This window comes from Camellia sinensis, chromosome 11 (assembly GCF_055761805.1).
Source record: "Camellia sinensis isolate YWXY chromosome 11, ASM5576180v1, whole genome shotgun sequence".
Classification (NCBI taxonomy): domain Eukaryota; kingdom Viridiplantae; phylum Streptophyta; class Magnoliopsida; order Ericales; family Theaceae; genus Camellia; species Camellia sinensis.
The window spans coordinates 115,168,167-115,240,255 of record NC_138971.1 but is presented as its reverse complement, the minus strand read 5'-3'; the positions used below and the strand labels follow the sequence as shown (position 1 = coordinate 115,240,255).

At 35.2% G+C, this 72,089-nt stretch overlaps 2 protein-coding genes across 4 annotated transcripts; one reads left to right on the top strand and one right to left on the bottom strand.

The window, feature by feature from the left end:
* Positions 1-21,697: 21,697 nt before the first annotated feature.
* Positions 21,698-26,334, top strand: LOC114292083 (putative receptor-like protein kinase At1g80640). 3 transcript variants are annotated; one of them, XM_028235993.2, is made up of 10 exons: positions 21,698-22,309; positions 22,705-22,878; positions 23,019-23,236; positions 23,353-23,485; positions 23,582-23,645; positions 24,012-24,108; positions 24,209-24,311; positions 25,141-25,259; positions 25,537-25,626; positions 25,998-26,334. In XM_028235993.2, exons 1-10 carry the CDS (start codon positions 22,123-22,125, stop codon positions 26,166-26,168), a joined length of 1,356 nt encoding a protein of 451 aa, XP_028091794.2. In that variant the 5' UTR covers positions 21,698-22,122; the 3' UTR covers positions 26,169-26,334. The 3 variants fall into 3 exon arrangements, with proteins under 3 accessions (XP_028091794.2, XP_028091793.2, XP_028091792.2); XM_028235992.2 differs by having other exon boundaries at positions 21,762-22,309; positions 23,007-23,236; XM_028235991.2 differs by having other exon boundaries at positions 21,762-22,309; positions 22,983-23,236.
* A 514-nt stretch (positions 26,335-26,848) lies between these two features.
* On the bottom strand, positions 26,849-47,082 carry ASP5 (aspartate aminotransferase 5). The gene is made up of 11 exons (XM_028235990.2): positions 46,676-47,082; positions 45,975-46,049; positions 41,342-41,536; positions 41,190-41,228; positions 41,007-41,096; positions 40,816-40,924; positions 40,633-40,742; positions 40,030-40,173; positions 33,884-34,050; positions 27,634-27,898; positions 26,849-27,219 (listed from the first exon to the last, which is right to left on the bottom strand). Exons 1-11 carry the CDS (start codon positions 46,751-46,753, stop codon positions 27,088-27,090), a joined length of 1,404 nt encoding a protein of 467 aa, XP_028091791.2. The 5' UTR covers positions 46,754-47,082; the 3' UTR covers positions 26,849-27,087.
* Positions 47,083-72,089: the final 25,007 nt, after the last annotated feature.

The window sequence follows — 72,089 nt, the reverse complement described above, 5'->3', positions numbered from 1 at the left end:
GATACAGAAGTCCTGAACAACTGGAGATTGTTTGAGATAAGACTTCTGAAACATTTAAATTACTTGAGAGGTAAGTCATTAGATATTGCAAATAGGCAACACCCTTATGGGTTGAGGTATGCAATTTCTCTCTATGAATTACTCCATTAAATATTTTGATAATATTGGAGGACTGACTTGGGCGTCTGAGGACCCTCGGTTACAGCTGGGGTGTTTTGTCTTGCAGATTGTGTAGTGGTGTTATTCATCTTCTTTGTTAGATTTCTTTATCAACAAGTACGTGATTTTTTTTTACCCTTACAATAACATAATGATTTTTGGACTTTAATAATAGCTTTTTAGCTAAGCATGTTTAGTAACTTTATTAGTTTTTTAACGTTTTAATGTGAAAAATAACCAATTTGGCCTTTATACTGATACATCTCAGTAAATTACACTTTGCCCTTTTTATATTTCTCCATTTTTTTCCCTTTTTATATTTCTTCATTTTTTTCACTTTGGCCTTCAATTTTTTTTTTCTCTATTTTAGCCTTCATGTTTTAAGTTTTTCTTAATTTACTTATAAAATTATTTTTTGTTTAAAATTAGATAGAAAATATCACGTTAAATATCACATAATATAAAAAATATAGGGTTTGAGTTTGCATCAGATGCGTAGGTTATATATAATCAAATATTTTTATGTCACGTGATTGTCAATGTGTCATTTTTTTTTTCTAAGTTTGACATAAATTAGCTTTCAGAGTAAATTAGAAAAAAAATTGAAATATGAAGGGCCAAAGTAGGAAAAAAAAATTGAGGGCCAAAATGAAAAAAATTGCCAAACATAAAAAGGGACAAAGTGTAATATACCCAATCCATTATAATGGAGAAAGTGATAATTTTTAATAAAAAAATTAAAGTTTCTTTTTTTTAATTTTTATAAAAATTTTAATAATTTTTTTAAAGATTCGTTAAATGACAATGGGGTGTTTGTTTGGGTTTTTTTGAGCCAACTTATAATTTCTAACTTTAAAAAAGTTATTTTGGACTGTTTGGTTAAACTTATTTTAAATAGTTTCTGATTTTAACAACTTATTTTAACTCAAAAAAGCTGATTCTGAGAAGCTACTTGCCCCTTACTTCTAATTATACAGCTTCTGCTGTAGATATGTTAATTTACGGTTATACTCTTAGATTATTTATTTTTATTTTTTTAAAAAAATAAAAAAAAGACTCAAATGGACTATAGATTATTATTGTTATTTTTTTTATGAGAAATGTAGACAACTAGTGAATAATAAAAAATAAAAATTAATTGAAAAAGTTACTTCACAACTTATTTAACAAACATTACTTAATACAGTAGCTTAAATCTATAATTCAACAATTACACTAAACAGATTAATAATTTCTAATTAAAGTCATAATTTATAATTTATTAAATTATAATTTATAATTTGTTTTAACCGTTACACCAAACTGACCAACATAATTGTCAAATTTATAGGGCTAAAAAAACTGAATAAAACTAGCAAAAGGAAAAGTGAGTCATAATCACAACAACATTCTTTTGTAACCACCCATATAGAGCTAAATTCAAGCCTGAAGTGTTTCCCGTGGCCCAAGATCCGATCAATGTAGGCCCACTATATAGAACTGATCTCTGGCCTGCTGCAAAGTTGATTTACCAAACTACAGTTTTTTGGGCTGTTTAAAAAATAAAAAATACTCACTTTGTTTGGTTCCCATTTTTTAAAAATAGTTTTTCAAAAAATTCTACACTCTTATTTTTCGTGTTTTTTTATTTTTACTGAATTTTTTTAATATTTTATGCAAATTTTTTACTTTTTAGACACACCTAACATAAATACACTTAAAAAGTAAAAAAATTGTAAAAAAAATCTTTTAAAAATTCACTAAATACCAAAAATACAAAAAAAATACAAGAATTTAGTACATTTTTTGTATTCTTATGTATTTCTTAATTTTTTAAAATATTTTTTCACAATTTTTTTTACTTTTTAGACACATCTAAGTAAGGTGCATCTAAAAAAGTAAAAAAAAATGTTTAAAATTTTAAAAATATTCACTAAAAACAAAAAAACACGAAAATAAAAAAACTCAATTTTCAAAAAACTTAATCCAGAAAACTCAACCCAAACACAGTAACTATTTTTTTTGGGGTTAATTACCGACAATGGCATTAAGTGGATTCAAAAACCATTAAATTTTACAGCAGTGCTGCATACCCCCAGTGGGGGTCACACCCCCAGTGAGGTGTCGCACCCCCACTGGTTGAAACTTAAAAAAAAAAAAAAACAATTTTTTTTTTGGCCAATAATGGAGTGCCACCTCACTGGGGGTCGACCCCCAGTGGGTGTATGAGGCATTTTTCTAAATTTTATTAACTTTTTAAATGTACTAATAAATCTTCCATTACTTATATTGCTCTCATTAAATTCTAATCTATCAAATCTTTGCATATGCCCCCCTCTCTCTCTCTCTTCCCACCATTTTTTCAAAAATTTCACACAACCACTAACCATTATCATCTCCACCACCACCATCGCCGTCTACTGCCACCGTTGTGATCTACCGCCACCACTATTGTCTTTGTCCATCACCACCATCGTCATTTGGTTGCCGCTACTGTTTATCAACTATTACTGCCGCCGATCTATATACCACCGCCATCATCATAGATCCACCACAACTGTTGTATATCCACCTCTACCATAGCAAAACTACACTGGTGATTCTCCTGATCTACACTGATTTAGTTGTTTGAAGTGATGAAATCGACTCTAAACAATGGTGATTCTCCAGATCTCGTCCATTTTTCTCTCTCTCTCTCTTTCTTCTTAACTAGATATGTTGCAACTCCGATTCGGATTCAATTTTTTTTATTGATAAATTTATCAATCTCTCTCTCTCTCTCTCTCTATGTATGTGGGGAATGAGGATGGGTTCTTGCAAGTGAACATAAGCAAGAGTGAGTGAATAAGATTTTTCGTTTGTAACTTTTTTACAAATCGATCAGTGATAAATTTATCATTGGTAATTTATGAATGATTTTATTAGTGATTTTTTCAATGATAAATTTATCACTAGATGCGTTTTTGATTACTTTATTAGATTAGTCAGTTAATTTATGATCCTCAATTGACATAAAAAAGGATATGGATCTATTGTGGACCATACATTTTTAATATGTGCCCTACATGTAGAAGATTATCCAATTCAACATAAATTGAGCTTTACATCAATAAATGATACACCATAGGCCCCGTTTGTTTAGGGAGTTAGAGTTGGGATTGGGATTAAAATGGAGGTGAGACCCAGAGATGGGGTCACTGTTGTGCTAAAGGCACAACAGTAATTTGAGGCGTATTATGAGCTTATTTTTATGATCTGAACCGATCAGTTTGTAGGTCTTGTTGAGTACATCATGCCTACCAAAAATTATATTAATCGGATATCAATAACTATATGATCGAATTATATAGTTTTTTATGCTATTTCTCAAAAGAAAAACTTATTGTTTATTTTTTTGGTTATCGATCATGTAGTTATTGATATCTGATTAATATGATTTTTCGTAAACATGAAGTACTCAACAAACCCTACAAATGAACGGTTTAGATTATAAAAATAAACCCGTAATACACCTCAAATTGAGGTACAACAGTGACCCCATTTCCGATGAGAGCCATTATATGTTATGTTTGTTTTGAGAGATGGAGAGGGGATTTTTAGGGATTAGAATGGGCCTTACGGAGGATATTAGGATAGAGGCTTAGTATTTGGTATTAGAAAAATAGTCCGCGAGATTTTTATTTTTTATTTTTTACATATTGGGCATTTTTTTTGAACATTAATGTTTAATTTTTTTATATTTTTTGTTAAGTAAAAATCATAGTTTGATTTGTTTTAGTTTTTTTCTATTTTTTTACATGTTGGGCATTTTTTTTTTGAACATTAATATTTAATGTTTTTTGTATTTTTTTTATTTGTTGTATTATTTTACATTTATTTTATATAAAAATAATTTAACAATCCCTACACCAATAACTATCATCAAAATAAACACAATTTTACTTAATTCCTTTACTATCAATTTTCTCAGTATGAATTTTTTCTATTCTACTTTTGAAAATAAACGGGACACAGTGTGATGGGGATTGTTGAAAAGAATAAGTAAGGGCATGTTTTCTTTTCTTTAAAACCTAAATTTACTTGCAAAAAGTGCTACATATATAATTTTTAAATAAAAAAATTATAATGATGATTTTGTAATTATGATTTATAATAATAATTTTTTTTTTGACTTTTAAATGACTATGTAGGATATGCAAAAATATCCTTGGGCCTAACCCAATAGTCAGAGAGTCATCCAATGGTGAAATTACGGGCTCTTTTGGGAAGTGGGTTATAATCTGCTTCTCATATTATAACTCATTTCTTCTCTCACAAAAAAACTGCTTATAAGCAGCTTTTTACTAAAAAGCTGATTATAACCATCTTCTCAAAATAGTCCTACATGCGATTCTCCATGAGAGAAGAAGAATTAATAGTTGGTGTATCAATTAGTTTTAGTGAGCATTTTAAATATAAAAAATTGTACAAAAAAAATAAAATCGTATAACATTTTTTTCTAAATGGATAGACATATAGATAAGTCGATGAAACATGCGACTCAGAGAGAATCAAAATGGATTTGTTTTTACCAGTTGCATTATTAGACCATCTCTAACGGTTCACTAAACTTGATATCAAATTTAAATTTTGATGAAAAAGTTACTGTTTGGTGCTCCAACGGTTGCACCAAATCGATATCAAAATGAGATTTCACCAAACGATTCATCAAACTGAGGATAGACTTCGCATTTCACCAAAACACTGTACATGACCGTTGGAAAAGAGTGATCGACCGGCCGGTTGACCAACCGGTTGTCCATGAAAAAGTTCAAACAGTTCAACATTTCTGGTTCAAACAATTCAAAAAAAAAAAAAAATTTGGCTTACCGGTCGACCAACCGGTTGTCCTAGAAAGAGTTCAAACAGTTCAACATTTTTGGTTCAAACAATTTAAAAAAAAAAAAAAAAATTTCCCCCCACCGGCCGACCAACCAACCAGTTGTCCCGGGACAGATTTGGTGAAAGGTGAACCGTTGGAGCATCTGGTACCAAATTGGGAAAATGGTGATTTTTTTACTCAGATTTGATGAAAAGTTTGATGAACCGTTGGAGATGCTCTTAATGTGTAACGTAACATCATTGAGTAATGTAACGTACATAACTATAACGCTATATTTATTATCATTTTATTTCATGTATTTAGTATCTCCTTTTAGGTTATATGACATCATCACAATTCTTAAATGTTAATATAAGTTATGCAAGAATATTGTATTAATGATTGTGATTGTGTCACATGAGATGACATATCAAATATAACATATAATAAAGATGGAATATATAATATTATTACAGTATTAAAATTAAAATTCCAGAGTTTTAATAATGGTCAGTATACCTTTTATCATCTTGTTTACAGTTCTCCTACACACACTACAACGAATGATACTTTTGACGGCTAAATTTTTTGTTGCCAAAAATTAATATTTAGTCGCTGAAAGTTTTTGTTGACTAAATTATTTGATCGCTAGCTTAGTCGTTGAACAATTGTCGGGAAAAGTAAATGGCTACTAAATTTTTTTAATGCCAAAAATCAGCAATTGGGTACTAAACATTTAGTCGTCAAAAGTTTGCAAATAATATATGATTTTAGCTTTAAGTGACTAAAAGTTTCAGTCGCGGATAAAATTTGTTGCATTAGTATTACATTTTGGGACCAAAGCTTTTAGTCACCAAAAAATTTATTTTTCATCATATTTTTTTTAATTACTAACTATTTAGCCGCCTAAAGTCTCATTTATTTTTGGCTATTAAATTTTTAGTCGCCAAAAATAATTATTTTTCATTTGATTTTTTTTTAGCTACTAACTATTTAATCACCTAAACTCTCATTTATTTTCTCTACTAAGTGTTTAGTCACCAAAAAAAATTATTTGTCATCTTATTTCTTTTAGCTACTAACTATTTAGTCGCCTAAAGTCTTATTTATTTTTGGCTACTAAATGTTTAGTCGCCAAAAATCTTTGATTTCTTTCTAACTACCAAATATTTAGTCACTAAAATTCTCGATTTCCTTTTTGGCTACCAATTAGTTAATCGCCAATAACATTATTTCTTTTTGGCTACTAAACGTTTAATCGCCAAAAACTTTATTTTGTATTCTTTTATTATTAATTTCTCCACAATCTATATTTCTTCCGTGCAACATGTACACTATATATAAACAAAATAATACACATACCCATTACATTATCAACCATTCCAGAACATGTATCTATTTCACTTTCAACCATAAAAAAAATGTTAACTTTTAATGTCAAATTCCATACAAACTAAGTATAATCCAATCTAAAATAATAATTCTATACAAAACAGAGAATCACACAAAAACTATGTCCTACGTATACAAAAAAGAAATATCCACTAATAACTTGTACCACGCCAAAAGGTAATTTATACCACCAGTAGTAATCTGGACAACTAATTGTAACTCACACCAAAACAGTGGACGACAAAATAACAGATTACACAAAAAGAATCTCCTCTGTAGACAAAAAAGGAATATTCACAATTCCATGCCAAAAATAATTTGTAAAAATAATTGCACCCATTAGTATTGATTGAATAACATTGGCGTTTCAAATTACAAAAGAAAATTATATAAAACTCGAATGTGTATAATCTTTTCAAAATTGTATAATTATAGTCCTAATCATATATCACATGACCGCAGATGTTCGCCCCTCCAGAAAATGATATAGCACCTGTTGGTAGGATACTTCAATAGACTTCAAAGATCTGTGGTAAAGGCATGCTCTACTTATAGTTGATCATATGATCTAAACATTGTGCTACTGCGACACATTGATCCTTTTTTATTGCAGTAATTATTTATTTAATTTTTTTTTTTGTTGTATTAGTATTGTATAGGAAAAAGAGCTTCAAAAGGAGCACAACCAAATTGTCTTGTTGATTTGAAACAAACTATAGTTCACTATGTCAATTAGAGTTTAAACCCACAAATCAAAAATTTTACTGCTCTAATATTGAACTGATTTGGTTGCTATAAGGTTCTTAAATATATTTTTTTTGAAAGAGAAAAACAAAAAAGAAAAAAAAAGAGCAAAGTAATCATATTATTTAAGAAGGAAAAGATTGGAGCACAACTAATACACAGGAAAGTAAGAGAGAGAAATGAAGAAGGAAGAGAGAAAAACTTGATGTTAATAAGTTCAAGCTTACCCACCACCCAAAAAAAGAAAAACAAAAAAAAAAAAACCTCTACATTTTATCAATGAGAGAGAAGATTTTGCTTGTTACCTCTTTAGGGGGCCCAGTGAGGATAAAACAGCAAAGTTCTTCCAAAATTTATTTTGAAGTTTCTTCACTTCAACGCAATCTCCATTTTGCATCAAGTTGGGCTTCAAAGATTTTGGGCCGTGGAAAATATTGCTTTATTATCACATGACATAGGGCTCGTTTTAGTTTAAAAGTTAAAAAATTATTAAAGAAATGAAAAAATATATAACTTGTACTAAAAAATCAAAAATTTTATTTTTTCTCTATTTTTTGTATATATTTTCATAAAAAATTAAAAATTTATTCCAAATATATTAATTTTTTTTTACCTCATATTTTAATAAAAAAATAAAAAATTATTAAAATAACCTATTTCGCCTAAGCCGCCAATATAGTAAGATCCAAAGCCATGTAAGTAGGAAATTCATATATCAGTGAACTGTGGGAAGGTTACTCCAAAATTCTGAAAATTGTATCTGTTCCTTCCACCTATTAAAGTGACAAGAACCACTAACTTAAAGGCACTTATGTCCAAGCAAAAGTTTATAGGTAAGAAATTCACAATTTTGCAAAAATATAAATAGAGAACATTACAGATATTGGATTAAGTGTAAAATACGTGGGGAAAACAACAAAAATGAATGGAATGCACACTCATAGCTATCCCTAACTTGTAGGATATTCATGTACACTCACCACCACCAAAAGGGAAGGAATAAAGGACAACAAAGGCGAAAGATTTGAGAAGCATGTTTGGTATAATCCACCTAATGATTGAAAATCCCAACTTCCTCCCTCCAAGACGAAGCGATTCTACGAACTAAAACATCAATATGGCCATTTCATATTATTTAATAGATTTTCATATTGTCTCTTTAATCTTCCTCATTCAAAAACAATTTAGTACTATAATTTTCTTGTTTTGGTAATAAAGATGCATCACATTAAAATAGGTTTTTCAATACAATGGATTAGGGTTTTGAATACATACACAATCAATGAGCAACCATACATGCAAATACATACACAATCAATGGATTAAGGCTTTCAAGCTAATGAGAGAGAAAGTAAAAAGAAGGGAAAATGTATCAAACCACTAAAATCAAACCCATTTAGGACATCAAATCCATAAAACTTTAGAAATCAAACCACTTCAACCAAACCCATTTTTCAAAATCAACACGAAATTAAACTAAAAAAATAATAAAAATCCTAGAGCAAGATTTAGAAAGGGGGAAATAGAGAAAGGGATAGAAGGAGAGAGAGAGAGACAGAGACTGAGGGAGAGAGAGAGAGAGAGAGAACCTGTGAGGATGCGGCGGTGCTGGTGGTGATTTGTAGCGGTGATAGTAACGGTGGCGAGTGAAGTGGTTTGCGCTGAGGAATTATCAATTGAATTTGTTCTTATTCTATGGATTTGAACACAAATAGAAATAGGAACAAATCTAATTGCATTTTTTTCACCTAAAACGAAATAGAAATATAGAATAGGAACAAATCTAATTGAATTTTTCTCTGTCTCACTTAATTTGTTCCTATTCTATGGATTTGAACACAAATTATTAATAATACAATATTTCCAGGGACAAGTGACAATGAACCCCCATAGGCCATACCATGTACCTTCAAAATTTTAATCTCTTAATGGGTTAAATTCTTTTCTATATATATATATACTATTTTGTTTTTTTCTTATTTGGAGATTGGAATTCAAAATGCATGGATGATGAAAGGCCATGCAGACAATAGATTTGAGTGAGACAGTGCACTCATCCCTTTGGATTTTTGATAAAAAAAAATAGTTAATTGGATGGGCCCCAAACCCTAAATGCATGGTGGATTCAATAACTTGTGGTACCCAATAAGTTGTTTAATCTAATAATAATAGCTATGAGCTGTATGGTATTTTTGGGTTTTTAATTCTTTTCATTCACCTAACATGTGATATACCTTATCTTTCAACTAGAAAAACAAAAAATTAATAAATATAAAGGACTGTCTATTCATTTTAATAGTAGAGAAGGACATAGTAGAATTTAACATCACAAATTTGAGCAAAATTTCCAACTTGTCCATTTTATTGTTTCTTAATTTCTTTTGGGCTTTTGATTTGGGTCCAACTTCTCTTAAGTTGGGAGAGACGATTCGACCATGTTGTTGTGCGTTTTGGTCCCATCCTATTTTGAGAATCTCTTCCATTATTTTTTTAAGTTTTATTATAGAACATTCATTAGAAAGAAAATTAGAGTGATTTGATTATTGTAGTCATATAATTTTATTTTTTATTTTTCTAAAAAAATTGGTGAAATTTCAAAATAGACTGTTGAAATTTGTTTATATATATATATATATATTTAAAGTTTGATAAGATCATATAATATAATTATCAAATTCATTTGATTATTAACTTTTTTATGCATAATTTATGCATAAAAGATATAAAAAAATAAACGAGACGAATTATCAAAATGGACCCCTGACACACAAGAGCCAAACAACAGAAGCTGGATCACATGAGGAGTTAGCATAGCTTTCTTTGTTGATAGAACTTTCCAATTCGAATGATTTGCAGCATATTAAAAACTTTAGGCTTCATTTGGGAAGCAAAAGTTGAGATTTTTTTTTAGCTATTTTAACCATAAAAAATAAAATAAACTTTTTAATCCAATAAGACAAAATATCACATTAAACCCACAATTATTACATTCTTTCTCTCACAAAAAAAAATCAAAAAAGCCTAAAGCCCTTTCTAAATCAGGCTTTTTAGCCTCAGACTAAAATAGCCAAAAAATTAAAAAGCTAACCTACTTCCCAAACGAACCATGACTTATTTGATTTTCATTTTTCTTTTTTTTTTCCTTGAGCATTGAATCTTTAATTATTATTATTATTTTTTTAAATTTGGGGAAATTACCCATAGGTCCCATGGGAAACATGTGATCTCCATTTAATTCCATAACTTTTTCACTACACCCAAAAGTCCTTTCCTCTCTCTCTCTGCTTTTTGCTTCCCTTCCTCTCTCGTTTTTTTTTCTACATTTTTCTGTCACCGTGTTTGTCATGGAAGAGGACCACCGGTGATCATATCTTTCTCCATTGATTGGGGTTCATTGATAACCACCAAGCATTGAAATCAACTCCGACAAAGAAGATGATATATTTTTCGACGAAGAAGATGAATGGATCTACTTAGATCTGATATAGATCTACTCAGATCTACATCAGATCTGAGTAGATCTACACAGATTTGGTTAGACATCCGTCTTTCCCCTTCGATCTCTTTTTTTTTTTTTTTTCTCTCTCTGCTATACACTTCTGTTTTTCTGTTCTCACTACAAGAAATTGCACTTTTGGCGACTACTTTTGGCGACGACGTCAATTTTTCATCGCCAAAAGTATATTTTTGGCGACACAGTGATCAATTTCGTTGGTAAAAGTATACTTTTACCGACGCAATTTGTTGCCGTCGCTAAAAAGGCATAACATTATTTTAGCGCCAAATTTTTTGGTTGGCGCCAAAATTTCAAAACTTTTACCTACGAGGCTTATGTTTTAGCAACACAATGAGCGTTGCTACTAGTGTGCTTACTTTTGGCGACGACAAGTTGGCGTAGGCAAAGAGTTAACCATTTAGCGACGATGACACTATTCGTCGGTAAAAGTTTTACTAGTGGAATGATGTAATTTAGTGATTTGTGTTTTTTATTATAATTTTTGAAAGAGTTTTAAATATTTTAGTTACTGAATTGTAAAATTAAAATGATCATTGAATTATATCACAAAATGAACCCATTGAGCCCAAAGATACTCTTAAGTTGAGATGACTAAATTGAGATAATTTAAACTTTTTCTAAGAATATGGTTAGATTATGAATTTCAATATGTTTGTTTTTATTTTCAGAAACTAGTTTCAAATTTTTTTCCTAAAAAACTAAAAAAAAAAAATTGGGTGAAAAAAAAAACTTATTATTTTTGTATATTTTTATCTTTTCGGTCATAAATACTTTTTAAAATTTTAAAAATATAATTTTGATTTTTATTGCTTTCAAATTATTTTTAATTTTTTCAAAAAAAAACAAATCTAATTTTTTTTTAACCTTTTAGGTCATAAATACTTTTTTAAAATTTTAAAAATATAATTTTGATTTTTATTGCTCTAAAATTATTTTTAAATTATTTTTTAAAAAAACAAATCTAAAAATTGTTTTGAATATTTTATTTTATTTATTTTTTTGGGGTGATCTGCTGATCGGCGGTGGACATTTCCCTCTTAAAATTCCCTCTTTTTTTTTTCACTATAACAAAACTGGATTTTTACGGTTTCACATCAACAACATATAATAAATGTAAGCCGTGGTTTCTCACTTTTACAACTTGCTTTTTTTGTATATTGTAAATAATTTCCCAATCACGACATGTTTATTGCGTAGGTCATGAATACTCATAACGATGATTTTTTTACTGCTTGAAATGTTAGCCGTAAATAATAAAACATTTCTATGACATACATATGGCATGCCGTTAATACATTAACTATAAACCACATGCATACAGCAGCCGTTAAAAATATTGAACATTCCATGACACACAAAAAGTCAATTGTTAAAAATTACACTTTTTACTACGTACAAAATGCCAACCGTTTAAAATATTATACTTTTTACGACACATAATTTATGCCGTGAATGGTTCGACTGAAAATTAAAAAAGCACCAAAATGAGATACATCTGGCGCCAATAACCAAAAATATATTAGAAATTTTTTTTTTATCAAATTGTTTGGCTTCTAATTGGGTTAAGGAATCTAATTGGGTTAAGGAAGATAGAAAGCTGTCATCGGATAAAACTAGAAGAGAGGGAGAAGAGAGAGGGTTCGAACCCTCATGTCTCTGCAAAAAATCTTCAAACCCCTACCCTCTCTCTCCATCAGACCCCAAATCCCAAACCCTCCTCTCTCTTTTTTTCATCTCTCTGCAAAAACTCTTCAAAACCCTCACTCTCTCTCTCTATTAGACCCCAAATCCCAAATCCAAACCCCAACTGGCATAACAACAAGTGAGAAGGAGAAGATAGACAAAGAAAATACACACAGATAGAGCTCTGAGCTAGAAGAAAAGAACGAAGAAAGAGAAGTAACGGTGGAGAGAGAAGACGGCCGAGAGGAGACGGAAGAGACGAACGCACGCGAAGAAGAACACTTCCACCATTCAATCAGGTTTGTAGATTCAAACTAGGGTTTTGATTTGGGGATTTTCACTGAAAAATCAAGGTTTTGATTGAGCAACTCCAAAATTATGTAAAATTAGAGAACCTTAAGGAACTCTAGGCTCTTGAATTAATTTGAAAGCACACGACTGTATTGTTTTAGATTGTGAATTTATTCTTTTTTTTATAAACTTCTTGAATCTGAGTTGGGAAAAATATGTTCAATGTCAATTGGGTATTGTGAAATTGGGTTCTTTAATGGGTTGAACACAATATATATATATATATATATATATATATATATATATTTTAAATTTGTTAATCTAAAACAATTGTTGTTCTGTTACAAAAATTAGGATCCTTTAACTTAGTTGTGATTGTATAAAATAAAAAATTAAAAAAAAAATTCTTGAATCTAAAATTAGAGAACCCTAAGGGAATTTCAGGTTCTTGAACTAGATCTGGGAAGGAATTGAACTGGGAATAGGTTTATCGATTTTGTTTGATAACGCTAACTGATATTTGGCATTCTTATTCTCTTTCTAATGGTAAGCTTTAGATTTTCAGCTAAGTTATCATAAATTCAATGAGTCTCAAAGAGAACAAGCCGTTCTGAAGAGATTGCAACAGGGTGAAATTGTGGCCCAAATCTGTGATGCAGGAACACCAGGCATAAGTGATCCTGGTATGGAATTGGTGAGCATGTTATAATTTTCTGTTTGTTTGTGATGAGAAGAACTGAATGTTCTCCTTTGGAAAAATGATGGCTTTCATGTCAATCTCTACTCGACTGCATTACATTTGAATCCTTATTGTTAGCTTGTAAGGTTTACATCACAGTATTAGAGCATATATATACACCTCCATATGCTATCATGGACTTTACCACACTTCATTCCCGCATTTTAGGATTCTTATGTTTAGTATTGTTGGATATTTGAATAAAATTTGGGATATTGAAATGCATTTGATATTAATTTGGTTACATTACTAATTGTTATGATGTGTTCAGTTTAGTTTTTATTATTTGTTATATAAAGGTTTTTTTTAGATCTAGCTGAAAATATTTGTGACACAGAATTTCTAGGTTATGACACACTTTCCACCAGAGTAGTAGTTGAGGCTCTCTTGGTGAATGGGAAACCGGTACTACAGGTTTCCGAAGGCATTAAAGACATTTACTTCATCGTCTAACGTGTTACAAATGGCTGAAGCAAAGTCTGCTATAAGGAAACCAGTGTTCAATAAGGTTGATTAGCTGCGACCTGGCACTGGTGGACATAATCTCATTCTGAAAGTTGTTAGTTCGAAGACGGTGTTACAAAAAGGCCGACCAGGGAGGCACCCACACCACCTTCCATACTAGTATATCCCAACAATATTGTGACTGGGGGATTCTCTCTCTCCCACGTAGGCGTTTGCATGCTTGCTCAGCATTTTCTTTATATTTTTAAATGAAATTGAAAAGATAATAGATGGGTTGATTTGATATGAAAAAATGGTTTCAGGGGCTCTTAACCCAACATGATGTGAACTTGTCCTTTATCTCTTAGATTTATTTTATCTCAACATTTGGTTTTGCTTGGAATATTGTTTTATACACTCTTGAAGAGTTTGGTCTTTTCTCAAAGTATGTAAGAAGGGAGGGATTGCTTGAACTTTACTAAATTTGTGGGATAAGTAGTAGTGATAGCATTTAAGAAAGAGATTAGGAAATTGTATATCTTGGTACTTTTCATGTTGTGGAGCACTCCACTGTTACTTAACTTTGCATATAAATATTTGATGACTGGTCTTATCTGGGGCAATTTGTTGTGAAATTACTCGATTTCAAAGTAGAACAGAAACAGGAATATGCTATCTTAGCTGGATTACGACTGTGTGTGTGTGTGTGTGTGTGTTCTGTTGCAAATATAATTTAAAATTCTGCGTGTGATTTATACTTCTTGAAATAGTCTACCTCTATCACTTAACCATTGGGACATGCTTAATAAATAGTTATAATGATGTGTATATGTTATTTTTACTTGGAAAATAATTTCCCTGTTTTGCTACCTTTATTTTTAATGTAACTTTCGTTACAGATGAAGTAATTTCTGCTATTGATCCGAAGAAGGTGGAAATTCTGCAAAGGTATGCTCCTCCTAAGGTATTGTATCTGCGACATTATCTCTGGAAAGTAATTCATAATAGCAAAGCCCATGCAGTTTTCTGTCATAATTATGTTCTTATGACCTTCAGTCTTTTTTTTCTGCCATTTTTTGAGCTACTTGGATGGTTAAAATTCCAAACATAGGGGCTACCATCTGTTATTGTCTGCGTTTGTTTAATGGGATAGTACCTTTTATCTTCTGTGTTTGTTTGATTTGTTACCGCAACTGCTAATGTAAACATGATATGAAAAGAATGGATGTTTTTGAACTTTTTATTATTTTTGTTTCTGAAAACTTGAAAAATGATAACATAAAAAATGAGAATTCACAAATGACAATTATATTATATTTACATGACTTTTCTTTTGGTATTTGATTGATGCATATTTTGTGCGATCCCAATAAGTCTTTGTATTTTTGGTTGTTGTTAGGAATCAACTGTCTATTGTTATGACTGATTCAGAAGTTTTCTGTCCTGATCTTGATGGTTTTTGCCCAGTAACTGCAGTTTGCTTGATTATCCCTCTCCCTCCAGTCGTGCACATTACTAGTATTTTGGTTTCATGATGCCATGCTTATTATTCCTAATCAGTTGTGACAATATCAAGTATTGACTGTAGTGTGCATCTAATTTTCAGATTTCTCAATAGACTAGTGAGTACACTAGAGGAAAAGAAACACCACCAAGTGCATCTAATTCTGATTTGGTTATATGATTTTGTTTGGGTTGCTGAGTTGAAATGGTTTTCTGAACTGGTGATGATTTGTGTTGAATCAGTTTGCTGATCTGCTATACTAATCTGTTATTCTTCTGGTGCTGTTGTGATGTTGCTGCTGTTGCTGAGATGCTGTGGTGATGCTGCTGTGATGGTGATTATTACGATGAGGTGCTGCGGTGTTGTTGTTGGATGTTTGCTGGTGTTGTTGATGTTTGGAAGGGTGCAGGACTTTTTATCCAGTCTGTAATAGATCATGTTTTCATTAATGGGGGTTGTCATTAGGTGTAAGTTCGGGCAACTGCTGGTGTTTTGGATGGAAGGGTATGGAGGGGGTATTTTGTGTGGTTTCATATCAATGTTATTAGTTTGTTATAGTGGTGCCTGAGGGATGCCTCTTCTAAAACTGTAAATCTTTTAAATAATTATAAATGAGTTTCAATTATTTTTGCTGCTGCAAATTTGTCGTTGTTAAAAAGTAAAGCTTTCTCAACAAATAACTTGTCGGTAAATGTGTAGCCAAAAGTTTATTTTTGCCCACTCATATTGTGTTGTTAAAAGTGTATTTTTTGCCAATGTCGATTTGTCGTTGCCAAAACTAAAGCTTTATCGACAACCAAATCGTTGGCAAATGGCAACATTTACCGACGTAAATGTGTCGCTAAAAGTTACTTTTCCCCACTCATATTGTGTTGGTAGAAGTGTATTTTTTGCCAATGCCAATTTGTCGTTGCCAAAAGTAAAGCTTTAGCGACAAACAAATCGTCGGTAAATGGCAACATTTACCGACGTAAATGTGTCGCCAAAAGTTTACTTTTGCCGACGCATATGTTGTTGCTAAAAGTATATTTTTTGCCCATGCAAATATGTGTCGCGAAAAGTGCCACACAATCATCATATTTGAATGACTTTTACCAACGCAAGGTAAATTGCCGACGATGGATGGAGGCTTTTAGCGACGACTATGTTCATCGCTAAAGGTATTACTTTTACCAACGCAATGATAATTTCGTCGGCAAAAACTTTTGCCAACTCACTTTTGCCTACGGGTTGCCAACGTAGCTTTGTGTGTCGGCAAAACTCTTTGCCAACGAATTTTCCCTTTTACCAACATATTTTGTTGCGTTGCGAAAAATGCAATTTCTTGTAGTGTCTAATGGAGAAAATTTTCGAATTTTGAACAAGCAGTTTTCGAGTTTTAGTTACAGGCGGTGAAAACTGTAAAATTTTGCAGTTTCAAATTTTTTTTTTGATGCTGGAATGAATCATGGTTTAAAACTGTAAAATTTTACAGTTTCATAACATGTTTTTAAAAAAATTTTTTTCCGGCAATACTCTAGACATTCCGGTGAGTCTCCGGCGACCGTTAAACGGAAGTCCGACGGTAGTAAGATGTGAACAGTGTCTATAAATTAAAAAAAAAAAAAGGATTTTTTAATAACAATTAAAAATGTGTTAGACTAATTGGTGTAAATATTTTGTTTTGAGATTAATTGAATTTTGAACTTGTTACATGGGACTTATCAGTAAGTTCCCCTTTAAATTTTCTCATAGTTTCATCATTTTGTCTTGGTTTCATATACGGTCAAGCACAAGTTCAAAGCCCAATGGACTATCTTACCACCTCAATAAAGTGAAAAGTAAAAAAAAAAATACAATTAATCTCACAATTTTAATATAATAATATTATATTAATTTCTCTTTTAATATGATTAAAGTGACTAAAATTAATATAAATGATGGGTAGATACTGAAATAAGTAAAGATAGAATACAAGTTGAAAATAATGACAATATCATTTTGTTTATTCATGCGACTAATGAATTCCTAATAAAAAATGACTTAATTGTCATGAGAGTTAAAACTTTAATGAAAACTAATCACTTTGCTTGGTTCCTGTTTTCAAAAAATACTTTTTAGAAAATTTTACTTTCTTATTTTTCGTATTTTTTTGTTTTTACTAAATTTTTTTTAAAATTTTAAGTAATTTTTTTTACTTTTTAGACATACCTAATATAAATATATCTAAAAAGTAAAAAATTTGTGAAAAAAATATTTCAAAAATTCACTAAATACCAAAAATACAAAAAAAATACGAGAATTCAGTATAATTTTTATATTTTTATGTATTTATTAATTTTTTAAAATATTTTTTCACAAATTTTTTACTTTTTAAATACATCTAAGTAAGGTGAATTTAAAAAAGTAAAAAAAAATTTAAAATTTTAAAAATATTCACTAAAAACAAAAAACACGAAAATCAAAAAACTCAATTTTTAAAAAATTTAATCTAAAAAATTCAAACCAAACACACTGAATATAATTATGTCAAAAGTATAAGACTAATTATCTATATATATATATATATATTTAATTCTGGGGAGGTGAATGTTATTTACTCTTATTTATTTATTTGGAAAAGATGTGACAGCTCATAGCCTTCAATTTTCTATTATTTCGTGGCATAAATTTTCATTTGTGCTCAGCATATTGGATAAATATATCAACTATCATTATCACAAATTGATTTATTAGGGGTAATTTTGAAAGCAATGTGGGAAGAAAAGATAAATTCTTTTCGTTACGCATAGGACAAAAGGATTGTTGAGAATTAAAGTTTAAAACCCAGCAAACTCTTTCCAATATATCAAAACAAGCATACTTTACACGAAAGCATTAGTGGTTGGTTTTAGTACTATTTGTGGCGATTTTAATGAGAAAAAATAACAAAATGGTTTTCTCTCGCATTATGGAGACTTTTTTAATTATTGTTAGGTTAATAGTCTGCTTATTTCTCATATTTGTACGAATCACGTATTTAAGGATAAATTGGTAAACCTATCAATTTAACCTAGTTTTTTTTAACAAATTAAATACATCAAACTTATAAACATCACTATTAACTAATTAAATATATGGATTCAAATATTCTTCCCATTCTTGCCCTTACTTACAAATAGACTTAAAATAAAATAACGTTTAATTTACTCTTACGGGCTTAAAATGTGATTCTAAACTTTACAAATCATGAACCGGAATGGCGGGCATTTAGGTTCATGTCCATCCTAATATATATACACGCACACTTATACTGGTGTAAATAAAACATAGGTGTATAATTCCAAACAAATAGAGAAAAAGCTAATTACTGTCTAATAAGTGTTACTTAATGTTAATAAGGAAAATGTATAAAAATACTTTAAAATGTGTAAATTGTGTATTGAAGGTGTCTTTTTGGCATTATTTTATCTTTATGTATTTTTCCAAACCCATCCCTAATTATTAGCAGAGTTACAATTGCTGAGACTAACCTGTAAGTTTAAAATATAATTTCAAACCCTCTAAATCATAAACTAGTTTGGCAGGCATTCGGTTGTGTTTTCTTGCTAATATATATATTTTGTGAACATATAAAATATACATGTTGTGCATATATAGCTAAACAGTAAACATGGAAGATGGGGCCTATGAAAATCTTACACACTCAAAAAAATAAAATAAAATAAAAAATAGTTGAGACTGTTGGGAATTTGTGCTGGAAAAGGTGGTTAGGTTTTTGGTTTTGAAGGTTTGAAAGGTTGAATGTCTGTTATGACAAAAAAGATGCTTCAAGAGATCCTTATGTCACACCAAACTAAACTGTGAATACACACACACATATATATAATGTTGATTGGCCAGGTGAATTAGGGTTTTTATTAAAGAAAATACTGAAAACAATCCTAAAGATTGTTGTTAGTGTTGAAAATGCATAAAAAGGGTATTAAAATATATAAAAATATTTTGAAATATGTGAAATGTATAATTACTTCATATCCATTTTTTAGATCTAATGATGTATAAACAAGATGATTAGTTGATGATTAGAGAATAAATGATAGAGAGAGTTAATTTAGATATTTTAATAGAGTGTCATATCATTGAGTCTAATTTTTAGGTTTGAATTGCAATACGCATTAAATATTGAGTGAATTGTGGAAATTGAGTATATGCTTAGAAAAAAGGGGGAACAAATTGTTTTCTTAGGAGATTCTAAAACAAAATAAAACTTTATGATTTTTTTAAAACTGAGACTTTACATCACTGGCACTTGAATGTCCCGTTCAAAAGTGGATAGGTAATACTAGAGGCCTCAAATTTTTTTACCAAATGTGTGGAACTCATATCATGTGGATTCCATATGGATCCTACACCAATGTGAGACATTTAGTAAAAATTTTAGTAAAACTTTTGAAATTTTTAGCATTTTTGACAAAGAAAAGATGAGAGATTCGTTGGAGAATTTATATCATTTGGGGACCATCGTTCTCTTTTCATTCAAAATAAAGGCCTTTTCCTTTTTGTTTTCTCCTCTCCCCCTCTTTTTATTTAACACTTTTATTCTTTATGATTTATCCTCCTTTTCCACCATGCTCAACCAAACATGGGAAGGGAAGGGTGAATTCCTTTCCACACATGCCTCTTCAACTTTCTTACTTTTCTTTCTTTCTACTTTTTCATCTCTTTTACCGAACATATAGAGATAGTACTCAAAATTTAACAATATTAGGACATTAGGTTTAAAATTTTTACTAACATTTATGGCTAAAGAAATTTTAAGATCAAGAGTACTATGTTCCTTATAATTTTGGAAATTCCAAGTTTAGAAGAATAATCAAAGTTTGGACTTAATAGAAGATATCAAATTTTGGGTTTAAATGATATTTTAAGGACATTTTAGGTAAAATACATTAATTTTCATATTACCCATGGGAAATAAAATGATTCTCTTGAAAAATTGATAGGAAAAAAATAAAAAATAAAAAAAAAATTATTTGACAATCTCTTTAGGACCCGAGATCTTTTGTACTAAAATTATGTCATTTTAAATTTCTTAATGACTATAAGTGTTTAAGGTAAGAAAATAAAATAAATTAAGAATAGAGAATTCTCATCACCGTTATTCTTATTAATGGCAAAACCCAATTAAAAAAGGAGACGAATTGATTGAGATTAGGATTGTTTAAATGACTTAAATTGGAAATGGGATTCAATTAGCAAAGTCACCTCCTTCTTCTTCTAAATATATTTTAATCTTTTTGTTTCTTAAAAAAAAAAATTATGGGCTTGTTTGGTTTATATTTGATAAACATGTTTTGAGATAAAAAGTACGAAAATTTGTTTGGTTTGGTTTTTTTTCAAAAGATGTTTTAAAAAATTATTTTGAGAGAGAGTTTTGGAAAAAGTGATTGATTTGATGTGTATGAGAGAGAGATTTGTTTAGAAAAATTGTAAACCAAACAAGTTTTGGAAAAAAATTTTAGAAAAATTTGTTTAGTTTGATTACTTTTGAAAACTTATTTGTAAAAAAAATTTTCCGAAACACAAACCAAACAAGGCCTATATATATATTTTGCTTACCTCTACTGTACCTCTGGGTGGGTACAGTAGGTAGAGGTGAGCACTAAAATCGCTTTAATTCATACTCAAGTCCCATCATCTAAGGCTCCGTTTGGCAAAGGTTTTTGTGGCTATTTTAGTTACAAAAGACAAAATAAACTATTTTAGTTACAACAAACAAAATATCATATCCAACCCATAATTATTACACTATTTTCTTACAAAAAAAGTTAAAAAAATCAAAAAAAATTTCCCAAACTAAGCTTTTTAGTCTAGGTTAAAATAGCTAAAAAAGTCAAAAAGTCAAAAAGCCAATCCACTTCCCAAACGGAGGCTAAGTGTGGTGACTCTGCGTTCCCTGTTCCAACTTGGTGGTTCGACTGTTGAGGACCTTGCCTGAGTTAAGGTCTAACAAAGCCTGGGATATCCTTTATTTTTTTGAGCAAAGATCTTCTCTTTACCTTCTCTATTTGGCCCTCTCCTTGTAACGGTTAAGATTCACCTTAAGAAAATTTAATGACTCAGAACACCCCTCAAAAAAATTACATTTTAAGGTTGGTTTGGGATGTCCTAAAAAAGTACACTTTTTGACTTATTGGTGAGTTTGGGTTGGGTTTGATGTGATGTGTTAGAGAGGTGATGTGATTTAAATAAGATGATGTGACTTAAATAAGATAGTGACTTTTTGACTTTTTGACTTATTTAGTACATGCCAAACTAGCCCTTAATTTTTAATTTTTTTTTAATGATGTAATCTGAGCCGTCAGATTCTCTTGTAACTGTTGCAAGAGAGGGCTAAGTAGAGAAGGCAGGGAAGAATCCTAGCTCTTAATTTTTTTACCCAAAAAAAAAAAGAATAATAGGCTTTCATCAGCACTTTGGATGTTGGGTCTGCTCATATGATTATTATTGTGTGCATTCAAATCCCCCTCTCTCCTCTCATCTTCAAATTTCAATCATTAAAAATAGCTAACTTCTGTCTTCTTCTGTCTGCTTTTTGGCTTTGGCACAACAAACACACCCATCAGATACATAGAGAAAGAGAGCAAAACCCAAGAATATTCAAAAATTCAAATATAGCTTAGAAGATTTAAATCATGTAAGCCTATCTCCTTAGGCTTCAAAGATTGCTTGCTCTCTCTGTCCTTTTTATTTACTCCATCCACTCTTCAGATTTCTCTATTTCATGTCTGTCTGCTTGAACTTGAAGAACATAGGAGAGAGACAGGGAGAGGAAAATAAAAAAGAAAATGAAGCTTCTTTCTTTTGTGCTTCTTTTGCATGGACCCATTTGGAGTTTTGTTCACTTAGTTGAGGAGGTTGATGCCAGACCAGACCCTCTTGTTTCTTCTCTATCTGTTCCTCTTTCTTCACCTTCACCAGCACCACTCACACCTATTCCTCCAAACTTATCATCAATGGTGGCCTTCTCTCCAGGTACCCTCTCTCTCTCTCTCTCTCTCTCTCTCTACCCTTCGGAGCTTTCAACCCCTTCTCTGTCCACTTAATTGTGGTTCTTTTGCAAGTCCTCCTCATCATTCAATTGATTTTTTGTTTTCTAATGATGGGTCAAGGGTTGCATCAATTTTAAATTTTAAAATTTCAAAATTCAAACACTACTCAGAACAATCATATTCACAACATTTAATGCAGTGAACACATTTTTTATTATTATTTATAATTTGATGATTATGTCCACTTATTATTGGGTTATGATTTAAGTCATCATTTTTTCTTCTCTTCTTTAATCTTCAATTTTTTTAAATTTTATTTATTTATATATATTTGACATTGCCCTGAATTTTTCTTCTATAAATTGGTTATGTAATCAGGGAGTCAAGAGGGAAGTGAAAATCATCACCAAATGGATCCAAATAAAAAACTGCTTATAGCACTCATTGTTGCCTCTGCTGCATTGGGTGCAATCATATTGTCTTTAACATGTTTGTGGATTTACCAAAGAAGGAACTCACTCAAATCCCACAACGAAAATCCATATAACTCAGGTAATTAATTCATTTCCAGCAATACCCATTTCATTTTTCATCCATCTAATTTGTGGGTCTCAGTCAAATTTACATCAAACACTTTGTATTGTGATGTTTTGAAGATTCCCTAAAAGGTTTTTCATTAGCTCCCCTTATAGGTAGTAAATACAATTCCTCGAGGATGAGAAGTAACAAAAGAGCTGTATCTTTGATGGATTACAAATCACTCGAAACCGCTACAGAAAATTTTCAAGAAAGTAATATTTTGGGGGAGGGTGGTTTTGGTTGTGTTTACAAGGCCCGGTTGGACGACAATGTTGATGTGGCCGTGAAGAGACTAGACGGTGGAAGTCAGGATTCCATAAAAGAATTTGAGGTACCATTTGTCATGAAAATTGTGTTTTTGTTTTCATTTTCAAGGCTTAGATGTTTGTAATTGTAACCAAAAAAAAAAAAAAAAATTTGTTCTTGAATTTTCATTTGGAATTGCAGACTGAAGTGGATTTATTGAGTAAAATTCAGCATCCAAATGTAACTTCTCTCTTAGGTTATAGCATTCATAGCAAAACAAGGCTTCTTGTGTATGAATTGATGCAGAATGGATCCCTGGAAACTCAATTACATGGTAATTTTTGTTTTTTTTTTTTTCGTTCTTTAGATAGAGTTTAATTCTAAAAGTGATTTTTTTTTTTTTTGCTCTTTTTAATTTAATTGCTTTCAGGACCTTCTCATGGATCAGCTTTAAATTGGCATCTTCGGATGAAAATCGCTCTTGACACAGCAAGGTGAGTTTGTGAAATCCACTAGGGTTAAATTTTTGGGCAAATTACAAACAACTCCCTTGAGATTTGGTGAAGATATAGATTTTCCCCTAAGGTTTGAGAAATTACATCCCACCCCTTTGAGGTTTATATTTTCATAACAAATTGCCCCCTGAAATTTTTATTTTCATACAGATTCCCCCCTAATTTCTCCTAATTTATTATGAAAATTTGACATTCAGGGGGCAATTTGTAATTTCTCAAATTTCAGGAAAAAATTTATATTTTCACCAAATCTCGAGGGGGGTGTTTGTAATTTGCCCATAATTTTTAGTTTGTATTATACTACTATTAGTGCCTCTATTAATACATTTGCGAGTGTTTGACCAGAGGATTAGAATATTTGCATGAGCACTGCAACCCACCAGTGATCCATAGAGATCTGAAATCATCTAATATTCTTCTAGATTCCAACTTCAATGCCAAGGTAACAAAAATAAAAAAATAAAAAATGGAGTTTTTTTCTCTCTCCTCCAACATTTATACTAAAGCATTGCTCTATCACTCTATGTTGTGTTTGGATTCAGCTTTCGGATTTTGGTCTAGCAGTAACTAATGGGAGCCAATACAAGAAAAACATCAAGCTTTCAGGCACCCTAGGCTATGTAGCCCCTGAGTATCTATTGGATGGTATGCAAACAATTTTTTTTTTTTTTTTGGGTCCCTTAAATACTAGAGATTGGCAATCATGTTCTGGAATATTCTTGATTTTGATAGTCGTATAAAAACAATATGCATAGGATTTAAGTAGTCTTGAGGACATAGCTGCACATGTATTGTCACTGCATAGCAGTGGGAGACTAATAATTGTGTGGATTTAAGAAAACAAAAAAACAAAAAACTCTAACACTGTTATGCACATGGTTGGCCTCATATAAATGGAAACATATCATCAATGATCTGGATGTTGATTTCATCGTTTCCTGATTATGTATGTGCTTGCTTACTAACATCAAAGAAATCTAAGGCATTACAAATTTATATATTTGAGGTGTGCTGAATATTTTTATGAGGGATGATTAGTATTTATTTACATGAAATGGTGAACATGACAAATGCTGCCTACTAGGAAATTAGTGAACATGTAAATCAATTTTGATAAGACTCTAACCATTTTGTTGGACTGATTGGGAGATGGCTTGACCTAAGAGTAAGACTTGTCATTAGTGTCCTAGTTGCACATATTTAAGTCACAGAAACAACCTCTCTAGAAATAGAAATAAGGTTGTGTACTTCTTATCCTATCCGGACCCTACTTTGCTAGGAACTTCGTGCACTAGGCCGCCTTTGGAAGAAGATGCATGTAGAGGCTAATTCACCATGTCAAACATATTGGGTCCAATCCAACCACATTTAAAGCATCTCAAGCTCAAATACATTTCACATTTCTGTCATCTGCTAAGAAATGAACAGTTCTCTTCTTTTTTCTTTTTTTTTTTATTTTTCTTTTTTGGTATAGGTAAATTGACTGATAAAAGTGATGTATATGCATTTGGGGTTGTGCTCTTGGAGCTTCTACTGGGAAGAAAGCATGTTGAAAAACTGGCACCAGCTCAATGCCAGTCCATTGTCACATGGGTATGCATGCCTTTGCTCTTTGAATAATCCCTAAATTGTGTTTGGATCATGGATTTAGGTAGGAATTTAGCAAGAGAAAATGTGGGTGAAATATGAATGAAATACAACTACATTTCATCCACCTAACCTTTTCTCTTTTCTTTTCCAAATCTCTATCCAAATTCATAATCCAAAAATAGTCTAATTGGTCAAATTTATTTGGATATGAAAACCTTATTATTAGAAGGTTTTTAAAATTTGAAACTCAAATGCTACCTCTCTATTTATGACTATGCAGGCCATGCCTCAGCTCACTGACAGATTGAAACTCCCCGACATCGTCGATCATGTGATCAGAAATACAATGGATTTAAAGCACCTATACCAAGTTTGTGAACTAAACCACAATTCATATCCAAATATAATTTTTTATTTTTTATTTTGACAAGGCTTTTCTGGAGTATGGGTTGGGAGTTCCTAGTGTCCCATGTAGTGTCAGCATACCAACCGACCTGTGTTAAAACCATTGAAACCTACATTGCTTTATATTAATTTTTACAAAACTTGTGATTGTAAAAATTTTAGTACCATGGTACTACAGAACCCCGTTGCAACTCATATTGCAAGAAATTCCTTTTCTTTCTTAAATTCAAAACTGAGTGCAATGTGATGGATCTGAATAAATTAAAATCAGACCCAACCCGACCCGACCCACCAGAGCCCTAACTTTTGTGGTTACTGAGGTTTTAATTTGTGTAGGTTGCGGCTGTAGCAGTGCTATGTGTGCAACCAGAGCCAAGTTATCGGCCACTGATTGCAGATGTTTTGCATTCTCTCGTCCCTCTTGTTCCCGTCGAGCTTGGAGGCACACTACGAGTTCCACAACCTGAGTTTCCGGTGGATGACACAACAGTCCCTTCCAGTTGCTGATACTGTGTTTGGAAGTTTTGAATGTGTTTTCACTTCTCAGTTTCAATAATTTCTTAGTAGGATCATGTTAATGAGGAAGATCAAAATACACCTTGTAGTACACTTACACAAATATGATTGACTATATATCAAAAGGAAAAATCAAATAAATTATATGAGTTTTATCTGTTGAGTTTTCTAAAAATATTTTGAGCCGTTCAAATTTGAATTATGGCTAGAATCACTTCTATTTTTGGTAAACTAATTTGGAGACAATTTCATCCAAGTACACCCCGTAAAATAAAATTACCATCAAACACAATTACCATTAAGGACAAATTTCCAAATAATAATAATTCTCTCTACACCCACCAACCACGCGAAGAAAGTGAAGAAAAGAACAGGTGTCAAGTAGAGGAGGGGAGGCAAAATTGTGACAGTTGAAGGTGGTGGTTGGAATGAGTGTGGGTCTAGAGTTTAGAAGGTTACGGATGACGAGATATTTAGAATTAGATAAGTCTTGAAGAAACAAAAAAAAAAAAAAGGGGTTAAGATTTCATTTCCTTTTTTGGTTGTGTACTTAAAAGGTGGGTGTACCTGGATCAAATTGAAATGCATTCAAAAGCTCCCAAACTTAAAGAGGCTCCTGAAAACTTATAATGTGTTCGAGGAGGTAGAGCCCAAGAAATGCTACATAAAGATTAGCTGCAAGAAGTCAACATTTTCTTAAAGAACACCTGTTTTCAGGGAATGAAATACACAGTTACAATATTGCCTCATAAAACTTCAAAACTTTAGCTTCGGTTTAAAAGGCAGACATATATATTATTACAAGATTTTGACAAAATTGTTTTCAATTAACTAATGGCAAACAAATGGGCTCACCGAAAATTCCAACGGTTCGCTCTAATGTGTATTATCCCATGATATTCATCTCTTTTCATTTGACATTATGAAAAGAATCAATGATGGCATCTGCAAGATATTCGCATTTGGCTGATGATAATCCCGCCAAGGATATTCTCCCGTCTTTGGTCATGTACACATGCCACTTATTTGTCATGTTGTCGCTCTGATCATATAAAAAAGAGAAACAAAATGATTAAAAAATTGTATATTGAAATCTAGAATCGCACAATCAAGTGTTGCTTTGGAATGACTTTAAATTACATATATGTGAAGACTTGGTTATGATTTCAGTATCAAGGAATTGTTTGGTGCAAGTCATTTATTAGGAACTTGTAAGTTTTTTTTTTTTTTTTTTTTTTTTGTGAAAATGGGTAAAGGCGATGTAATAGCAAAACTAAAAAATATTTAAAACAATAGTCTGGAAGTATGTCGAAGATTATTCTACCATTTTAAAAAACTTTCTGAACAATTTCGGATTTATTGATTTAGAAGACATAATTAAGAAGACAAAGTTTTATAAATAATGCTTAAACAATATGGAGAAAAGCTGATGTAAGAATTGTAAAGATACTTTTACCTGAGTTTGGTTCAGGCCTGTGAAAGAGAACATGCCAATCTGCTTGAGGATAAATGACCAATCCTTCCCACTCTTGTCCTTTGCAGAGAGACTGTCAAATAGTATTTGTCTCACAATTTTTATCCGACCAGCCATCATTTCCATCTCCTCTTTCCATTCATTGAAAAGAGTTGGAGTCCCAACAACATTGGCAACAATCTTAGCCCCATGAATGGGAGGATTTGAGTACATGGATCGAGCAAGCCTTTTCAGTTGGCTCTTTACCCTGCATGTAAGAAAATATATCAAATCTCCTAGCCATTCACAATGAGATTGAAGAGAAGTAGATACAATTGCAGTCAAGGCAGATAATATTAGAGATAACTTTGCTCCATTACATTAGAGATGTGTTTGGATCTTGGATTTGTGCAGGGTTTTGTGTACGGAAAGGAAAAAGGATGGGAAAAAGTGAATGAATGCAAGTTATTTTTTCAGTTTTTCCTTACTTTTTCCTTTCTTTTAACAAACCCTCCACAAATTGCAGATCCAAACACAGCCTAAAGAGAGCAGCTATGTCTTCTCTACTTATTGCTTACCACTCTTTGGAACAAGATTATTTTATACAGAGGAAAATGATACTTCAAGTCTAGATGCAGAACTAAACAATAATTCCCAAACTTTCTTAAATTCTTGTTTATCTGCTATTGACAAATATAATAATCTATCCAGATGCTGTTCCATCTAGGAATACGTAGTGTTTTTCCAGTAACATTTTCTGGTGAGTTGTTTATAACATTCATTCATTCTTCTCTCTGACGACATTGTGGCAGATTCTTTAACAAAGTTGGAATTTAGATTGTTTGCTTAGGAAAGAATGCAAGTACAATGAATTCAAATCGGTACGATACAAGTTTCTGGACATTATCTCTTTTAAATCTTCACTTAAATATGCTTCTCTAATTGCAAAGAAACCTTCTCTTGGAGAGAGATTCATGGCAATCGTTTGCAGCCAATCAAATCTTGACTTCAAATGAGGTTAGAGACAGGAAGGGAGAGAGTCAACCACTGAAATTTACATTTTATGACGGACAGGTTGTTCCCATTTAAAATTGAAACCATAAAAAATGGCGATGATGGAACCATAGTGAAAAAGACTTGAGTGCGGAATTGGTTGTATGGAGAAAATTAATTGGTGAGTTCAGGAGTTCATGTGATATGATGCAGGCAATTCGTTATGTTGCAGAAAGTATCAGTGTGAGACATGGTATTGAAACTGGGTTCTTACGGCTGTGATAGATGTGCATGACATGAGGTATTTAGGAGTGACAACAATAAGAGACCAGCAAGATTGTGGGTAGCTTTGTAATCTTAAACAAAATGGATAAGAAATATTTTATAGTGGAAGACTGATGAGAGTGTAAATAAGGAGAGGGCTAATGAGATGATGGCAATTTCATCTCAATGAACTTCCTCATTTTTTTTTATCGGCAACAAAAGGAGTTTGATTGATGAATAAACAGGGAAAAACAAAAAGAGGACAAGATGTCCTCTACAAAGAAATAAGCCATTACATCAAAGAAACCAAAAAGTCCCCTAAACATTGCAAACCACTTTCCAATATCTAAAATAAGAAGCAACGAAACCCCTTTATACGAAGGGGAAGTTGATGAACAATATAATGAGCTGAAATTGTGTAAAAAATGAAGTATTATTGATTGATGTATTGTTGTTATATTGATACATATTCTGTCTATTACAAATGGTTCCTTATATAGATGTAGGTGTAGTGGATGGTGTGTAGTGGAGTAGGTGAGGTGGTAGTGGTGTAGTGGGTTAGGTTTAGTGGAGTAGGTGAGGTGGTAGTGGTGGTAGGTGATGGTAAATTCTAACAGCCCCCCGCAAACTCAAGGAGGATAGAAACTAACCAACTTGAGTTTGAAGAGAGGAACAAAACAAGAAAATACATAAAAATAAAAGAGGATAAGAGACACTGTATGGTCGTGTCAGACCATTGGTGAAGACACTGGATGGTGGTGTCATAACGTTGTAGAGGACACTTTATGGGGGTGTCATAACCATGTAGAGGACAGTTTATGGGGTCATGTCGGACCGTTGTAGAAGACAGTTTATGGGGTCACGTCGGACCGTTGTAGCAGACAATGTTGTGACAGTTGTTGTGACAGTTTACGGAGTCTTGCTGGACCCTTGTAGAAACTAACCGGAATCAATGTCGGGACAGTTTACAGAGTCTTGTCGGACCCATGAAGGAGCTAACCGGAATCAATGTCGGGACAGTTTACAGAGTCTTGTCGGACCCTTGAAGGAGCTAACCGGAATCAATGTCGGGACAGTTTATAGAGTCTTGTCGGACCCTTGTAGAAACTAACCGGAATCTATGTCGGGACAGTTTACAGAGTCTTGTCGGACCCATAAAAAGTCGCACCCTCAAAAGGTGTGCCCAATCTTTCAAAAGGCGTGCCATCAAAAGGCGTGCCCAATTCATCAAAAGGTGTGCCGGACATGATGGCGAGGCACGTGGGCGCCTTGGCTTGCGTGCCCGTTTGTCGGCTGGTGGCAAGAGGCGCGCGAGGCGCGTGGCGGCCTCGGCTATTTAACCAAGACGGAGGCTGAGGCAGAGAAAAGCTGCGAAAAACCTCTGAAAAAAAACTTCGTTGTGCTGAGAGAGAGAGTCTGAAAAACACTTCGTTGTGCTGAGAGAGAGAGTCTGGAACACTTTGTTGCGAGAGATATTCTGAGAGAGATATTCTGTAACACTCTGTGACACGCTATTGCCCAGAAAATGGCCTCGTCCTCGTCTTCCCGTGGACTGCTCACTCTCTTTCCCGACCTCAACGAGTCAACAAGAGAGAGAACTGGTGCGGTGGCACTGGAATCTCAACCAAGCGCCCCGGAGTTTACTCCGTTGAACTTTCCGATGCGGTCTGTGGAGCAAAGAATGGCAGTGCAGTCAGATGTGGAGGCCAATCAGTATACCTTGAAGTCATGTGTGGAAACCATGACGGCGGTCACAAATTTGTCGAACCGGCTGCAGAGTAGGACAAATGAGGTGCAGCATGTAAACTCTCAGCTGGCTCTGCTCCAACGCATGTATAAGGATGCGCGAGCAGAGATAAGTGTGCTGAAGGCGGAAAATAAGGAGCTGAAGCGGAAGGCCACCGTGATATTCCGATTTGGAGGTCCGCCATATGCTGCAGTGGAGGAGTATGGGGGAGTGAACGTGCTCGGCGGCGTGGAAAACACGGAGGCAACACCGTCAAGGGCCGCTCAGGACGGAGGCAAGAAAAAGAGACCGGCGGCAGAGTAGAGAAGAAAAATCCCACTGTTCCGATTTGTGTTGGTTTTGTTTTGTTTGTGTTTTTGGGTGTTTTTTTTTTTTTTTTTTTTTTTTGTTGTGTTTTTTTTTTTTATTTATTTATTTATTTTTTTGTTTGTGTTGTGTAAAATGGTGATCGGGGTGAACCCCGATATGAATAAAATGAGTTTGGTGTGCAGATCTTCCTGCGTCTTCTTTTTTTGTTTTTTTTTTTTGTTTTTTTGTTTTTTTTTGTTGGTTAAGAAGAATAATAAGAATAATAATAATAAGAAGAAGAAGAATAATAAAAAATAGAAAGAAAACCTGCAATGGTTTTTTTGTTTTTTTTTTTGTTTGTTTGTTTGTTTGTTTGTTTGTTTTTTTTTTTTTTTTTTTGGTATTTTAAAGAAAATAAATAAAGAAAGAAAATAAAATAAAAGAAAGAAAGTTGAGCAGTGCTGCCGAGAGGGAGAAATAAAGAGCCCCTTTTGTTTTTGTTTTTTTTGTTTTTTTTTTTTTTTTTTAATGAATAAAAAAAAAGAAAGATAAAATAAAATAAATAAAGGTAAAGTGGGGTGAGTGCATGTGAGTAGGCTCGTGGGTGATATAAAAAAAAAAGAAAGAAAAGAAAGTGGAAGAGTGTGGGAATATATTGATGAGGAAAAGGGAAACCAACCCATGTGGGTGGAGGTGGTGTGTAAAACAGTTAATTAAAAGGAAGAGAGAGAGGGAGACAAGGCCCGAGAGAGAGAGAGATTGTGGGTTGGGAACAGTGATTAGATGGGGTACCATAGCAATGTATGACTATGGGAATAAGTTCGAGAACAACCAGCACTATGGGCAGCCGACTCCACCAGTTTACAACATGGCAAGCATCCCAAAGGAACTTCCTCTGTTCCTTAGCCATGGATGCCAGGACGTGCTTTCTGAAGTCAAGGATGTCAAGACACTTCTAGCTACTCTCAAAGGTCATCGTGCCACTAAACTTGTGGTGCAGTACAGGAAGGACTATGCACACTCTGATTTTGTTTTTGGGGTGTTAATGCTAATAAACTTGTGTACGAGCCTCTCATGGCATGCTTCAAGCTCCACTGCAGTTCCATTTGCGGAGGCTCGCGAAGAAGACCAGAGGAGGCTAGGGTTTGAACTTGTCGTCGTGCGGCGAGCTCGGAGAGGGTGACGATGTGGAGGAGGGGAGTGAGCTCCCTCGGCTGTACGAGGTCGTCGGTCTCCGACACCGTCTTCAGCAGCGGCGGCGTGGGATTCAAGCGGCGGCGAAGGAGTCGCCAGGGTTCCAGGGCAGCCCAGGAAAACCCACTGGACGGCGGGAAGGTGAAGGAGTCTCCGGGGCTCCGGATCTGAATTTGCCGGAAATGGAGTTCATCAAATGGAGGTCTGTGGGTAGTGGTTGTCGCCGGATTTGGAGAGCTTCCATCAACATGGAGAGAGAGAGCAGGTTGAGAGAGCTAAACCTCCCACCACAAATGATCAAGGTATGTGTTTGTGATATGTGTTGAAAAACTCCCGCGGGCAGCGAAGGCAAGGTTGCCGGCCGGCTGCCCGCCGGAAAGAAAGGAGGATAGGCCTAAATCTTATAGCTCTGATACCATGTAAAAAATGAAGTATTATTGATTGATGTATTGTTGTTATATTGATACATATTCTGTCTATTACAAATGGTTCCTTATATAGATGTAGGTGTAGTGGATGGTGTGTAGTGGAGTAGGTGAGGTGGTAGTGGTGTAGTGGGTTAGGTTTAGTGGAGTAGGTGAGGTGGTAGTGGTGGTAGGTGATGGTAAATTCTAACAAATTGTTACTTCCTCTACTAAATCTTTGTCAAGAAAATGAAAAAAGAAAACAATTCATATGTGGTAATAATAATTATAACAACAAAATAATAAGAAAATGATCCTCTTCTTCCATATGCACAGAAAATCTAGAAGTAAAAGATAATAGCCTATCTTAAAAAAAATATATGAATAACCAGGAATTCATATTTTTATTTGGGTAAATTACAAAGATACCCCCCTAAGGTTTGTCAAAAACACAAATTCCCCTCTCACATTTTAGAAATTACAAATATCCCTTTATCAAAAAATTTCTTGCAACCGACCTAATAGAAAAAAATAAAATTACCCAACTAGCCTTTAATACTACAAAGAAATTATCATACTACCCTCATTTTCATCCACCACCAAATTCCTCTCTATACCACCACAATATTCTCTAACCCTCCTTGGTGACACACCAAATTCTTGTGTACAATAATGATGGTGGTGCTGATTTTGAGTGGGAGAGGGTGGTGTGATGGTTGGGCAAAGTGATGTTACTAGTTCAGAGAAAATGGGGAATAACGAAGGTGGGATAGGAAAAATAAAAAATAAAATAAAATATTTAACTTCATAAAGGTTAATATCGGTATTTTTGAAAAAAAAATTGTTACTTATGTCATACACAGTGTTAGTCTGACTTAACGATTGATTAACAGAGGGGGCCATTTGTCATGTGATTGGAAACCTCATGGGGTGGAATGTAATTTCTCAAATGTGAGGGGGAAATATGTATTTTAATAAACCTTAGGGGGTCTATTTGTCCAACATTTCATGTTTGTCCAAATGTGAAACTTTTGTCAACAAAATATATAGAGTGAGGCCATCAAACTAAGAACTCTGATAACAAGAGCATTTACACAGGCAGCCGAGCCTTCTGGGATCCTAAATGGGTATGCGGTTTACCAAAAGACTACTGCTAAACAAAGCAAACTAACACTGTGAGAGCAAGAAATATGATGAGCACACAAACATGGTGGTAAGTTCTACATGGAAGGAGAAAATATTTCCAACCTGATTGTCTCTGTTAACTGGCTACGCTTGTAGCTTCATGAATCTTAGACAGAACATGTCTAAAAGGCTTGCTACTAAATCACAGATCACAAGATGTTCGAGAATGTGACAGTACCTTGTTGCAGCATCTGCTGATGAGCAGAGAACGTTGATTGCTCCAATCCTTTCTGCATAAAGACCCAAATTTTTACTGTACGACTGAGCAACTAGGAGCTCCATACCACGTGCAGCAAACAACCTCACTGAAGATGCATCTGCATCAAGGCTTCCGCTTGCAAATCCCTACAGTACAATTATCAGTTTAGATACCAAACATCTAGCAATATGCAGTCTGCTGCCTTTAAGAAGCTCAAGGAATGGTAAAGTACCAGAACAGAAACTTTGAAAATTGGCATTATTTCAAGGTGACTTTTGGTATCATGCACGCTCCATGTTCCTGTTTTGGCCTTGCTAGAATCCTTTCATGCAAGGGTCATCCGGTTTGGTAGGTTTATATATAGTAGTCAAAGTCTTAGTTTCTAATATGGATAAATCTACAGACCATGAAAAGGTGGTCACGAATCTCATTACAAAGACACGCTGGACAACAATGGCCCAACTTCATGCTTCATTTAAATTATTTAAAAAAAAAAATGCAAAACAAATGCAAAAATGGCAAGTTTGTTGAATATTTTGTTGACTTCAAAATAACTATTTGAACGGGTTGGAAGGGATAGAAAATATAAAATGAGAAACAACATCAGTAAAAGTAATATGTTGTATATAATTGTGAAGGCACCCCACCTCAATAGCTAGCTTTTGAGTTTAGAGTTATAATCAAGACAGTGTAAGATGGTATCAAATTGAGAGTACCCAGGGATGGGTACGATGTGTGTCTTTGGCCTGCACGCAGCATGTGTCGTCAAGTCAAATAAGGAGCATGGTAGGAGTGAGGGAGAGTGTGAAGCGATGTCCTGCATACCCTAGGTATGAAAGTGATATGCAATATATAAGTGAGAGGACATCCTCATCGCAATAACTAGCTTTCGAGGTTAAGTTCTACACAAGATCATGTAATAAATACATACTCTCCCCTCTCTAGGATGTTAAAACCTATCATCTACTTCACCCACTAAACCTAACCCACTACACCACTACCACCTCACCTACTCCACTAAACCTAACCCACTACACCACTACCACCTCCACTTTACCTACTCCATCTACCACCTACTACCACCTACTCTTCTATATATAGGAATCATTGTAACATTCAATACATCTATCAATAATACAATCAATATCTATACAATTCTCTATTTCTCTTTATACATTAAATTTTCTACATGGTATCAGAGCAGGTTTAGAACCTAGTATTTTCGCTTCCCCGGCGGGCGGCAACCTCACCTTAGCCGCCCGCCGGACCTCAACCTATTCCGCTGTCATCTCTATCAATACATATAGCTTCCAGTTCGCCGCCACCAGAGGCGACTTCTCTACATACAAAGATCAACCATTCTCATCTCTCTCTGAGATGAAGAGGCCAACCTCCCTCTCTCGGCAACTCTCTCTTCGGTTTCTCTCTACACCACCTTCTCAACCTTTTAGTTCTACTACTGTGACCCTCTCTATGATGGTTTTGGTGTCTCTGCAATGTGGGCTGTTCTTACTATTGTTGTTGTCTTTGACTTCTCTGTGGGTGCAACACTTGGAAGGGGTGTAAATATGGGTTTTGCAACACTGCTTGCTGGTACTCTTGGCGTTGGAGCTCATCGAATTGCTAGTTTTTCTGGAGAAATATGTGAGCCCATACTACTTGGGCTTTTCGTCTTCATACTAGCTGCAGTAGTGACATTCATAAGATTTTTTCCAAGAATGAAAGCAAGATACGATTATGGGCTGCTGATATTTATATTAACATTCTGTTTAATATCAGTATCTGGTTATAGAGATGATGAGGTGTTAGAGATGGCCCACAGGAGGCTATCCACCATACTCATCGGTGGTGCCAGCGCTGTGATTGTGTGTGTATGCATTTGTCCATATGTGGTGCTGGTGTTGTCAAGGGCTTCCAGCCATCTATCTATCAGGCAAATAATGGTGGGGCCAATTTTGTGGCACATGGTTAGAACCTTTTCAGAGGACTACAATGATTTGAATGTTGAGCCTTCGTTTGGAGAGACCAATCTCGACTTTGAAGGCAGAGAGAGGAGCACTAAGGAAAGCACACCCATTCTTCTTTTATTTATTTAATCACACTCACCAAGTTTGTTTCACTCTCATTATCACATCCATACACACCGGTATCATGTTGTCTTCAACTTTCTTTTATTTATCATTTTAAAATACACCCTTATCATGTTGTTCCCCACCTTCTTTACTTTATATATATATATATATATATATATCTCTTTTTATTATATTCTATTACTCAAACTCTCCTCCATTTGATTTTAAAATCACTTATTTTTTATTTATTTTTTCCAAATCACTTTTCCTCCTTTTTACATACCCCCACTTTATTTTTGAAACAATCACCCTAATATTTTTCATATAATCCATCTATACATATTTTTTTATCTATTTTCTTTCTCCCTTGTTTTCTTTCATTTTATTTTTATTTTTTCAACACAACACTCCCCAAAAAAAAAAAAAAAAAAAAAAAAAAAAACATTTTACAAACTTGTCATTTCTTCATGCCGGGGATCAACCCCGATCAGCATTTTACACCAAAAAAAAAAAAACAAAAAAAATATAAAAAAAACACACACAAAACAACCACATCCACAGGCGGGATTTTGCTTCTCTACTCTGCTGCGGGTCGCTTTTTCTTGCCTCCGTCCTGGGCGGCCCTTGCCGGTGCTGCCTCTGTGTTTCCCGCACCCACTCCACTGGGCACGATCACTACTCCCTGCTCCTCCACTACAGCATATGGCGGACCTCCAAATCAGAACATAACGGTGGCCTTCCGCTTCAGTTCCTTATTTTCCGCCTTTAGCACACTTATCTCTGCTCGCGCATCCTTATACATGCGTTGAAGCAGAGCCAGTTGGGCGTTTAACTGCTGCACCTCATTTGTCCTACTCTGCAGCCGGTGCGACAAGTTTGTGACCGCAGTCATGGTTTCCACACATGACTTCAAAGTATACTGATTCGCCTCAATATCTGATTGCGCTGCCATTCTTTGCTCCACAGACCGCATAGGAAAGGTCAACGGAGCAAACTCAGGGGCGTTTGGTTGAGGTTCAAGGGCAACAGCACCGATTATCTCTCTTGTGGACTCGTTGAGGTCGGGAAAGAGAGTAAGCAGACCACGGGAAGAAGAGGCCATGTTCTGGGTACCTGGACGGGAAGAAGAGGCCATGTTTTTGGGTTGCTAAGTGTTTCAGAGAAGCAGCGATTACCGATTGGTACTGTCAGACAGGGTTGGTTACAGAGTGTTTCAAGATTTGCAGCTCTTCGAGACAAGCTCTCTGAGAATGCAGAGGTTTCAACTGGTTTGTTATGCTTCCAAACCTCAGCCTCCGCTTCAGTTTATAAAGACCCTGACGAAGAGGCCGACACGCGTTCTGTCGGTCACGTGCATCGCCGCGTGTCTGGCGCGCCTTTTGATGGCTCGCCGCTCGATGATTTCTGTCGGGCACATCTTTTGATAAAGTGGGCGCGCCTTTTGAGGGCGCAACTTTTGCGGGCTCGATATATATATCTACATGTATATCTTTTGGGCAGCCTATATACACACTCATACAGTGTCTTCTACACCGGTCCGACATGACCCCATAAACTGTCTTCTACATCGGTCCGACATGACCCCGTAAACAGTCTTCTACAGCGGTCCGACATGACCCCATAAACTGTCTTCTACATGGGTCCAACAAGACTCTGTAAACTGTCCCGACATTGATTCCGGTTAGCTCCTTCATGGGTCCGACAAGACTCTGTAAACTGTCCCGACATTGATTCCGGTTAGCTCCTTTATGGGTCCGACAAGACTCTATAAACTGTCCCGACATTGATTCCGGTTAGTTTCTACAAGGGTCCAGCAAGACTCCGTAAACTGTCACAACAACTGTCACAACATTGTCTGCTACAACGGTCCGACATGACCCCATAAACTGTCTTCTACATCGGTCTGACATCGCCATCCAGTGTCCTCTACACCGTTATGACACCACCATACAGTGTCCTCTACAACGTTATGGCACCCCCATACAGTGTCCTCTACAACGTTATGACACCACCATCCAGTGTCTTCACCAATGGTCTGACACGACCATACAGTGTCTCCTATCCTCTTTTATTTTTATGTATTTTTCTTGTTTTGTTACTCTCTCCAAACTCAAGTTGGTTAGTTCCTATCCCCCTTGAGTTTGCGGGGGGCTGTTAAAACCTATCACCTACTTCACCCACTAAACCTAACCCACTACACCACTACCACCTCACCTACTCCACTAAACCTAACCCACTACACCACTACCACCTCCACTTTACCTACTCCATCTACCACCTACTACCACCTACTCTTCTATATATAGGAATCATTGTAACATTTAATACATCTATCAATAATACAATCAATATCTATACAATTCTCTATTTCTCTTTATACATTAAATTTTCTACAATTTATATTAACTATTTTAGTTGATGGATAATGATGGTGGGTTTTAAACTTAGTTGCAAGAAGTGGGGGCGGGGCGGGGCCGAAGTAGGGCGAGGGCATATAGAAATTTCTAAGATTGGAAGCACCTATGAGAGCATGTATACATTTTATATATTAAATATATAAATATATTCTAACAATTTATTAGTTGTGTGTTAAAATACAAATAAATATTAGAGATTGATGTCAATTATAAATTGTCTGGGTTGAGTATAAATAAATATTGTGTAAATATAAAGTATTAGAATAAGTTTGAATAGTTTTTCTTTTATTTAAGATTTGTATCTTTGAGAGATACCATTTCAGTTAGGAGCGAGTGGTGTGAGTTACTTGAGAGCACAGAATCAAGTTTTTAAGTAAGAAACATCACCTTAGTAGGAGTTTCCTGCTACTAAGGTTTTAAACTTCAGGTCTTGTGACTTGAATAAAGAGATTAGGGTCGACTTTCGTAGTTGAGAAAAGTGGTTCTTTTGTGTAGTGATTCTTAGGTTGCGGTGTAATGAAGATATTTAAATATAACCTTTGAAGATGGTGCTGGAGTAGATATAATGGTGGGGATTGTGGAGGTATCGGTATAATGCTGAGATTGGTCACATTGTGGAAGAGGGGTGAGTGTAGAATGTGATGCGACTTTAAAGTGACAAATGGGGACCAAGAGTGATGCAATGACTTTTATTCTTCTTCAGTTCATTGGGTTTAAGTTGATTTAGAGTTTAAGATGGATCTAAAAAAATTCATAAAGAAAAGCTCACAAATTTTTCTTGTTCAGTAGCAACTTCTCAATGAAAGGGGGAAATCTCATGTTTCTAGGCTTATAGCCAATGCATAGGAGAGGTAGGTATAATTTCGTAGCTGTGAGGGGCAGCTTAAGTAAAAAGCTCCTACTTTAAGGGAGATCATTGTAATTTATCCATATTCTTTGAATTTAATAGTCAATGCATTTTAGAGAGCTTGTAACAGCTTCAAGTTTTTTTAGGAATTGGGTAATGCAATTATATCCCTAGGCATGGTGCTTAAGGGATTCCAAGGTTGATTCTTGAGATTTTTTTCTTTTTCATCTTGTCTTGATTTTCTGCAACTTTAATCCTCTAAACCTCATAACCAGATTCCGTTCACCACCCCTTTCATTAACTTAAATTCCTAATTTATGAGCTCATCACATTCTTCTACAGTCATTCAACCATCACTGCAGAAAAAACAGAAAAAAAGAGAAACAAATTCCAAATTTGTCCACGATGAAACGGGTTTTTTTTTTTTTTTTTTTTTTTTTTTTTTTCATTGAGGGGTCTGAATGTATGGATTTAAAGTTGAGAGGGGTAAAACGATATTTGGTGATAGTTGAAGGGGCAAAGTGTAAATAACCCTTGTTTTTTTTCCCTGACTAGTCAGACCAGTCCCTGATTTTTTTTTGATAAACAGAACAGTCCCTGATGTTGATCAATATATATATATGTACATATATTCATTAGCATGAGACTTTACTTCAAAAATATTAATAAATTAAGTTTCATTTCAGAGGACTGAAATCCATGCATAAACTGAAATTTAAAAGTTTCAAATCAAGCAATCCAAACTACTAAATATATAAAAATAAAAAAGCAGATAAAAGTCAGCAATACCTGGTATGCAACATCAAAAAATGGAATATGGTTCTTTTCTTGAATTACATCAGCAATTTTTTCCCATTGTTTTGGGGTTGGATCAATGCCAGTTGGGTTGTGAGCACAGCCATGAAGCAACACAAAAGATCCTTCAGGGGCTGCCTGAGAACACAACATTCAAATATATAGATCGTGGAACCATAAAAGAATGAAATCTAGTTATCTAGTTTACTGGAAAGATAAACAAATTGCTTCTATATATTTTTCCACATCACAACATTACATTTAAGGAACGTAAAGAGCTCACAATTTCAGAGGTATGAGCACCGAAAAGAGATGAATGCACTCTGATCCATGAAGTTGAAAAGTAGTTACAATTTTATGAAAAGAAATAAAAAAGCAAGAAATCTGTCAGCCAATACAAAATCAATTAATTCTATAAGCATTGACATGTTGATGGCGACCTCTTCAAGAAGAAAGATGAGGTGGACTTAAGAAGTACTAATTATCCATTTAAGAATGTTCTGAATACATGATAGCATTAAACAATTAAATAATGGGAGAACTAATTCAAGTTCTACGTTATCAGTTGAAAGAAATAAATGATGGTGTCGAAAATACCTTTATGTCGGATATCATCCCATCAAAATCCAAACCAACTGTTTTTGGATCATAGTAGCGGTATTCAGACCAAGGAACTCTGGCATCGTTGAAAATATTCTTGTGGTTACCTAGAAAATTGATCTTTATTTTCAATTATCAGACCTTTAGACAAATCTTACCAATTAGACTAACAATACTCACCCCAAGTTGGGGATGATATTACAACTTTTGCCCCAGGGAAATATCTTTCAATGAGTGCAGCAGCAAGTCGAAGAGAACCAGTTCCTGAAAGACCTTGAACAGTAGCAACCTACAGAATTTTTTTGTTTAAAAAAATGGTAAGTTAAAAAGGCCCCTTGACTGGATCAGAGAAATTTTAAAATCACGCATACCCTTTGTTGTTCAATTACTGGGTTATCGGCTCCAAATAATAATTCTGCAGTAGCTTTGTTAAATGCAGCCAAACCCTCTATTGGAAGATACTGCAGATGGTAATTTAAAAGATAGTAAGAAATTTAAAAAGGCAAGAACAACTCCACGATATTCTATTTAATTGAGTGCTACACATACAATACCTCTTTGTTTTCGCCTTTTTCCAGCATAAGATTCTCTGCCTAGAATAGTAAATGTTACATGACAATTAGCACTGGAATTCGACCGTCAAGGCACCAGAACAATAGTAGCTTTATGAAACATTTCACCAACTAATTAACAAAAGACAGCTGACCTTTTTTACAACATTAAGAACATAAGGTTGAAGTTCTTCTGTTCGGTAGGCCCCAACTCCGAGGTTGAGTTTCATTTCGTTTGTGTCTGCTTTAAATGCTTCAGAGACTCCAAGAATTGGATCAGGAGGAGCCATTGTTATACCCTCGAAACGAGAAACATTGACTGCAACACTCATAGTTATCTGACCACAGGACTGCAGCGCAGAAATAGCTAAAATTCAGATCTGAGACAAACCGTATCAAATCTGACAGTCCTATCCCCAGTTTATCAAAATCTATAAGGAAGTGAAAGAAGCACCCTGTGAAAAAATAAACAATAAATGCATACAGATTTATAGAAAATTATGTCCTGTTGCCTAAAGGCTTACTTCTTTAGATTGGCAAGTGCTAGAGGTACCTTCAGGAGAGAGAATTTTTTCTTTTCTTATTTTGACAAGTAAGACAAAGGCACCCATGTCCCAGCCCGACTTGAACCTCACACCTCCCCATGGGAGTGGCAAGAAATACAACTCAAGCTGACAGATGCAGGGGAGAGAACATTTGGAACAGAGAGAATGAGAAAGGGGACGATCCCAAGAAAACCAAGCCCACCCACATCACACAAGGACATCAAACCAGTAACTACCAGCAAATGACACTAGGCAATGTGGGCTGCCAACTTTTTGCTACCTCCTGTAGTATATAAAAGCTGAACTCTCCCTTCCCCCTTCCAATTTATGCATAGAACTCTCCTTTCTCCCTTCCAATAGACACATAGATCATAGGACAGTTTAACCAAGGTACAAACCCACAACCAAATAGAATATAGTTGACCTCCCATATACTAATTCAGGAATTTTTTTTTGATATACATCAAAATGAAACCACGCTTGGAATAAATTGTCACTTACAAGCGCAGCTTCGACATCAATCTCCATTTCAACCCAGGAGATATAAGGATGTGGTTATAATTCACAACAATAATATTTCAGTGGGAGAAAGCTCTAACAACAAAAAGGATATTCTATGCCCACTAATCCAATTTCATTTCCACAAGACGTTCTAAGTGATGGGCAAGTACAAAGGGAAAAGGGTCTTAATTAGAACTTTAAATATTTTGTTTCTTAGAAAGATGAATGGGTTTGAGGGAAACACATTACTAAAGATCCAAGAAATTATGAATGATTTTTATGGAAATTATATGTCTTTTGATACAAGTATGAGCACTCCAAATTCTGATACTGCCACTCTTGTTTTAAATTTTTATGACTCCATGTCCTGAAGAAATCACATGACGTGCTAACTGGAAACCAAAAAAATAAACAATAATACACTGAAAAAAATCAATTCAACACTGTAACATCAGTTCATTAATGTATGTAACATCAGTTGTAAGATTGTTAATGTATGTAACATCAGTTGTAGTGCCGGATTGAAGATGGTGATCCACAAAGTGACAGTCACTCTCTATATGTTTGGCGCGCTCATGGAACACTGAATTGTGTGCAATCCAAATGGCATTCTGGTTATCACAGTAAAGAGGAGCGGGAAGAAGAAGAAACTCCCAAGCCAAGAAACCACATAGATGTAGATGCTAAGATGGATGTGTAGTAAGATCAGGAGAGATAGAATAAGATATGAATCGATTTGTGAAATGGAAGGAGTAGCACCCATTGAAGATAAGTTGAGAGAGAATAAATTTAGATGGTTTCATCATATACAACAAATACTGGTAGATGTAGCAGTAAGGAAAAGTTAAATAAATCACTATTAAAGAGAAATGTTTGGGAGAGAGGAAGACCTCAACGGAGGGCTTTTAACATGCAATGCCGTTGCTTTCCCTATAGCACTACTTAAACTAACATGAGATGTTGTAGTAAAAAATATAGGGATTTTTATTGATAAATCCCATTTAGAAATGTTCTAACCCAAGAAATTCATGAAGTAATTTTTTAACCCACTTAGTCCCATGTATTTATACTTTTATTCCATAAAATCATTTTTCTTGATTTACACTATTTTCTTAAGACTCTTATGCTCTTATATTTATATTCATATTTAATGTTGGGGGAAGGAGAGAGAAGGGAAAGGACCAAGGTATAGGAAATTTCATACACAAATTAAATAACATTGATGTTATTATTTTATATTATTACATAATGTGAATATATTTTTAATTGACAACACATTAAAATAATATGAACATTCTCTCTCATCTGATGTGAATATATTTTTAATTGACAACACATTAAAAATAATGTGAACATTCTCTCTTATCTGATGTGAACGTTCACAACACCTTTCCGAAAAATTCTCTCTCATCTAATGTAGTAATGTGAACGTTCACAACATGTGAACCTTCTTATTTTCAATTAATAACACATTAAAAATAACGTTCATTATATTTTTAATTGACAACACATCCTTATTCACAACATGTGAACATTCTCTCTCATCTAATGTAGTGATATGAATGTTCACATTCCTATGTTTTAGTATGAATATTCACGTCACGTAATTGACAACACAATGACAAAAATTCATTTCAAATTAATGTGAATATAATGATGTGAATATTCATTTCAATTACATGCTGTGAATATTCGCATCATGTAATTGACAACACAGTGATAAAAATTCATTTCAAATTAATATGAATATAATGGCGGTCAACATCCTGATGCATGGGAATTACCAAAACATAATGACAATAATATCAACATTAATAGGGGGCAGGAGAGATTGAGGGTGTTTTGGTCTTCTTATCTCAAATAGGATCTAATGGAATAGTGAAAAAGAATATGGGTTGGACGGAATAAAACTCTTAGAAAGAGGACTTATCAAAAAAGCTCCCATATATATATATATATATTTTATTTTATTTTATTGAACAATATAGCTCTTGTTAAAGTGGAGTGGTAAAAAATGATTCATGGAACCAAGCTTAATTGATTGGGACACAAGGTTTGTTCGGTTTGGTAAAGTTAATTCCTTTTAGAATCCTAGACAGATTAATTCTATCATTATCTTCTTACCCATAGCATAACTAAGAAATACATTATTGCAGAAAATGAAAGTGTCAGCTCAGTGTTGTTGGGAGAGTAGCATAGCAAAAGGAAAATGTAATGAATAATGATAGTTGGCATTAGTAAGCAGCCCAAATTCTGTAACTGTGAGCTGTGACTGGTCACCCAAATATGAGAGCACCTACATATGTGGAGAAGCCATGAAAATTGTCTGATTTCACCAATAACATAGATCCCTTCCAAAAAAAAAAAAAACCAATAACATAGATTCTATGATTAAAACACACTAACTGACGAATGAGTCACCATTAACAAAGCAAAATCCAAAGTATTGCACAAATCAGGAACACTGCTGTTTACCTGTCAAAGCTTCTCACCAACCTTAATAGCTGTTAGAGAGATTTTAAGCATAAAAAGACTATAAGTTTCAAATAAAATAAGATAAATATGTTCATTTGGTAAACCTGAGCTACAAAGTAAAAACACCAATAACCTAGAAAACTAGATAACTAACAGAGAACAACACAAAGATCATTAAACAACTAGAGATTTAAGATTTAAACCATAAAATCATATTTACCAAAGAAATTGGGTGGGTATAGGGCATATAACAAAAGAGTTTCCATTTCTATCGGTCATAAAATTAAAACAAAAAAAAAAGAAAGAAAAAGCAGTCAGGAACAGTTTTATTCTCTAAACAAGCAGGTTTTGGGTTATATTTTTAGCGCTCTAATTCTCTTGTTGGCTTTGAGACCATGAAATAAAATAGAGAAAAAGACCTTCAAGAGAAAAAAGAAAGAAAACCATTTTCAAGAGACAAACTCCAGTGAACCACTTTCCTCCTCTCTTCTTTTCTTCATTTCACTTTGAAAAAAGTTAAAAAAATAAAAAACAAAAAAAGAATCTAACGATCTAGCCTAATTGAAGACTTTCAACGCTCATGCTATTTGAAAGAGCTTTCAACATGGAGTAGAGACTCCATACGTACACAAAGATTAACTGATCTATGAATATCATCCTAGTTCAAGTCTTGTTCCGCACTTAAATGGATAACTCAAACCCTTACCTTGACCAGTTTGTAGTGGAAAACCGGATTCCTTACTTGAACCTAACCCTGATCGCTAAGCTAACATGGGGAGAGTGCTTTCTCCCGGATGGCTAATAAAAGAAGAATATTCCAGCTCCAAAAGGGAGGGATTTTTAGACAGAAAGAAGAGATTAACGAAAAATAATGAAAAGCAGTGATACGTACAGGTTTTTATTCCAGTGGAACTATTGACCGAAGAGCCTTACTACTAGAGCTTATAAGCTATCAGAAAAGCTCAGCTCCTACTATAAGCTTGATGAAGAGCTACAATAACCAAGAGAGGGATTACAACCCTTTCCGAAAGACTGCTCGAATGGACAGACTCATTAAGAGAAGTGCGGCCTCAGCACCGCAACTATCAACTGGGCTAACTGCGCCACCCCCCCCCCCCCCCCCAATGGCGGTTGACTCCCATTTCCCGATATAGGATCGAATTTCTAGTGATTAGAACAGAACAATTAAATCAAGACAGCACAATTTGCATAATTATGATACAAAATGATATAAGATGTAATGAAACATGAAAGAGTCCATAGTTACCTTAGTCTTTGTGAAGGGATTGCTTTTCTCCTTCAAGAAAGTAGCATGATCAGAGCCTCCCAGCTTCAATTTTGTCTGTTCAAATAGAATGTCATGATTTATACATCTTGACTCTTCTTTTCCCATTTTTTTTTAAAGCGATTTTTTGACTTTTTACGAACAGGCGTGCAAAACATAGACAAAATGGATTAACTTTTTGTAATTTAGGGTGTTCCCAAACATAGCCTTAGGCCTTGTTTGGCAAGTGCTTATTTTAGCCTAAAAGTCATCAAAAAGCCAACAACTTATATCAAAAAGTCAATTCTCTTTTCTCTCTATTTTTTACACAATATTTTTGTAAAAAGTCAAAAAGTCATTCCAAATATACTAATTTTTTTTACCTTATATTTTAATTAAAAGGTCAAAAAGTTATTAAAATAGCTTGGTCCCAAACGATTAATGTTAATGTTCTAGTTCAGTTGCTGAGGAGAGGACAGAAAAGAAAGTGATGCTTAAAAATTTAGATAAGCTTCACAATTGTGACCCAATAGAACAGAAGGGCTCCATTGAAGTAAAGCTAATACAAACTTAAATAGATAGATTTTTTTTTTATACTTAATCTTCAGCTTCTCAGCAACCAATATTGGGAAAATGAAAAGAAAATCACACAAAATTGAAAAAAAATTGAAAAATTAACGAGTGGATAGAGATGTGAATGGTACCTTGCGATTATCTTGGAGTGAAAGTGAAGCTGAAGCTGAGGCAGATGCAGAGGCGAGAGCGAGCATCGTCGAAGCCATCAATTTGAAATGGCAGAACAATTAAGCAGTGATCTTGGAGAGAAGTGAAACTTGTTGAGTCTGAATTCGAATCGATAATTGCTATAATCAGTCTAGATTGAGCAACTACTGTTGAATTGTTTTCTCATACATGCGTGCGTATCTTCCCTAATTTAATTAGATCTGGCAGGAGAGAGAGAGAGTGTGTGTGAATGGAACGAGGCGATAAAACCAATGCTTCAGCTTGTATTTCAGGTTCCTTTCCGAAGTACCAAAAAAAAAAAAAAAAAAAAATTCTTGTTTCAGGTGTTTCTGTTTGTCTATTCACTCTGTGCCGCGATGTCAAATTGATTGATAACCGTATGATCTTTTTTTTTATTTTTTATTTTTTTTCAAACAATAACAAATATAAAATCAAGAGTTATTATCCATCCAAAAAAAAATCAAGAGTTATTTACCTAGACGGTTTCCAATGGCTTGTTTGGTTTGTGTTTCCCAAAAAATTTTAATTTTTTTTTTTTTATAAATAAGTTTTTAAAAGTAGTTAAATTAAATAATTTTTTTCAAAATTTTTTTCTAAAACTTGTTTGATTTACAAGTTTTTCAAATAAATCTCTTTCTCATACACATCAAATCAATCACTTTTTTTAAAATTCTCTCTCAAAATAATTTTTTAAAACATCTTTTGAAAAAAAAGCAAACCAAATAAACTTTCATACTTTTTATCTCAAAACATGTTTCTCAAATTCAAACCAAACAAGTTCCAAATTTTTATTTAAAAATATCGTTTTGAATTTTTTAATTATTAAAATATATTGTCAAGATTTTTGTGATCGTGTGATATGTAACTGTGCATTAGAATGTAATGAGCGGCAGATCTGTGTTTCGAATTAAATTATAATCCATTTTTACTAATATTAGGGTTGGTTTGGGATGTCCTAAAAAAGTGTATTTTTTGACTTATTGGTGGGTTTGGATTGGGTTTGGGTTGGGTTTGATGTGATGTGTTAGAGAGGTGATGTGATTTAAATAAGATGATGTGACTTAAATAAGATAGTGCCTTTTTGACTTTTTGGCTTATTTAGTACATGCCAAACTAGCCCTAACATTCTATCTTTAATAAAAAAAAAATAAAAAAAAAATTATTAAAATGTATCATTTTACTCTCTTAAAATATAAAAGCGTATATCATTTTATTAATATCACCATTGTTACCATCATCTCTACTACTATATCACTATTATTACAACCACCACTACTCCACCACAACAACACCCCCTTCGTCTCTACTTTAATCGTGCAACTACTACCACTAAATATAAAAAAATATTTTTTATCAAAATAAACAGAACGTAAAGGGTGTGTTTGGTAATGTTTACGTTTTCAATTTATATTTACAAAAATTTTATAAACTAGTTTTTGTTTATTTTTAGAAAAAGATAAACTACAAACGCGTTTGGTAATTGACAAAATGTTTAAAAAATTTTAAAAATATAAAAAAGAGTGAGAAATAGCAAGTGGTGGCGACGGAAGACGGTAGTGGAAAGTAGTGACGATAGGTGGTGGGTAGCTGGTGGTGGTGGGTGGTGGCGGGTAGTGGTGGACGGGTGGGTGACGGTAGCGGGTGGTGGGTGGTAGAGAGGGTGGTGGTGTAGGTGGGTGGCGGATGGCCGGTGGTGGTGTAGGTGGGTGGCGGATGGCCGGTGGTGGCGGGTGGGTAGGTGGGTGACGGTGGCGGGTGATGGGCGGTAGCGAATGGGTGGCGGATGGCGGGCGGTGGTAGGTAGTGGCGGGTGGGTGGTGGGTGGTGATGGTGGGTGGGTGGGTGACGGTGGCGGGTGGTAGCGAGTGGGTGGTGGTGGGGGGTAGGTGGTGGGTGACGGTGGCGGGTGGTAGCGAGTGGTGGGGGGTGGGTGGTGGGTGGGTGGGTAACAGTAGCGGGTGGTAGGTGGTAGGGAGTGGGTGGTAGTAGTGGTGGTGGTGGGTAGTGGTGACAGGTAGGTGGTAGTGGTGGTGGTGGGTGGTGGGTGGTGGGTGATGGTGGTGGCAGGTGGCTGGTGAGTGGTGGTGACAAGTAGGTGGCGGGCGGTGGATAGTAATGGCGAGTGGATGGTAGGTGGGTGGTGGTGGTGGTGGTGGTGGCGGCGAGAGGTGGGTGGTGGTGGCGAGTGGGTGGTGGCTGTTGGTGACGGGTGGTGGCTGGTGGTGGCAGGTGGGTGGTAAGTGGTGGTGGGTGGTGGTGACGGAAGACGGTGGTGAAAAATGGTAGTAGGTGGTGGCTAGTGTTGGGTGGTTAAAAAAAAAAAAAACTCAAAACGGAAACACATGTTTTGTGTTTTTATTTTTTGGCCAAATTTATAAACTGAGACCACTGATTTATAAATAAAAAATTTTACCAAACAAGTTTTTATTTGAGTTTTTAAAATTTTTGTAAATATAAATAGAAAACTGAAAACGTAAGTGTTATCAAACGACACCAAAGTGTGTTTCATCTTCTGAATCTAATCTTTTTTTTTTTAAATATTTTTTTTCTTCTAAAAAAATAATAAATAAATACAATAGACAATTTGCTACCTTTCCGGGCGCCGCTAGCTTATTACAAGTGGTGTCCCTTGAACCGACTGGAAGATTGAAAAAAAAAAAAAATACTATATGAGTAAAATATTTGGATAATTATCAAAATAAATGCAATTAAAATTTTTATGAGTTTTGGGCCAAAGTGCAAATAGAAAAATTTTTTACCATGTGGGAAGTGTGGTATGCTATGTAGTAAATCACATGGTGTAATGTATAATAGTGAATAGTGAAGGTTTTATCACCTATAAATACGTGAGTTTGCATGGTAATGAAGATATAGAAAAATTATGTATCACATGTGTGATCCTTTATTTCCTCTTCCATTGTGACTATTTCTTCTTTACTTTCTTTAGTTTTATAATACGGTACGAGATTCTAGCCAACTAAGAATACAAAGTTACTAAGTGGTTGTAGTAAATAAATTTTAAAACTAATTATATATATTTTTTAGTATACTTACGTGATACTAAATATATTGTTTTGTTAAATTTAGTAAACATGTCAAATCTTTCAACATTGGAATTCTCAGCTCTTGACATTCCTGGAAAAAATTATTTGTTATGGATTCTTGATGTTGAGATCCACCTTGAGGCAACGAATCTTGAAGATACCATAAAATATGAAAATGAAGCATCCCTGCAGGATCGCACAAAGGCAGTGATATTCATTCGCCATCATTCCAAGAAGAATTAAAAATTGAGTACCTCACGGTAAAAGATCTACTAATTTTGTAGAATAATTTGAAGGAGAGATATGAGCACTAGAAGACCGTAATCCTTTCAAGAGCCCATTATGATTGGTTGCACCTAAGGTTGCAAGATTATAAATCAGTTAGTGAGTACAACTTTGTTTTATTCAAAATAATATCTTGATTAAAATTATGTGAAGAAAAAATTACTAAAAAAGATATGCTTGAAAAAACATTCTCTACATTTCACATTGATAATGTGCTCCTGCAGCATCAATATAAAGATCGTTGTTTTTTAAAGTATTATGAACTGATTTCATCCCTTATTGTGGCTGAACAAACTAATCAATTATTATTAAGAAATCATCTATCACATCCAACTGGTTTTGCTCCATTCCCTGAAGTGAATGAGGTTGCAGTTCATGGTCGTGGATAAGGGAAAGGTCATGGTTTTGCACGTGACCGAAGTAGAAATAATTACCGAATCCATGGGGGATATATTTAGAAAAATACCATGCCATTCCACCAAAAATAGAATAACATGTCATTCCACTAGAAGTGGAATAATTTTGGAATATCACAAGAAAAAGGAAAAAGTTTACAGAATAAACCTTTTAAGAATCGTGAAATGCTTGTTACAGATGTGGTATGAAAGAACATTGGTCACATACCCGTTGTACGCCCAAACATTTGGTTGATCTTTATCCAGCCTTGAAAAAAGAAAAAGGAAAAGGAATTAAGATGCATTTCACAGATCATTATGAATCCATTGATATTAATCATCTTGATGTTTCCGATTTCTTTGAAGATTTTGAAGGAAAAATTGGTCATTTAATTGATGATGGAAATGTTCACACTGATTAACTTAATTTTCTAGATATCATGATGTATTGTTGTATGTTAATTATGATTTTAAAGTTTGTATTTTTAGGTTTAATAGTTTATATTTTCTTGGTTTAAGTTTTGAGAATAATGAATTTCAATTTTTTTTTTGTTTTGTATAGGCATGTCTTTCATTGATACATTGACTAATTCAAACATGATTGGTGATTATATTTGTTTAATGGACAGTGCAACCACATACACAATTTTACGTAATGCAAAATATTTCATACAATTAGTCATGAGAAAAGCTAATATCAATACAATTTTAGGTTTTGCAAACCTAATTAAGGGCTCCAGAAGAGTCAATATTATGTTATCAAATTGAACAAAAATTTGAATACTACCAGATCCAAAAAAAATCTATTAAGTTTCAAAGATATACGTCATAATAGTTATCATATTGAAACTATAAATAAAGATTAGGAAGAATATTTATCGATCACTTTAACTAATTCTGGCCAGAAGCTGGTAGTAGAAACACTTCCTGCATTTTCATCTGGATTATATTATACGATAATAAAAATGATTGAGTCACATATTGTCATGCACCAAAAGTGTTCTGACCCAAAAACGTTTATGCTATGACATAACCGACTCAGGCATCCAGGATCTATAATGATATGTCGAATAATTAAAAATTCACATCGACATCCATTAAAGAACTAGAAGATTCTTTTACCAAGTGATTATCCATGTTCTTCCTATTTACAAGGGAAACTAATTACCAGACTATCACCCACAAAAGTAATTGTTGAATCTCCATTATTTTTCAAAGAATTCAGAGGAATATATATGGATCCATACACTCTTCTTGTGGTTCATTTCGTTATTTTATGGTTTTAATAGATGCATCAAGTAGATGGTCACATGTTTGTTTACTTTCTACACGTAATGTTGCATTTGCCAGACTTCTAGCTCAAATAATTAAATTGTGAGCACATTTTCCAGATCATCCTATCAAGACAATTCATCTTGATAATGCTAGTGAATTTACATCCCGAACATTTGATAATTATTGCATGCAACATCTTTGATTTGTTTCAGACCAACTACATATCATGAGTATTCGCCATTACTGTAGAGACCCTAATCTTTGGTAATTACACATGAAACCCTTAGCCTTAGGTTAATAACATTTTAGCCCCTAATTTCATAAAAGTCTACAAAATGGCCCAATAAAGAATAATTTGCTCATATATTATCATAATTAAATCCTAGAACACCACTTTATAATTGAAAATATCTTAAAACTTGGTTTTTATTTATTTTACTTCCTAGTTTCTAAATTAATTCATACATATTATTTATTTCGTTCTTTCATTTATTATTTATTTGAATATTTATTATTTATTTGAACATGAATATTTACAAAGGTATTATAAATATTACTTTGGAAAAAATTAGTTAAGAAAATGTCTAGATATTTACTACTTTTCTTAGTCATTAAGCTAGAGGATAAAATGGTCTTTTCAACCCAAACTCATTGCCTATAAATTGAGAGGATTGACTCAATTCCTTACTCACGTTTCAGCTGCCAAGGAGAGGGTGAGAGAAAAAGAGTGTGACTAGGGGGAAGTAGAGAAGAATAGGAAAAAAAAACCAAACAAAAGAAGAAAAGGAAGAAAATGTGTTTTCTTGAGTCAAGGTAAGCACACATCTCTCCCTTATCTTCTCCAATTCTTTCACCCAACTCATCTTATTGTCTAGTATGCCCTCTTTTGTTGCATATTAATGGTAAATAGGGTGTTTTGGTGTTTATGAAAGTGTGGGTATGATCTAGTGACTTTATCTTGCAATTTTATCAAACTATACACTGCTACAACTTCTTTAATTTAAAAGAAATATCAAAATTTATTTATTTCTCAAATCTGAATTTAATATAGGATATTTGGTGTGTTTAGAGCTTATGATAATTGTATTAGACCTTCATTGAGTGTTTTTAGGGCTTGGATATTTTGTTTTAAAAATCTGGTACTGAGTCTCTGAAAATAGTCCACTTCTTGCAATTTTATAAAATTCCAGAAAAATCATCTCATATTGGTTCTTCTGTCAACATTTATAATTTAGAGTCCTCTTTCTGAAGGAATTTATTTGGGTGAGAATCATCGAGTAGAGTGAGAGGAAAGTTGATTTTTCAAAAAGGTGACAAATTTGGATAGGTTTTCAAACATAGCCTGTAGATGAATTTCTGGATGTGCTGTGCAAATTATGGAAATTAAAACTGAAAATAGACAGGTTGCTTATTGTTTCTGTGCAATTTCAGCCCCTAATATAACTTGGAAGTATTTTTCCCAAAGCATTCTTTTTAACCCTACAGTTTTGAACAGTGCTGGAAATTGTGTCTTATTGTGTTATTTGTCTCTAAGCATTTCAGAGCATGCCCAATGTTGTTTGCTTGCTTTTCCATACTTATGTATGATTATCATGGGCTATATTTCATTTCTTATGTTTGTCTCATGCTCTTTCATATTACCAAATGTAACTAACTCGTTTATCAAAATATCTAATAAATGGGAAATGAAAAGGGGTTGGCAATAAGTGACGTTCACACTAGTGTTTCAGAATAATTTATACATATGAATGGCATAAATGGTGATGGAATTAATACCAAATGAGTTAAATCTTCCACAAGCGGTCTAAGCGAACCCCTAGGATGACACAAATGTATTTAGACTCTATGCAGTGGTTTCAGGGTGTAAGTGAGCCCTTTGTGGTATGTGAAAGGTGTAAGCGAGCCCACTTGTTTGGCCGTCCCTTTTGAGGTCCATTAATGTCGTTGACCGGTAAATAACCGGGAAGGGGCATAGGTGGTAAGATCTGCAAAGCAACAAAAGAGGGAGTTTTGAATAATCCGGTATTCAATCCTTGTGGTTAGGTAGAAGGATCTCTTTAGAGGATTTTAGATGTCTAGCCTAACTACTAATTCATAGAACCTTATTGTAGTATTGTATGTTATGTTACTCGATTTGTTAGTGTATGGTTGATTGGTTGATAGAAGGTATATGGGTGTGTGTGTTTTTATTGGGCATTCCAAGCTCATGGTGTGTCATGCCAGGTGAGGAAACGATTTACGATGGTAGAAGTTATCCTGAAGGCAATCAAGATGAAGTGTTGGAGCTGTGGTTCACTTGAAGCCTTAGACCAGTAGTTTTTTTGGTCTTTTGAGTTTTGGTTTGATAGTGTTTTGTAACCTTATAGTGAAACACAAATGAATTATCTATGCTATTAACTCTGCTTATATGTGTATATTAAAATATTTTGGTTATCTATCCTTTTTAAGTTGTATTTTGTACATTTTTTTTACGGTCTCGAATTTTGGGGCGTGACAAGTTGGTATCAGAGCCATAGATTCAACCCTCAACCCATGCGTGTTGACTTGTGATTTTAGATATCCTTGCCTCCTACACTATTATATTTTGTTAACAGTATACTATATCTTCTAAAAAGTAGACTACTAAAAAAAATTGTTTACTTACCATAAGATGGATTCCACATCAGAAAGCATTGATGATTGGGGAGTTTTTCGTTTCCAGAATAGATGGATAGTAGTTGTTAGTCCACAAAGACTTAACCGGCGATGTCAATTAGGATCAGAGCGCGTGATAAAGAAAGTTCATTACTACAAAAACAGATAAAGATCACACTTTTTTTGTGTGATGTATGTTATTTAATCACACTTTTTAAGTTTTATTAAAGTATGATCTTTGGGAGTGTGATTAAAAATGGTCATTTTTAATCACACTTTTTAACTGTGATTAAAAACATTTAGATCACACCTTTTAAGTGTGATCTTTGGAAGTGTGATTAAAAATGGTCATTTTTAATCACACTTTTTAAGTGTGCTTAATAACATTTAGTTCACACCTTTTAAGTGTGATTAAAAATATTTAGATCACACCTTTTAAGTGTGATCTTTGGAAGTGTGATTAAAAAGGGTCATTTTTAATCACACTTTTTAAGTGTGATTAATAATATTTAGATCACATCTTTTAAGTGTGATCTTTAGAAGTGTGATTAAAAAGGGTTATTTTTAATCACACTTTTTTAGTGTGATTAATAACATTTAGATCACACCTTTTAGGTGTGATTAATAACATTTAGATCACATCTTTTAAGTGTGATTAATAACTAATAAAATCTGTAATAAAAAAAGGGTTCGACATATTTGAAAAATAATCAATATTATTTTTGTATGCACATTTGAAGAATGTAATACACATTATATACTATATTTTGAATCATAACCACATATTGAATAGAATAACGTCATATATTTCATAAATGAAAATTAAATATTCAAAAGTATATACAAAGGAATTAAATAAAAAAAATTTAACTGTGCTTACATATATTAAAAAATGAAAAAACTTAAAAAAAACTAAGTTCTTTAATTCTTGGACCATATTTTGCATCTCTCCAAAAAATTTCTGACCTGAAAAATAAAAACACAAATTAATCCAGACACCGCTGATGCATATGAATAAACTAAAAAGTTAATTCAGCAAACCAAAATAGGAACATTAATCATTTCAGCTTGATCTTAATCCTTTTGGAAGTAACTTCCCTGTTAACAATTAGATGCCATAGCAGCTCAGTGTCAATGACATTGTAATTAGGAGGTCACTAATGAGCACAGTATTTAAAAATAATAAATCTCAATACAGCTTGTGTACGATCTTTTTGTGAATGTATATTATTATTACTGTTGAACCATAATTCTAGGTACCCATAAATAAATAAATAAAAACTCAAGAATTTACTCTTTTTTTTGGGGGGGGGGGGCGGAGAGTACATAATTTACTTCATGTGTTCTCTCATTATCTAGGTGATTTGCTGATGATTTGTACAACCTGTGGCCCTAGATATGGCATAGTGGGTAAAGAAAACTCTTGAGAAGTTGGGATGAAGATAGGTTTGATTTATTATTATAATTTTTATTTTTGTTGTCATATATAATCATGAATTTGCTAATAATAATGTGAAATTGAAGCTTTGGACTTGAAATGCAATATACCTCAGCTATGTCTTGGCACCTGAGCACATTGATATTCCTCATTGATCAGCTCATGAGAACAGGTATGATTCATTTGTGTGTGGTCTGTTTTTTGCTATATCTGACTTTAGCTAACACATAATTCAAGATAATAGCATAGCAGAGAAATGAGAATTTACCTCTCCAAGCCCAACTCGTCGATTACGTCTATGGCTCGTTTTTCCTTTTCCTGTTTTGTCAATGTCTTTGGAAGTTGTAGGAGTGCTGCATATGTTAAAGATAGGAGTTTTTTAGTAAATTTCCTGAGAACCAAACACACATAAATACAGTGCTACTAGCTCTTTCATGTATATCTAGATTGTTACCTGCTCTTTAGGAACTTCGAATATGGCTGGTCATTATAAGTAATTGAACCTCCTGGTGTCGACCCTCTCACCCTGCCACCAAGCAGACTTAGAAGTGTAGTCTTTCCACTCCCCGAAGGCCCCATCAATGCCAAAACTTCTCCAGGATTCACAGAACCAGAAATCCCATTTAGTATTTCTTTCTCCACCGTTGATGTCACTCCTTTTATAACCACCTTGTACGTCACGTCCGTAAACTGCATATTCAGAAGAAAAAAAAAAGAGTCTCCATTTACAATATTGGCAACAATAATTCCTTGAAATAGGTGTATATATTTAATTGTCAAAAAATAGCATAATAGTATTTGTACGGAGCATGGCTGTGTTTTTAGTTTTTGTCTTTTTTATACAATATACCTGAAAGCTGTCTCCAAGTATTATTTGTAATCTAGTTTCCCAAGTAAGACCTGGGAAAGCCCTATTGAAAAGATAATCTTCCAAGCTTTTGTTCGGCATAAACTCATATACAAGTAGCCGTTGGATCCCTCTTTCTCCATCACCAGCACAGTATCCAATAAGTTTGACGAGATTTGGGTGCTCCATAACACCGAGAAATTGTACTTCTGCCATCCATTGCTTATGAGCATACATGAAAAACAAGGAATTCTAAGAGAGAAATCAATTTTTAGGAAAAACAGACCTCTTGTATAATTACATTAAAGCAAACAGGAAATTGGTTGGACATATACATACACAAGTCACCTAATCTGTTATCCTAGATCACGCTGCAAGACACTAACTCGCGGATTAGGCGATAATTCGGGAAGAATCCGTGGATTAATTATTTCCGTTCACAAATTCATCACTGAAAGGTCACGGATTCTCCTTGAATCAAACAATGACGTAACACGCGTTGCACCCTTGTACACGAGTAGCAATTTTCTTCTATATATTAATAATAAACAAATTAAATATTTTATATAAATTAATATATAGACAATCTGAAAGTGTTCTGACTGACGCTATCGCTCCCGCTATCGTTTGCCCAACTGGTGACATAGATAAATACCATGAATTCAAACATAAGTAGGCTGCATTGAGGTCTAGGTGCATATGCATCAATAGATTTGAAAGCTCATGATTTCTGCTCACATATTTGAACCATCCAAGTTTGTTCATAAAGTTTAAACAAATCCAAGGCATTCCATGCTACTTCCACGTGTACAAACACATTGGACTAATTCAATACCTATTGACCATCCAAAAATCCTAAATACATAATTTTGTTAATAAATAAATGACAAAGGGGGTTGAATAAAGAAAATGAAAATGGATAACCCCTTTGCTATGCAATTCTTCACTCTGTGATTTACTTACAAAAGGAATTAAAAAAAGAAAAAAACACACTTGGCTGCAGCATTCTTCCATAATAAAATGAACTGGGAAGTCCTTTAATCTCAATTTTGTTCAATGTGCTAAATTTGATCTTAAAAACAAAAAAATAATCAATTACTTACACTCAAAGGTAGATGACACTACCAGCAGTTCCTGAAAAATAACATGTAAGCAAAACAACCAATTAAAATGATATAGCGACTTCTTCACTCTAGGTCTTTTTAATAAATCTCTTATATGAAAATGGAATTTATACCAACAAAGTATAGGCATGGTACTATCTTCAAATGCATAGCAAACAATCAAACTGGAAAACCCCTATCCTCCACTCCGACGATCCAACTACCCCTTCCCAGCCCCTCTGCTATAGCAGAACCATGAGAGAGAGAGAGAGAGAGAGGGGGAGGGGGGAATCCGAACATGCCTAGATCAAAGCAAAGAGAAGAGAATAAGAAAACCCTTCCCTTTCGAATCGTTGATCGCTGCCAGTGCCGAACCAGTCTTGCTGCCGAAGAGATAGCACCGTTCTAGGTCGAAGTCTAGTCTCCCTTTCTAACCCTTTATCTTCTCCCCCTCTTATTTGCTGAATAGCAGCAAACCCTCTTTTTTTTTTTTGGTGATGGGCGCTTCAACATTTTATTTTGACGCTTTTTTTTTTTTTTTTTGGATTATATACTGTTTCAATTAAATTTATAAAAAATTATTTTTAACCATTTGAAAGATAAAAATTATATAAAAGTGATAATTATTTTTTATTTTTTATTTTTTAACCAAATTAATTTTTAATTTTTAATTTTTTTTAAAAAAAATCAAATCATACATAGCCTAAGAATCTTTTAATAAGTCATTTCTTATGTTGGTAACTTATTTAATTATTTGTTAATTTTACGACATTTTTAGCATCATTTTCAGTTTTCAATTTATATTTACAAAAATTTTAAAAATTGTTATAAAAACTTGTTCGATACTTTTTTTGATTTATAAATGGTTGTCTCAGTTTATAAATTTGAAGAAAAAGCGTAAATTCAAAAAAATGAGTTTATGTTGGTTTTTAAACAGAAATTTAAAAATTTCAATAATAATTTTTTTTTTTCAATTAATTTTTTTTCAATGAATTTTTTTCCAACTGATACTAACCAAGGGGGCAATTGGTAATGCTATTTTAAACCTTAGGGAGGGGATTGTAATTTCTAAAATGTGAGGGGTGTCAATTTAATTTACCCACTGAGGGCAAAATTAGTATTTTAAAAAATTAAATTGCTAAAGGGGAAAATCTGTAATGAAACTTTAAACCTTAGGGGGGAAATATAATTTCCAAAAGGTGAGGGGGGAACTGTAATAAACATAAACCTTAGGGGGGTGTTAGTGTAATTTACCCAAAAAAATTAATTGAAAAAAAAATTATTTGAAAAAAAATTAATTGAAAAAAAATTTTGCTAGTAAAATTTTTAAATTTCTATTTAAAAACCAACGTAAACTTATTTTTTGAATTTACATTTTTTCCTCAAATTTACAAACTGAGACAACCATTTATAAATCAAAAAAATTATCAAACAAGTTTTTATGACAGTTTTTTAAATTTTTGTAAATATAAATTGAAAACTAAAAATGAAATGGTTCTGTTTGGTAACGTTTACGTTTTCAGTTTATATTTACAAAAATTTTATAAACTGGTTTTTGTTTATTTTTAGAAAAACATAAACTATAAACGCATTTGGTAATTGAAAAAATATTTTAAAAAATTTAAAAATATAAAAAAGAGTGAGAAATGACAAGTGGCGACGGAAGATGGTGGTGGAAAGTGGTGGTAGGTGGTGGCGAGTGGGTGCTGGTGGTGGTGGGTGGGTGGGTGATGGTAACGAGTGGTGGGTGGTAGCAAGTGGGTGGTGGTGGTGGTGGCGGGTGGTGGACGATGGTGACAGGTGGGTGGCGGATGGCGGGTGGTGGCGGGTGGTGGTGGTGGGTGGGTGGGTGGGTGATGGTGACAAGTGGTAGGTGGTAGCGAGTGGGTGGTGGTGATGGTGGTGGCGGGTGGTGGGCGATGATGACGGATGAGTGGCGGATGACAGGTGGTGGTAGGCGGTGGCGGCGGGTGGTGGTAGGCGGTGGCGGCGGGTAGTGGTGGTGGGTGGGTCGGTGACGGTGGTGGTAGTGGTGGGTGGGTGGATGACAGTGGCGGGTGGTAGCAAGTGGGTGGTGGTGATGGTAGTGGCGGGTGGTGGGTGGTGGTGACAGGTGTGTGGCGGGTGGTGGCGGGTGGGTGATGGTGGTAGGTAGGTGGCGGGTGGTGATGGTGGGTGGGTAGGTGACGGTGGCGGGTAGTGGGTGGTAGCGAGTGTGTAGTGGTGATAGTGGTAACGGGTGGTGGATAGTGGTGACGGGTGGTGGGTAGTTGTGGCAGGTGGGTGGCGGATGGCGGGTGGTGGTGGGTGGTGGCGGGTGGTAGTGGTTGTAGGTGGGTGAAGGTGGCAGGTGGTGGTGGTGGTGGTGGTGGGCGGTGGTGACAGGTGAGTGGCGGGTGAGTGGTGGTGGTGGTAGTGGGTGGTGGTGACAGGTGGGTGGCAGGTGGTTGGTGGTTGGTGGTGGTGGGTGGCTGGTAGTGGTGGCGGGTGGTGGTAGACGAGTGCTGAGTGGTGGTAGCGGGTAGGTGGCAGGCGATGGATGGTAGTAGCGGGTGGCGGGTAGATGGCAGGTGGGTGGTGGTGGCGAGTGGATGGTGGTGGCGAGTGGGTGATGGTGGCTGGCAAGTGGGTGTTGGTGGCGGGTGGTGGGTGGTGGTGGCAGGTGGGTGGTGAGTGGTGGTGGCAGGTGGTGGTGGGGGATGGGTTGTGGGTGGTGGTGGCGGAAGACGGTGGTGGAAAATGGTGATGGATAGTGGCTAGTGTTGGGTGGTAAAAAAAAAAAAAACTCAAAACTCAAAACGGAAACATATTTTTTTAGTTTACATTTTTTGGCCAAATTTATAAACTGAGACTACTGATTTATAAATCAAAAATTTACCAAACAAGTTTTTATTTGAATTTTTAAAATTTTTGTAAATATAAACAGAAAACTGAAAACGTGTGTTACCAAATGGCACCTTAACAAACAGGCTTTAGATGGTAAAAATGTTGTAAAATTAACAAATAATTAAATAAGTTACCAACGTAAAAAATGACTTATCAAAAGATTCTTAGGCCATATATGGTTTGATTTTTAGAAAAAAAAATTAAAAATTAATTTGGTTAAGAAATAAAAACTAAAAAATAATTATCATTTAAGGGCAAAAAAATGATTATCGTTTTAACTTTTGGACAGGTTATATACATACGTATGGCTGTTTCAATTTAATTTGTAAAAAATTATTTCTAATCACTCGAAAGATAAAAATTATATAAAAATGATAATTATTTTTTATTTTTTAACCAAATTAATTTTTAAATTTTTTTTTTCTAAAAATCAAACCATACATAGCCTAAGAATCTTTTGATAAGTCAGTTCTTATGTTGGTAACTTATTTAATTATTTGTTAATTTTACAACATTTTTACCATCTGAAGCCTGTTTGGTAACCATTTCGTTTTCAGTTTTCAATTTATATTTACAAAAATTTTAAAAATTGTCATAAAAATTTATTTGATAATTTTTTTGATTTATAAATGGTTGTCTCAGTTTGTAAATTTGAGGAAAAAACGTAAATTCAAAGCATAAGTTTATGTTGGTTTTTAAACAGAAATTTAAAAATTTTACTAACAATTTTTTTTTCAAATAATTTTTTTTCCAATTAATTTTTTTTCAATGAATTTTTTTTCCAACTAATACTAACCAAGGGGACAATTGATAATGCTACTTTAAACCTTAGAGAGGGGATTGCAATTTCTAAAATGTAAAGGGTGTCAATGTAATTTACCCAGTAAGGGCAAAATTAGTATTTAAAAAAAATTAAATTGCTAAGGGGGGAATCTGTAATAAAACTTTAAACCTCAAGGAGGGAGATGTAATTTTCAAAACGTGAAGGGGGAACTGTAATAAACATAAACCTTAGGGGGTGTCAGTGTAATTTACCCTATATATATATATATATATAATCGCACTTAATTAGAAAATGACATAAAAAATAAATATTATCACACTCAATCAGATTAAGTGTGATTAAAAATTTGAGAATTGTATATTTTATATAAAAATCAATTTGAAATATTTTATACAATCACACCTATTTAGGAAGTGTGATTAAAAAGTAGTAATGTATATATAATCACATTTTAATTTCATTGTGTGATTAAAAAATATATAAATAATCACACTTTAATTAGAATGTGTGATTAAAAAATATATAAATAATCAAACTTATTTAAAAAGTATGATTAAAAAGTAATAGTGTATATATAATCACACTTTAATTAAAATGTGTGATTAAAAAATATATATAAATAATCACACTTTAATTAGAAAGTGTGATTAAAAAATATATATATAATCACACTTATTTAAAAAGTGTGATTAAAAAGTAGTAGTGTATATATAATCACACTTTAATTAGAAAGTGTGACTAAAAAATATATAAATAATCACACTTTAATTAGAATGTGTGATTAAAAAATATATAAATAATCACACTTTAATTAGAAGGTGTGATTAAAAAATATATAAATAATCACACTTTAATTAGAATGTATGATTAAAAAATATATATATAATCACACTTGTTTAAAAAGTGTGATTGAAAAGTAGTAGTGTATATATAATCACACTTTAATTAGAAGGTGTGATTAAAAAATATATAAATAATCACACTTTTATTAGAATGTGTGATTAAAATATATATATATAATCACACTTGTTTAAAAAGTGTGATTAAAAAGTAGTAGTGTATATATAATCACACTTTAATTAGAAGTTGTGATTAAATAAATAAATATATATATATATATATATATATAATCACACTTAATTGAAAAGTGACATAAAAAATAAATATTATCACACTCAATCAAATTAAGTGTGATTAAAATATCAATCTAATTTTTTTTATCACACTTCCAATAAAAGTGAGATCTTTTTTTTTGTCAAAGTGTGATCTTTAACTATTTTTGTAGTAGTGGTTATTCGAAAGATGGAGGAAGAATTTTCATACTACACCACGCAGGGAAGACGGGCGTTGGTATGTTGGCGCCTCCAGTGCAAATACCGGGAACTTAGGTTCGCTCTATAGATGGAGCGAAATGATCAAACTTTTATCGAGTTTAGGCAAGAGGTATTGACTAAGGATCTGCATCCTATGATGCATCACATTGGACCAAAGAGTCGTGGCTTTCATCATCCTGAGTCAGAGGTTTCATTTGTCTCAATACTTCCCAGAGTTTCCCCTGCATTCCCTATAGAGGTGTCATCAGAGCACTCCCCTGCACCTTCTCAGCAGTTTCTGGTCTCCCCGACATATGCTCCTTTACCACCCGAAGACCTTGACGAGGATTCCAAAGAAGACCTAGAGGAATTGGTTGACTTAGGATTGTAGTAGTTGTTGGATGAACCTTTTTGTGTACTTTTGTGAATACTATTTTGTGTCATTGCGGTGTGTTTTGTTTTGGTGTATACATGCTAACCTAAATAGTGTAACTTTTTTGTAAGAAGTTTATATATAGAATATCTGGTTGGTTATTCTAGTGTATTTTACTTGATTTTATTTTATTTTGCTTGCGTTAATTGCATTGTCCCTTTAGAAAATTATACCTTAGACCACATTAAACTAGCTTACTTACTAAATATCTCGTTGCCTTCGCAACAACCTTAAGCTTATATTACCCTACATACTTGGTAGATAACAAACAATGTGGAAGCAAGCGATCAAGTAAGGCGCGGACACGGATGCAGACGTCCAGCTCACAATCAAGGCGTTAATCGCAGTGGACCTGTACATGTACCTGCTGAGGTGTTACCAAGACTAGTCAGAAATCAGAATCTTGAAGAATTATGAAGGCTTAGAAGAACGCAACCAAACGAGCAGTATATTTGTTATCTGAGTTTAGAAAGCAAAGACCACTGGTGTTCACAGGTGAACCTGACCCGAGAATCGCTGAGGATTGGATCTGTTAAGTAGAAAAGATATTGGAAACCATGGGTATTACTATGCATATAGACAAGATCGCCTTGGCAAGTTACCAACTAGAAAGAGAAGCGAATCATTGGTGATCCTTGATGAAAGATACTCGGGACATGACAAACATGACTTGGGCTCAGTTTAAAGAGCTATTTCTAAGAAAGTATTTCCCAAATACAGTTAGGCCGGACCAAATTTTGCAATTTCAAACTTTGGAACAAGGTGAGATGATAGTGACTCAGTATGCAGCCAAGTTTGAAGAGCTGGCATGATACTCAACTAGATACATCGCAGACAAAGGAGAGAAAGCATGAAAATTTGAGTGGGGTTTAGACCTTATCATCAGAGGTAAAGTGTCACCCTTGCACCTTTCTGCATTTGCCGATGTGGTGGATACGACATTAGATGTAGAAAGGGAGTGGGCAGACTCAAAAAGGATCTAGATGACGAAGACAAAAAAAGGGGGTCAGTCCTTTGTAGGACCAAGAAGAAATGACCGAAGATATGTGGCACGAACACCATACACCAGTTGCAACAACAAAGCCAAAAAGGAAGCTTACAAACCAAGCTTGTTACATAAATCCAATGCTTTCACTGTTATCAGATAGGGCACAAGAAGTTGGACTGTCCCCAACTTACTGGGATAAGAAATCAAGCAAGGGGTTCTGGCACGAATGCTCAAGCTCTTGGCGGACGAAGGCCATAAACGAACAAGTCAGGAGGGGCAACAAGAGGAAACTAAAAGGTCGGACCAACCAGTAATCAAAAAGCCATAGGTAGAATTTTTGCTCTCCAAGAGGAAGATGATGAAGACCTGTTAGTAATTAGAGGTAACATTATACTCTATAATTATCGGGTTCACGTTCTATTTGATTCTGGCGCATCACATTCTTTTATAGCACATCATGTGTTAAATCGTTAGGTCTTGAATGTGAACCTTTAGAAACTACTTTACGTGTTGCATCACCCTTGAAAGGAAGTATTAGGATACGATTAATCTGTTGAAGGTGTGAATTAGAAGTGTCAAGGTTATACTTGAGTTGCAACCTTCGGGTCATGAACATGTCCGATTTTGACATAATCTTGGGTATGGATTGGTTATCCGCCCACCGAGCAATGATTGATTGCTACCAGAAGAGGGTGATGGCTTGCACACCTAGTGGGATGTGTTTCTAATTTAAAGGGGATAGAGAGGATTCCCTACACATAACAAATCGTAAAATGCAGTGGCATGATCAATTTGCTGGGTGGTTAGTGTGGGGATATATTTTCTAAGTACCAACACGTGGCAAGGTGACGCCGACGTGTCAGCCGAGGTACCATGTGTCCTGGTCGTTGTGCCGAGGTAATCTCGGTTAGGCCAAGGTTTCCTCCAAAGATATCGGAATCCGAGATAAGCGGATAGGGGACAAGAGTCCAATAATGAAGAGGAGACTTAGTCAAGATGAGGATAAAGCTCTTAGGGAGTTTATCTTTATCTCTTAAAGAGTCCAAGGTAAGTCCAGAATTGGAGTCCCTAGAAGTCAGGCTTCTAGTGGGACTAGGATTGAGTTAACTATAAAAAGAGAGGCACCCCCGTGGGTCTAAGGTACGCAATTTATGCTTTGAGAAGTGAGTTTAGTACTTGATTATCTTTGAGAGATATACTGACTTGATCGTCGGAGTGCCCTCGGGTGGAAGAACCACCGCTGGAGCCTTCTCTTTCTGTTACAAGTTAGCTGAAGCCATCTATTCTGCCAGTGCTCTCTAGCTGATTACTAAACGGGCAGTGTGATCAGAAAATCACTCACACAATTTGGCGTCGTCTGTGAGAAATTAGAAGAATAGATGGCCAGTAACGGACAGAAGGAAAAGATTGGGGATGACACTCCTGCTGGGAGTGGCAGACCTATCGACCTTGATATCGAAGGAGACAACCACAATGTAGAAACTTGTGACCAGGGCCACGGAGAGAAAGACGTCGGCCAGGAGGGCGACACTTCGAAGAAGACAGACCAAAGCAAGTACTATAGCAAAGATAACCTCCAGGTATGGAGGGATAAGTGCCTGCGGAGGGATGAAGAAGTAAAAGAATTGACAAACAAGTTGGCGGACCTACAGTCGGTCGTCAACGTCATGATGCAAAACAATGTCATGCAGCCACCGTACCCGTTGCAGGACACGCCGATTCCAGCAACTAATACCCAGAAGGGAGGAAGGAAAACAATCCCCGAAGCCCTTCAGCACACTAGGAGCGGAAGACACTCTCACCGACCTTCCAAGGCAGTCGGACGAGAGGAGCCAAGACGAGAGGAGTCCTGAAGGACGTATCACACGAAGGACCCAGAGCCCAAAGAACATCGGCATGTTCAAAGGCAGGCGCTCTGCTTTGACACAACCCATGGAGAAAGATCAAAACGGGCCCACCACAAGGCCGAAAGTAGTGTGCCGAAAAGATTGAAGTCCAAAGATAGCCGAGCTCCATGGAGGAATAAAGAAGACTTGAGAGATTACCTCAAGAGGAAGCAACAGAATGCTAAAGCCGAGGTAACTTCCCCGGTTAAGTCGAGGACACCATTCTCGGTGGAACTGGACAAATTTGAAGCACCAAAGAGATTCAGTATGCCGAAGTTCCAAATATATGATGGTAAGTCAGATCCCAACTTTCACGTTGGACTATACCTGAATTCAATGGCATTATATAGTGGGAACGAGCCGTTGCTCTGCAAAGTATTCCCCTCATCGTTCTGGGAGATTGCATCAGATTGGTTCCATAAACTACCGAAGGGAAGCGTAAAGACTTGGGAAGGCCTGGCCGAGATGTTTGTGGCCAGGTTTGTGAAGAACAAACTACAGTCCTTAAGGGTCGATGCACTGATGGTTTTAAAAATACCAAGGATGAAGGCCTTAGGGCCTATGCAAAAAAGTATTACGAGGTGTTCAATCGAATACCCAAATGCAACCAAGAGTTGGCGGTCGTGTCTTTCAAGAATGGCCTGAAAGATGACTGCCCACTACGGAAGTCTTTGGCAAAGACATTGCCAAAAAACATGGAAGAACTCATGGCGAGAATCGAGAAGTACGCCAGAGCCGAGGAGGATACGTCGGGAAACAAAGAGACAAAGCAGGAGAAAAGAAACGGCTCATCGAAGCGAAGCCGAGGTAACAATGGATCGATCAAACAAGAAATGAAATTGAGGGCTAAACAGGCAGTGACGACTGTGTTCCGAATCCCGGTCCACAAAGTCCTGGATCAAATACGAAACCAACCCTATTTCAGAGCACCGAAAAGAGCACCAGGGGAATTTATGGGAAGAAACGTCGGTAGGCGTTGTGCTTACCACAATGAAGAAGGGCACCCAACTCAAGGTTGCAGAGCCCTAAAAGCACACTTAGAAGACTTGGTAAGGCAAGGCCATCTGAGGGACCTTGTCGATGAGGCCAGGACTAGAGAAGAACAGGCAAGATTGCCTCAAGCACCAGCAGCTCCGCCTCCCCCCAGCACAACAACCACAGGCAGGAGGACCACGGGTAGTTAATGTAATTCACTCAAAGGTGAACGAAAACGACATACGAGGGGAGACCCAGATGGTAAAACACCTACAGCACGTGAACCAGGTCGAACATAAAAGACCTCGGCCTGAAGAATGCCAGGGACCGACGATAGCCTTTACTGAAGCCAACCTAGAGATGGTCCAGCATCCACATAATGATGCCTTGGTAGTATCCCTCCAGGTTGGGGAGTGCCAAGTGAAACGCATCCTGATTGATCAAGGCAGCTCTTGTGACATCATGTATGTTAAATGTTACAAGGAGTTGGGCCTACATCCTGATGACTTGGAGCAATCCAATGGCCCGATGGTCGGCTTCAATGGAACGCCGACATGGCTACTGGGCGCAACAAGCTTGGAAGTACAAGCCGGCACTAAGAAGATCAAGACAGAATTTATGGTGATTAACACGCCCTCGCTATACAACATCATCTTGGGAAGGCCATGGTTGCATGCAATGGGGGCAGTTCCCTCAACGTTGCATCAACTACTATGGTTCCCAACAGATCATGGGATTGAAGAAGTCAGAGGAGATCAACTGCAGGCAAAGAATTGCTCCATGGCAGCAATGAAATCCACTTGCAACATTTGAGAACCGAAGAAGGCAGAGATTGAAGACGAGGACATGAAGGTCGTAGAGGATGTCGGCAAGGAGCCAGCCAAGAAGAGTGAAGAAGCACTGAAGAAAGTCCTCGTCTAGGAGGATGATGAAGAACGCTTCTTTCTTGTCGGCTGGGGCTTAGCCGAAGAAGAAGAAAGAGAACTGGAAACTTTTCTGAGAGCAAACATAGAGGTGTTCGCTTGGACGCCTTATGAAATGCCTGGCATTGACCCCGAGATCACATGCCACAAATTGAACGTTAACAGGGCAGCTAAACCAGTAATACAACGAGCCAGAAGACCGATGTTGATGCACGTCGAAGCAGTGGAGAAGGAAGTAGACAGACTTCTGGAGGCCAGGGCCATCAGAGAAGTCAATCATCCGACATGGCTATCAAACACTATGGTAGCAAAGAAAAAGAATGATAAATTGGGGGTCTGCGTAGATTTTACAAGCCTGAACAAAGCTTGTCCCAAAGATAGCTTGCCTCTACCCAAGATTGACCAGTTGGTAGACGCCACATCTGGACATGGAAGGATGAGCTTCTTGGATGCTTACAGGGGATACCACCAGATAGCCATGCACCCCCCAGATGAGGAGAAGACAACGTTTATCACCCCGAAAAGGGCTGTACTGTTACAAGGTAATGCCTTTTGGGTTGAAAAACGCAGGAGCAACTTACCAAAGGTTAGTAACCAAGATGTTCAAGCACCTGATTGGCCAAACAGTAGAGGTCTACATCGATGACATGGTCATGAAGACCAAGGAACCTAAGGGTCATCTTGCCGACCTAAAAGATATCTTTGATATACTCAAAACATACCGGCTCCGACTCAATGCATCGAAGTGCGCGTTTGGAGTTGGATCAGGTAAGTTTTTGGGGTACCTGGTAACAAGAAAGGGCATTGAGGCCAGCCTAGATCAAATCAAGGCCATCCTAGAGCTGAAAAGCCTGACGTCGACAAAACAGGTTCAGATGCTTACTAGAAAGGCCCCGGCCCTAAACAGGTTCATAAGCCGAAGCTCAGACAAATGTAAACCTTTCTTCAACCTGGTGAAGAAGGCCATGGACTTTCTATGGACTGAGGAATGTGAGGCCGCTTTGGCCGACCTAAAGAAATATCTAACCACGGCTCCAGTCCTCTCAACACCTGAACCTGGGGAAGAACTGTTTTTGTATTTAGCAGTTTCAGAACATGCAGTAAGTGTAGTGCTAATCCGAGAGGAAAAAGGGAAGCAAAAGGTTGTTTATTATGTAAGTAAAACCTTGGCCGATGCAGAAACAAGGTACCTACCACTAGAGAAATTAATACTAGCCTTAGTAATGGCTTCAAAGAAGCTGAACCATTACTTTCAAGCGCACAAGATTATAGTGGTAACAGAGCACCCACTGAAGTCCTTATTACAACAAGGAGACTTAACTGGAAGAATAGCAAGATGGGCAGTGGCCTTGGGCCAGTACGACCTGGAGTTCAGGCTGAGAACAGCAATTAAGGGCCAAGTTTTGGCCGACTTCGTGGCCGAATTCACGGCAGAATCCATCGAACATCGGGCTCCGTTGAGCCAAGATGAACAATGTCCAAGCAAACAAGGAGAAGCCCAGCCAAAGGCAAAAGAACAAAGAAAGGAAAAACTCAGACCCTGCAGCATTTACATCGGCAACACCTTTCGCTTGTTTGTCGATGGGAGCTCAAACCGATAATTAGCGGGGGCAGGAGTAGTGTTAATATCTCCTGATGGGGAGATATTGGAACAGCCCATTCGATTAGGGTTCAAGGCCTCGAACAATGACGCAGAATACGAAGCATTGATTGCAGGACTAAAGCTGGCAGTGGCAGCAGAAGCAGATAAGGTAATAATTTTTTGTGATTCACAACTTATACTGAATCAGAAAACAGGAGAGTTTACAACCCGAGATAAAAGAATGTTGGCATACGCAAAGGAAGTCATCAGGCTGGCAGCCTTGTTTCGCAACTGCCGACTTCTTCAAGTTAGCCGAGATGATAACAGCCACGTCGACGCATTAGCCAACTTGGCAAGTTCAATACAAACTGGAAAAACAAGGACAATAATGATTGACTATTTGTCAGGCCCAAGCATAGAACCACCAATCACAGAACAAGAAGCAATGTGTGTAGACTTGGGACCAAGCTGGATGGATGCAATTATTGCATTCCTAAAAGAGAAAAAGCTGCCAGAAGACCATAAAGAAGCACATAAGGTCAGATTGAAGTCGGCAAGATTCAATCTGACAGCGGACAAACATCTCTACAGAAGGTCCTTCACTGGACCCCTTTTAAGGTGCGTGCACCCTTTGCAGGTTGAAGATTTTCTATATAAAATTCATGAAGGGATTTGTGGAAGCCACGCTGGGGCAGATCACTAGCTCACAGGGCTATTACCCAGGGATATTGGTGGCCCTACATGGAAAAAGATGCAGAAGCCTACGTAAAGAAGTGTGAACAATGCCAAAGGTTCACACCTTTGATACACCAGCCAGTTGCTGACCTGAACCCTGTATCCAGTCCATGGCCATTTGCCCAATGGGGCATGGATCTCGTTGGGCAGTTGCCCCAAGCAACTGGGCAAAGGAAGTACTTGCTGGTAGCAACAGATTACTTCACGAAGTGGATAGAAGCAGAACCTCTTGCCAAAATCCGAGATGTGGACGTCAAGAACTTCATATGAAGAAACATCATCACCAGATTTGGTATTCTAAGAGCAATAGTTGTCGACAACGGAACGCAGTTTGACAGCAAACTCATCAAGAACTTCTGTGTGAAATTCAAGATAAAGAATTACTTTTCAATACCAAGTTTTCCCCAAAGCAATGGGCAAGCAGAAGCATCCAACAAAATAATTTTGGATGGGATAAAGAAGAGGCTGCAGGCAGCAAAAGGAAAGTGGGTAGACGAGTTGCCCAATGTACTATGGGCATATCGGACTACGTCGAGAAGATTAACAGGGGAAACCCCCTTTGCCATGGCTTACGGCACAGAAGCAGTCATCCCACTGGAGATCGGCATCCCAGGGATCAGAACCCAGGGAGTAGAGAATGAGACTAATGATATACTTCTAGCCCGAGATCTGGATCTCTTAGAAGAAAGAAGGGAGAAAGCTGTAATTCAGCTCGCAGTATACCATCAGTAGCTTGCTAGAGCTTACAATAAGAAGGTCAATCCAAGGGATTTTCAAGTCGGCGACCTAGCCCTAAGAAACGTTGTTGGCAACAAGAAGGATCCCAGAGAGGGCAAGCTTGGCCCAAACTGGGAAAGACCCTACAGAATTACTTCGGTATTGGGCAATGAAGCATACCGGCTTGAAGATAATGAGGGCAAAGCATTGCCAAGACCTTGGAACACTTGTAATTTGAAATTTTTTTATCATTAGATGTTCCTTGTTATTTTTTGAGGACGTCATCAATAAAATCTTAGCAGAATTCTCCAAGACCTGTGAATTAATAAAAGATGCATAATGTTGTTTCTGAATAATGAGAACCCAAGTGGAACTCATGTTCACATTGGGGGCAGAGAGAAGAGAAAATTGTTTATCTTCACTTGTTGAAATTTGTAGTAATTTACAAGTTGAATTTAAGCCGAGATTATTGTTTATCTTCACTTGTTGAAATTTGTAGCAATTTACAAGTTGAAGTTAAGCCAAGATTATTGTTTATCTTCACTTGTTGAAATTTGTAGCAATTTACAAGTTGAAGTTAAGCCGAGATTATTGTTTATCTTCACTTGTTGAAATTTGTAGCAATTTACAAGTTGAAGTTAAACCAAAGTAATGCTTTACGCTTGTTGAAATTTGTAGCAATTTACAAGTTGAAACTAAACCAAAATCATTGTTTGGCACTTGTTATAACTTAAGAAAAGTTTACAAAATAGAAATTAAAACACTATATGTTAATCCTTATTGAAATTTGTAAGCAATCTACAGGACAAGTACTTGCCGAGATAAATCGTCAGGTGGCATAACCGAGGTATGTCACCCTGAGAAGATTGCACAAAGAAGGAAGAGTACATAAGACATGCAAAATATCCTAAGTATAGAATCATGCAAGAGCAGTTAGAAGAAGACAAAGATACAAGCATTCAGAAAAAGAAAGTTGAGTTAGCATTCACAAAAAGGCACATCGGCCATATGCAAAACTTACATCGTCTAAAGAAACAAAGAAGTACAAGAGTACAAAAGACAAGAAAAGAAAAGACATGACATCAAAACTAAGATTCCCCAACATCAGTAGCAGGCTGGGTTTGGACGTCA

What these genes read in the sequence shown, in the direction of transcription:
- LOC114292083 (XM_028235991.2), top strand. Translation starts at nt 22,123, where the DNA reads ATGAAGCTTCTTTCTTTTGTGCTTCTTTTGCATGGACCCATTTGGAGT. An exon ending in AATGGTGGCCTTCTCTCCAG is followed by an intron (nt 22,310 to 22,704) that starts GTACCCTCTCTC and finishes TTATGTAATCAG; the next exon opens with GGAGTCAAGAGGGAAGTGAA. An exon ending in ATTCCATAAAAGAATTTGAG is followed by an intron (nt 23,237 to 23,352) that starts GTACCATTTGTC and finishes TTGGAATTGCAG; the next exon opens with ACTGAAGTGGATTTATTGAG.
- ASP5 (XM_028235990.2), bottom strand. Translation starts at nt 46,753, where the DNA reads ATGGCTTCGACGATGCTCGCTCTCGCCTCTGCATCTGCCTCAGCTTCA. An exon ending in CACTCCAAGATAATCGCAAG is followed by an intron (nt 46,050 to 46,675) that starts GTACCATTCACA and finishes CTATTTGAACAG; the next exon opens with ACAAAATTGAAGCTGGGAGG. An exon ending in TCAGCAGATGCTGCAACAAG is followed by an intron (nt 27,899 to 33,883) that starts GTACTGTCACAT and finishes TCTTACATGCAG; the next exon opens with GGTAAAGAGCCAACTGAAAA.